This window comes from Azolla caroliniana, unplaced genomic scaffold (assembly GCF_043228905.1).
Source record: "Azolla caroliniana isolate FFs.n. ecotype wild unplaced genomic scaffold, voAzoCaro1.0.p SCAF_18, whole genome shotgun sequence".
NCBI classification, from domain to species: domain Eukaryota; kingdom Viridiplantae; phylum Streptophyta; class Polypodiopsida; order Salviniales; family Salviniaceae; genus Azolla; species Azolla caroliniana.
Window position 1 is genome coordinate 16,449,741 of NW_028230453.1, and position 72,089 is coordinate 16,521,829.

A 72,089-nucleotide genomic window follows, 5' to 3' on the forward strand; every position below is an offset into this window, starting at 1 on the left:
TCTCTTGGCATGCGATATCCCTTGGGATGAGGCAGCTTTAATGGATCAATTCCGTCAAGGTTTGAGAAATGATGTCAAAGATCTTCTTCTTACTTTCCCTGAAGATCCGAAGTCACTTACAGAAGCCATTAGTCGAGCTGTGCGATGTGATAATCGCCTATTTGAGCGACGTTCTGAGCGCCAACAAATGTTACGCCGCCAACCTGAACAGACTTACGCTTCCGTAGTCGCAACGCCTCCACAAGTTTCTAGACCCATTACAAGGGATGGCCCAACTCCGATGGAAATAGAGTCAACACAACGTCATGGGCCGTTATCAGATGCTGAGAAGCAACGACGTCGAGCGCATCGCCTCTGCCTGTATTGTGGTGGTCCAGGACATATAGTTGTAAATTGTCCACATAAACCTAGGCGTCAAGTATACCAAGTAAGTGCCCATGAAAACCCTACATCGAGTTCTATTGTTACTTCTAATAACATAAATAAGCCTCATAGTCCATGTCATGAGAATAGATTCGATGTCTTGAGTCAATTAGAGGATGTGTTAAACGAGTAAGTCCGGCCAAAATAGGAGCCATTTGGCTGGACCATCCTAGCTATGTAGAGTTAGTTCCTAGTCGTGGTTCCATTTCATCAAATCAAGTGAGTCGAGTTTTTTCAGCACAAGTCGAGCTTACCACATCTACATGTCATCGAGTCCTAGCCTCTGCCCTTCTAGATTCTGGAGCCAACTCTTGTTTCATGGATCGTGAATTTGCCTTGTCACAAAACATCCTCTTGAATAAGCTTCCCAACCCAGTAGCCGTAGGAGTCATCGATGGACGTCCCATAGCATCAGGAGATATAGTCGAGGAGTCCGAGCCAATTAGGATAGTTCTTGGCAATTTGGCAAGCATAATCTCTTTCAATATTATTCGTAGTCCGGACCACCCAATAGTTCTAGGTCTCCCCTGGTTTGAACTCCATAACCCGAAGATTGATTGGATGAAAAGAACAATTGAGGAGACTCGGGAAAAAAGCACAAATCCCGCATCCCTCTCTCCTACATGTGCTAATAGATCCCCGGAGTTATCGCCCATCTCTTTACGACAGTTGCGGGAGGAAGGGGGGAACGAGGCCATGTTCGTCTTCGCAATAGTAGCAACTCCATCATCCACTTCACGTGACGCGGATATTAAACTACCAGAGAAATACAAGGAGTTTTCAGATGTCTTTGATAAGGTGAAGGCCAATACATTGCCAGAGCATCGGCCATACGACTGCCCTATTGACTTACAACCAGGGAAAGAACCTCCATGGGGCCCAATTTATAATCTCTCCCCTGTAGAGCTAGAGACTTTGCGGGAATATATTGATGAGAATCTGGCAAACGGATTCATTCGGCATTCTAGATCCCCTGCTGGTGCACCTATCTTCTTCGTTAAGAAGAAGAATGGGACTCTTCGGTTGGTCGTGGATTATCGAGGGCTAAACAAAGTGACTATCCGAAATAGATATGCTCTACCATTAATCCCGAATCTTTTGGAACGTCTCAGTGGTGCAAAATATTTCACGAAGTTGGACCTTCGCGGAGCATATAATCTAGTTCGGATTCGCCCGGGGGATGAATGGAAGACAGCTTTCCGCACTCGCTATGGACATTTTGAGTATATAGTGATGCCATTTGGTCTCACGAATGCACCTGCTGTTTTCCAACATATGGCGAACGATATTTTTCGAGATTTTCTTGATATCTTCACTATAGTTTACCTAGATGATATTTTAATCTACTCAAAGACCCAAGAGGAGCATGATGCACATGTTCGTCAAGTATTATGCCGACTCCGAGAATATGGTCTCTACGCAAAATTAGAAAAGTGTAGTTTCGGCCAGAATCAAGTGGAATTTTTGGGGTATGTTGTATCGTCAAATGGTATTGCTATGGACCCCATGAAGGTACAGGCAATTTTAGAGTGGCAAACGCCCCTTTCAGTGCGTGATGTGCAATGTTTTCTCGGGTTTGCAAATTTTTATCGAAAATTTATTAAAGATTATTCCAAGGTTGTGCTTCCGCTTACTCAGCTCACACATAAAGATCAACCATTTATATGGAGTTCAGATGCATCCGAGGCATTCGAAAGCTTAAAACGAGCATTTACAACAGCACCTATCTTAGCACATGTCGACCCAACAAAACGCTTCATCCTCGAAGCCGATGCATCCGATTTTGCACTAGGGAGTGTCCTCTCACAGACTGGAGATGATGGACAACTACACCCTGTCGCCTTTCATTCACGAAAGTTTGAAGCTGCAGAGATCAACTACGAGATCCATGACAAAGAGCTTCTTGCAATCGTGGATTCGTTTCAACAATGGCGACATTTCCTAGAAGGTTCTTCTCAGCAGATCATTGTCTACAATGATCATAAGAACCTGACTTATTTCCAAAATGCTCGAGTCTTGAGTCGGCGACAAGCCCGGTGGGCGCAATTTTTGACTCACTTCGACTTTATCATCATATATCGCCCTGGGATGCAGCAAGGCAAAGCAGATGCTCTTTCTCGACGCTCTTATATGGAACTTCGTCCTGGGGAACCTGCTTTTGAGCATCAAAAACATATCCTTTTGGGTCCTAATCGATTACGATTAATGGTAGTTAACGCCATAACAGCTCTTGAAAATTCCACTCTTCTTGATTCCATTCGAGATCATATGGCCACTGATGATTTCGCCAAGGATGTTTTGGATCATATCGTCCCGGATCGTGCTTCTTGCTCACAGTCGAAAAATCCTCGTAATGACTATTGTCAGTTCTATTGGCATGATGGTTTTCTATTTCGACAAAATTTATTGTATGTTCCTGATGGTCCCCCACGGCTACAAGTTTTGCAACATTGCCATGACTCACCAATGGCTGGTCATTTTGGAGTTCACAAGACTCTAGAATTAATTTCTCGACGCTATTGGTGGCCTCGCCTTCGTCATTTTGTTGAGGAGTATGTTCGGAGTTGTGATATATGTTGTCGATCAAAGAATCCTCTTCACCGACCCTATGGCTTACTACAACCACTTCCCATTCCGGAAACACCTTGGAAGTCTATATCCTTGGACTTCATTACTGATCTCCCAGTTTCAAAAGGTTTTGATGCAATTCTCACAGTGGTTGATCGATTTACCAAAATGGCACATTTCTTGCCATGTACAAAGTCGATTACTAGTCAAGAGACGGCTGATCTCGTTATGCGGGAGGTATTTAAGCATCATGGTCTGCCAGATGATATTATTAGTGATCGTGGTCCACAATTCATCTCAAAGTTTTGGAAGCACTTGTTCAAACTTCTCCACATTTCAGTTAAGCTTTCTTCGGGCTATCATCCTGAAACAAATGGCCAAACAGAGCGTACCAACCAGACATTGGAACAATATCTTCGTTGTTTCATCAACTATCAACAAGATGATTGGGTTGCATTTTTGCACTTGGCGGAATTCGCTTACAACAACTCAGCCCATTCTTCTACAGGATATTCCCCATTTTCCGCAAATACGGGCTGTCATCCTCGATGGATGATGAATGCGCATCCAGAAGTTCCTACCAACCCTGCTGCCGAGGATCGTCTTAGTCGCCTCCAAGAAATTCAAGCTAACATTCTCCACAATTTGCACGATGCTCAATTTACACACAAGAGGCTTGCCGATCGTCATCGTCTAGACTCCTCAAAAAAGTTCTGCATTGGGGATCATGTATGGCTTCTCCAACACAACATCAAGACCACTCGACCTTGCAGTAAATTGGATTACCAACGTTTTGGCCCTTACATGATCACTGGTAAGATAAGTGATGTTGCATTTCGTCTTGACCTCCCTCCGCACATGCATCTTCATCCGGTGTTTCATGTATCCCTTTTGGAACCTTATACTACAAGTTCAATTCCGGGCCATCTTACGACACCCCCACCACCTGTCGAGTTCTTGGACGGGCCTGAATTTGAAGTTGCTGCCGTTCTCGATTCTAAAATCGTGCGCAACAAGTTGTATTACTTGGTCGATTGGCTAGGCTATACCCCCAATGATCGAACTTGGGAACCTGCCACAAATCTTTCCAATGCTGTAGAACTCGTCAATGCATTTCATCGCCAATATCCTTGTAAACCAGGTCCTAATACAAACCCTACGACCCGTGAGACGTGTCGTCGAAGAAGGGGGATAGTGTCATGATAACAGTCACATTATGCATCGAAAGGATCATGACACTCACATTATGACTCGAAAGGATTTGAACCCACGACCCTGTTGTACACATGTCAAATCCTTAACCATTGTATTAATATTCTTATATGTATAGTCTCTAGAATATGAAATCTAATATCATAGGAATATTCTATATTACTCTACATTCTAGAATGACCTAGAATATTCTAGAGTGTTCTATACCACTAGAACCTTCTAGAATACTCTAGAGATCTTCTAGATTACTCTACATTCTAGGATAACCTAGAATATTCTAGAGAGTTCTCTATTACTTATAAATAGGGATCTACCACCCATCCCAAACCTAAATTGGTTCAACGCCATTTTGTAGCCTACTCTTTGTAATCCATTTTACGCTTCAATATAATAATTCTCTTTCAATTATCTCTCTATCTCTTTTTCTCTCTCTTTCTCTCTCTCAGTCTTGACACATATGTGGGACCATGCCAGAGCGATCACTAGGAGGCTCCCGGTACTTCATCACATTCGTAGATGACTATACACAGAAAGTTTGGGCATACTCCATCAAGTCCAAAGATGAAGCACTCAAGGTCTTCACTTGATGGATATCTGAAGTGGAGAACCAGTCAGGATACAGAGTGAAGACACTCTGATCCGACAACAGAGGTGAGTAAACCTCCAGAGCCTTCAAACAATACCTATCTAAAAAAGGGATCTGGCATCAAAAGACCGTTCCTTACACACCCATGTAGAATGGGGTGCCTGAACGGATCAACCGAACGATCCAAGAGAGGGTGACGGTAATGCTCTAGCAAGTTGGACTGAAGCTGGAATTCTGGGCCGAGGCATTGCAAATGGCAGTGTACCTGATAAATATGGTGCTGTCAAGAGCAATCAGGCTCGAAGTGCCACAGGCACTATGGTCTGGCAAAAAGCCGACCTACGATAGGCTTCGTATATTCAGATGCGGGTGAGGAGAAATGCACGGAATGTCACTTGGCCACAATCGAGTAGTGAATCACTTCTATAAGAATCAAACACAGAAATGAGAATTGGAGAGTACACAAGAAAGATGACACGGGATGTTTACGTGGAAAACCCTAATAGGGAAAAACCACGGGAGCCCACAGACTTCGAACTATCACTATGAAGAAAAGGGGTACAATCAGAGACCCGGAAGCAACGACCTCGAGCTTTGTTTCTACGCACAATGGCGGTTACAACAGAGTATCACTCTATATCTCTCTCTCTCCCTTTCACTCTTTACAACAGTTACAACAATATGACAACAACAAAAACAACATCATAAAGTGATTGCCCTAAGTCATATTTATAGTTATATGAACTCAGGGTTATTTACAAATATAGCCTCAATGGGCTTATTCAAGACATATTTACAAATCTGTCTTCTCTTCTGGTTCTCACCAGGTCCACCGATCCGGTTTCCGAATCTCTTCCGGTTCTCACCGGGTCCTCTTTATTCATCACTGGATCCCGTCCGGAGAGATCGATTTCCCAACAATCTCCCCCTTCACTCCGGTATGGGATGTCTTGTAAGTCTGATCCGCTTCCGGCATGCGTCCAGCTTGTCGGGTGTCAGCACCTTGGTCAGCATATCCGACCTGTTCTCCTCCAGTAGAGCCGGTATTCCTCTTGCCGGATCCATAATATTTCCTTGCCGGCTTCCACGGCTGCCATGTACTCTGCCTCCGTGGTTGACAACGCAACCGTCTTCTGCAGCCTCGACTGCCACGAAACGGCTCCCCCTGCATAGGTCATGACATATCCGAAAGTTGATCGGCTGGTGTTCACATCAGCCGACATATCTAAATCGGTAAAGCCTTTCATGAGGGGTTTACCGGAGTTGAATCGGAGGCACATACTCGAAGTGCCCTTCAAGTAACGGAGTATCCATTTTACCACATTCCAGTGCTCTTTTCCGGGGTTGGTCATGAACCGACTCACCACTCCGACTGCGTATCCAATATCTGGTCGAGTACACACCATTGCGTACATCAAGCTCCCGACCACAGAGGCATATGGAGTCTTCATCATATCCACCTTCTCTACCTTCGTCTTTGGGCTTTGCTTACCGGATAATCTGCAGTTTGCCAGGAGTGTCAATCCGACCGGTTTTGCTTCTAACATGTTAAACCGTTGAAGCAACTTTGTCACATACTTTTCCTATGACAACCACAATTGCTTCTTCGACCGGTTCCGGATGATGTGCATCCCCGATATCTGTCTTGCCAAACCCAAGACTTTCATTGAGAAGATCCGGTTAAGGGCCTTCTTCAGCATCCGTATCTTGACTTGGTCTTGTCTGACAATCAACATGTCGTCCACGAACAGGAGCAATATCAGGAAATCTCCTCCATCAAATTTCTTCACAAACACACAGTAATCGGCCTGCGTCTTGTGGCACCCTTGATCGGTCATGAAGGAGTCAAACTTCCTGTACCATTGCCGAGGAGCTTCCTTCAGTCCGTATAAACTCTTTGTCTGTCGGCACACCAGGTGCTCCTTCCCTTTCTTCTCAAATCCTTCTGGTTGATGCATGTAGATCTCTTCTTCGAGGTCTCTGTGTAGGACTGCCTTCTTCACGTCCAGTTGCTCTACCTCGAGGTTCATGCTTGCCGTTATGCCCAATACCGTCCAGATGGATGTCATCTTTACTACCGGGGCAAAGATCTCATCGAAGTCCACTCCTTTCTTCTGTTGGGAGCCCTTCACCACGATTCGGGCCTTATACCTTGGTGGATTTCCAGCGTCTCCCGGTTTCAGCTTGTACACCCACTTTTTCCGGAGTGCCCTCTTTCCTTTCGGCAACTCCACCAATTCATATGTGTGGTTCTCATGCAGGGAATCCATCTCATCCTGCATGGCACTCAGCCGTGGGTGTCTCCCCTTGCTTCTTCAAAGCTTTCCGGCTCACCCTCATCGGTTAGCAACACATGCTCTACATCCGGAAATCTTCGGGGGGCTCTTCTCTCCTAGAGAGGATATCTCCGTCCTTGGTTTTGTTACCCGGCTGGCAAGAAGGCTTAAGGATGTCCAGACTAGAGTGCGAAAGGAATAGTTTATTCGGGAATTGTTGTAATTATTTTATTAATATGGACGGACGGACCGGAATTGATATGCCAATCCGGATCCAGACCGATTCTGAATAGGTGCCGGTTGGCACCGTTTTGTACTTCGCACCGGAGACCTATATAAAGGCCCGATTACAATGTAATTGACAACGGATAATTAATAGAACTTATTACCTTAACCTTTCAGTATTGATTACCATTCTGTACTCATTGTTATATCTTAAGCGTGTTAATGACGTATTGCTAAGTAACCAATTAAGGTCTAATTAAGCGTTGTGTCGTAAGTCATCTTGCCGTAACACCCTTTGGTGAAGTGTCTTAAGTGGACACCCTGTGTTAGGCTGTTGTCCGGCCCTAGGATTAACACAGTTTTGGCGACCACGATTCCTGCACAATCACAGTGAATAGCAGCGGGAATGGATGACTAGGCCAACAGACGACCCAGTTATGGAGAGAGCACGAAGACTTGCTGAACGGCGAAGGTGGCGAGAGGCTTTCCAGCAAGCGGTGGAAGAAATCCGGAAAGTGATCCGGAAAGTAACAGAGGAGTCGCTCCGTCTGCAACAAAACGCTTACCCGGACGAAGAAAGCAGCTTAAGCAGCCTCCGGGAAGCAAAATCCCTTCTCCAGGCCTTGGCCGGAAGAGATGGCGAATCCGAAGCATTTTCGGCGTTGGAATTGGATTCGGAAGGGGGTTACAGCGCGCACACGAACTATCGCAGCAGTAACGACACCCCAGGAGGACCGGAGGATGAGGAATCGGATACATTACCGACACCGGAACCAGAGTTGTCAGACCGGGAACCCCCGGCACTAGACGTGGAGCAACCTCCGGAAACGGAAGAAGACAAAGAAAGACCTCCGACACCGGAATTCGAGCCAGCAACACCAAAGGAAGACCGGCAAAGACCTCCAACACCGACGGAACAACAGGAAAGACCACCGACACCGCCAGCCCGCGTACCGACACCGGACAACGACATGTCGTTCCAATACTCCAAGTATAGGGATGACCCGGACATGGAGGCTTATGTTCACGCGTTTCAACAAACATGGGAGGCGAACCATGTGTCACAACGATTAACCGCGGCCGAAGAGGATCGATCTAAGATAGCCGAATTCGACATGACATTGGAAGAACCGGCCGCCAGATGGCACCGGACACAGGACCCCAGCACCATCACCACCTTTGCGGACCTGAAAGATAAATTCTTGCACTTCTTTCAGAAGGAGGTGGACCAGAGAGAAATGGTGGGCCTATTTTATACCATCCGGCAGGACCCTGGGGAGAGCATTCCGCAATTTGTCATCCGGTTTCAACGGATGCACAGTCAGCTTACTCGAACACCTCCGGAGGAAGAAACACGGGCTATATTCTTAGCCGCGCTTCGGGAACTTCTACAAACGGTATGCATGGTCATCGACTTTCGCACAAGCACCGTCGACCAGGTCATCGACCGGGTTAGAGAAATGGAGAAAACGAGCTCTTGGCTAACAATGGGAGCCCTCCAACGAGCGTTACCAAATGATGAGGATCTCCGGTTTCGGCAAGCAATCCAATGCACGACCTGCTTGAATTCCGGACACTCGACACTGGAGTGCACCATGCGGACGCACTGCTTACTCTGCCAATCTACGAGCCACACGATGGACCGGTGCGAATATAACTTATTGAATCGGCAAGCACCACCAGTCCAGCAAATTGAGCCACGTAGCAGCCGTGACAAAGAAGACGAACGTTGGCGGCGGGAGGAGCGATATCAACCGGCACAAGATGTCCGGTACGGCGATCGGCGAGACAACTATGACTGGTACGAGAGATATGACAGGTACCGAGATTACAATGGACGGTACGAGCATTACAACCGGGATCACTCCCCCGGGTATCACCAACGACGGGAAGATTACGGGAGATATGACGACCAACCCTGTCAAGGGTACCGCAACAAAAAGAACTTTAATAAAAAATGGCATTTCAAAAAAGGGAGCCACCCACGTGAACCGGAAAAAGGCGCCTCAAGCAGCTAACCAGACCAAAGCCCCGCGGTTACCACAGGTCCTCCACCAAGTACAGGAAACAATGCTGAATCCAGCAATACTCGGAAAGCATATTGCTATTACTGCCGGCAAGAAGGACATTATAGTAACCAATGTCCAACAAAGAGCTATGACAAGCGACCGGCAGTAAACATGGCAGTCGCCGAAGTCGCAGACCTGCAACAGGTTACCACACGGTCGAAGGGCAAGGCGACGAAATGGGAGACACAAGAGGTTATCCGGAAGCAGGCAACGGAATGGGTGAAAAAGGCAAATGAGCGAAACGTAGTAGAACTTGTGCAGCAAAAGGAGAACACCGAAGAGCTCGCCGGCGGCAGTTAGACCGAAAATGCGACATGGCAGGCATTGCAGGAGTGCCAAATCACGCTACCATTAGGATGACTCCTACAATTAGTGCCCAGATTCACAGAAGGACTCAAGACATGCATGACGGTAGGAGAAACACCACCGGCACCAACATTCTTCTCAAATCTGGAGGAGGGACCGGCGGTGGTAGACACAAACAGTCCGGCGATCACAGCCATCATGAAGGGAAAGGAGTTACCCGGAACCGTAATAGATCGAGGATCCGGCGTCAATGTGATTAGCCTCCGAACATGCACAACTTTGGGAATCTAAGAGTGGGAACCATGCCCGTTCTAGCTACGGATGGCGGATACAAGCTCAGTACGACCGACCGGCTTGATATGAGATATGGAAGTAACAATCGGCGGCCACACATTTCGCATCTCAGTAGTAGTGCTACAATTACAGGCACAAGGAGCTTACCCGCTATTGTTGGGGTGGTCGTGGCTAAAAACGGCGCACATTAAACAAAACTAGAGGAAGAATATAATCACCTTCCGGCGGGGAAAAGCAAAAGTACGGGTACCGACACAACCACGGACGGGTACCGGGAAGGAATTGACACCCCTATATGCCGAATGTGTCAATATGCTGAACGGATTAGCAGACGAAGAGGTGGATCATTACTTGCAAGATAATCCGAAGATAGTACCCATGTTCGAAATTGACGTAGTTGAAGCCATATCACCATACATACTGCCACCGGACGGAGCGGACGAGGAACCAAATAAAGAAGGGATCCGGGAGCTACGGCAAGCACAAGAAGCGCTAGAAAAAGAAATGGCCGTATCACAACGGGTTAAAGTATCCCAACTAGAGGAGGTAAATCTAGGAACTACGGAAGAGGTGAGACCGGTGCAGATAGCCAAGGAAATGACTACGGAGAACAGAACGGCAATGATTACACTTCTCAAAGAGTTTCGGGACGTGTTTGCCTGGTCCTACAAGGATATGAGAGGGCTCAATCCTCAGCTATATCAGCATCAGATACATTTGAGCAAAGACGCCAAACCGGTAGCACAACGACGGTACCAGATGAATCCAAACTATGCTGCCAAAGTCAAGGAGGAAATCGACAAGTTGCTGAGAGTTGGCTTTATCCATCCCGTAAAGAAATCTACATGGCTAAGCCCGATAGTAGTCATACCAAAGAAAAACGAAAAAATTAGAGTATGTGTCGACTACCGGAAGCTTAATGCGGCTACGGTAACTGATGCATTTCCACTTCCATTTACAGATGGAGTTTTGGACGCAGTCGCCGGCCATGAGGTATACAGTTTTTTAGACGGATTCAACGGATACAACCAGATCCGGATGCACCCCGATGACCAGGAGAAAACGGCTTTCGGCACTAAATGGGGAGTGTTTGTTGCCGTAGTGATGATGTTCGGACTAAAAACGGCGCCGGCAACGTTCCAGAGGATCATCATGGAAATATTCGGAGAATTCATACCGGCATTCATGCAGGTGTTCCTCGACGACTTCGCCGTTTACAGCCAGGAAGGAGACCACCTTCAGCACCTCCGACTGTGTCTAGAAAAGTGTAGGGCTTACCGGCTAAGCCTGAATCCGACGAAGTGTGTATTCAGTGTGTCCAGCGGAACGCTATTGGGCCACATTGTGAGCAAGGAGGGCATCGCCGTGGATCCGGACAAAGTAAAAGCAATCCTGGAGGCACTGGCGCCAACAACGGCAAAGGCATTGAGCCGTTTCTTAGGCCAAATCCATTGGCATAGCTGAATGCTCCGGTATTTGGTGGACCTAGCTACACCAATGCATGCTGCGGTACACCGAACACCGTTCCAGTGGACCGACATTGAAGACAAGGCGTACTGGGCACTCAAAGTTCTATTGTCGCAAGCGCCGGTAGTGCAACCCCCAGATTGGGCGAAGGAATTTCATGTGTTCGTGGATGCGTCCGACATTGCAATCGGGAGTGCGCTGATGCAACTTACGAAGCCAAGATGGTACCGGCCCGTATATTACGCAAGCCGGAAGTTATCCCAAGCCGAACGAAATTATTCCACCACAGAAAGGGAAGCTTTAGGCATGATCTACAGCGTAACAAAATTCAGGCATTATTTATTGGGAAGAAAGTTTTCCTTCCATGTAGATCATTCGGCACTCCTCTACCTAGTGTCCAAAGCGTCATTTACTGGTAAGTTGGCCCGGTGGACTTTGCTATTACAGGAATTCGAATTCGAGATATTCCACCGACCCAGCATACAGCATGTGGTAGCAGATTATTTAAGCCAGTTAGATTCCGGAGAAACCGGCGAAGGAGTACCAGATGAGTTTCCGGATGTTGAGCTATTTCGAGTCACCGCAGAAACGGCAACAAATGAAACAGTGGCACCCGAAGATAAGTGGCTACAAATATGCACCAATTTCTGAGCACCGGATTGCCTCCGGAGGAGATGAACCGGGACGAGAGGAAACGCCTGGCAGTACAAAGCCGACACTTCTGTTTATTACGAGACACGTTATACCACAAAGGTGCGGATGGTATATGGCGACGAGCAGTGCGCAATGATGAGAAAGAGGTAATACTACGAGAAGCACACTGCGGAGTCGCCGGAGGCCATTATGCCAGGGATGCTACGACAAGGAAGATATGGCAAAGTGGCCTATGGTGGCCGACTACATTGAAAGACGCAGTCCGGTACGCGAAAGAGTGTGATCTATGCCAGCGAATGGCCAGCCAACAGAACAAGCTAGGATGTCGCACCAGCTAGTACTACCGCTAGAACCATTTCAGAAATGGGGATTGGATTTTGTCAGACCATTTAAACCACCAGCAATGAGAACTGGCAACCGGTATGTGATCATCGCGACGGACTACTGCACTAAATGGGTGGAAGCCAAAGCCCTATGAGACAACACCGCGGCGTCGACGGCAAAATTCTTATACGAATACATTTGGTGCCAGTACGGATGCCCCATAGAGCTGATAAGCGACCAAGGAGGACACTTTCTTGGACAGGTAGTGGAGAGCTTGACATCATTCTATGCGGTAGTACATAAACGGAGCACCCCGTACTACATACAAGCCAACGGATTAGCTGAGTCAACAAACAAAATGCTACAGAATATCCTACGCAAGATCGTCATTGAGAATCTGACAGATTGGGACACGAAGCTGCACAGTGCACTCTGGGCTTACCGGATAGCCTACAAAACAAGCATCCAAACCACACCGTTCCGGTTAGCATTTGGATTAGAGGCAGTCATGCCGGTCGAGTTCCAAGTACCGAGCTTACGGATCTAGATTCGGGAACGACTTAATGAAAAGGAATCGGAGGCAATTCGGTTAAAGGCTCTGTGTGAACTAGAAGAACACCGACTGGCGAGCATCATGCACCTGGAATTGGAACAACGGCGACGGAAAGCGTTTGTAGATTGGCACTGGAAGGGAAACGAAAAGATGTTCGAAATCGGCAAGCCGGTACTAGTGTTCCAGATCCGGATGGGTAAAATGCCAGGCAAACTACGGTTTAGATGGACCGGACCGTACTGGATCACACGCGGGTTCAATGGGTCTTACCAGTTAGGGACACTTGCCGGCGAGGTGCTGGGTAAATGGATCAACGGATTTAGACTAAAGCCATACAAAGGACCTATGCCCAAGAACCCATTTGAACGAAGGGCCGACACCGAATCGGACGTCGGCAGGCCAACCAAGACGGCAACAAAGCTAGTAAGGCGGAGCACGAGCCGGCAACCAGGGAGAGCAAAACGATAGCAAACCGTCAAGAGGCCGGCAAGGTGCGCGTTTCGGGTAAGGGTCCGATAGGACCAGAGAAAAATTAACCACACAATTAATTTCAAAAAAAAAACAAAAAATCGAATCAAAGAAATCATGCAAAGGAGTGGTGGAAACGGCCATGCAAACGAGGAGTAAAGAGGCACTTCGAAAAGGTACGAGGAGGCTATGAATAGGGCATTAAACCACCGCAGCATGGCACAAAATGCTATTATAGTACACGACCTACACATGCGTAGGCTCGAAAAAGGCGCCAAGATGCAGAGAGAAAACGCCCCCCGCATCGAGACCTTTTTCTTTCGCGAACCAAGGAGAACAAACGCAGACAGACGCGTGAAGATCAATCGAAGAGAGCTCGCGCACAGAGAACCCCCTCACTCAGAACTTTCTCTCTCACACTCTCTCCACCGTCAAACCTCGCCAACGCTCTCCGACCTCGACGCAGAGATGGACTGCCAAACATTGTCTGAAGCCGCCAAGAAATGGCTACGGCAACACGGACTAGAGGGTTTCTTGACGATCATGGAGGCGGTGCCACACAAGGAGGCCGAAAATATTATCAAAGAAATCGACACAGAGGTGATCACGGAGGAGGCGATCCGTGCATTAACAGGCCTTCCGGATGCACGATCAACAATCCTACCTCCGAGCAGCTCATCAAATATTTCGGTGAGTATTCTCTCGCCAGCAAGGGCTACAAGACACAGGGCGGCGAAGATATGTTATTCTGCGAAATTGCCCGTGTACTCCATGAGTTCGGCCACGTATACCCTCGACCCCCCGTTATGCCTCAGAACCGAGCAGGCGTGATTATCGCAACGTACGAAGGGGTCAAGGTGGATTGGCCGGTGCTGATCGCCAACAGATTGTGCACGGCTATTGATACCGTAGAGGTAAGGAAGGCAAAGCAGGCCGGAAAATATGGCATGCGGTGACACAATGGCTCACCCTATTGGCGCCACCTGTTGAGCCTGTCCAAACCAAGAAATGGGGAAGAGAAACGGACGGCACCCCAAAACCTACTTCAAAACGGCAATGGTTGTTGGCCTCCAAGGCCACTAAGGGGAAGACGGCCGACGTAGAGAAGGCGGCAAAGGAGCGCGCCAGCCGGAAGCGGCCGACGGACACGCACAAGGAGACACCGGCACGGCCCTTGAAGAGCCCACTCCACCGACCGATGCAGCAAGAAACAGACACCCTGGCTGCAAGAATGAATGCCGAGACTCAGGAGGAGGAAATGGAGGAAGAGCCTACAAAGCACCTCCAGCGGCGGCTGGTGAAGAGGACCGCAGAATCAGTCGGGAAGCGTTCGGACCAACAAAAGGATGGAACGCCCGCAACCCACATTGAGAATCCCATGCCAAGGGAGGCACCGGAACCGGTTCGGATGGAACCGGTCACAGAAGTCCCTGCACAACAGGCAGCACCGGCAAGCCCCGTAACTCAAGTGCCGGTTATACAAATGCCAACCTCCTCAGCCGACCAAGAACAAGCAGAACAAGTGCGGCTAGCCGAAACACAATCGGAACCTAAACAGCAAAGTGGTCAGCAGGTAGAACCGGAATTGCCGCTCAACGCAGAAAGGCAGGACCAACCACCGGCAAGTGAACCCATCAGCCAACCCGCCGTGCAGACACAACAACAGGGCACCGGCAGCCAATGGCTCCGGTGGATAGGAGAATAAATTGCCGGAGTAGTCGGATACGTAGAGGCGGAAGAACGAGCGCAGATGGAACGGTTGCTAGTCACAACCGATGAATTAGAGACGGCACGATCAAGGATCCGGTGCCTCGAACAAGACTTGGATCGGGTCACAGAAGACATGGCCAAAATGGCCTTAACCGCAACACAGATCCAAGCATCGGTGACTCTGGTGGATGTACATACGAATAAGTCCCCAGAGACAGAAACTGTTCTGGAGAAAGATGCGGCGCAAGCCCAAGAGCTTGCTGACTTAAGAGACAAACTTGCCGCACAAGAAGCATTACGGAGCCGTGAACGCGACTTGAAGAAGGCGGCCGAAGAAGAATTAAAGAAGACTACTGAGAACCTCCGCCGAGAAGAGGAAAACCTATGTAAAGGACATCAAGCTTACGACCGGCTAAAGGAGGAAAAAGAGAAATTGTTGTAGGAGAAAGACAAGCTGCGACGGATGGCGGAGACGGAAATCGAAAGGCTGAAGGAAGAACTCCATCAACAGAAGGACTGGGAGGACCGCGCGCGCCAGCAGATCAACCAGAGGCTGAAGCAGAAGACCGATAATTTTGATCATCTGCATCGGGACTACAAGCAGCTGGAGGCGGAGTATAAGCAATAGCAGGAAAGGATGGCCGAGCTCCAGCAATAAGTTGATAGGGCCACAACGGCACTCGCCGATGAACGAGCTGAGAATTCAAAGCTATTGGAGGAAGCGGCGATGGACCGGATGGAGCTCCACAAGCAGAACCATGAAGAAAAGGAAAGGGCAACAATGGTGTTACAGAGGTTGCAAACAACCTATCAAAGTCAATTGTCGCATTATAGGGAGCAGGAGGCGAACACGGTCAGAATCATCAAGCAATTGAAAGAGGAGCGACAAGCCGCGGAGAACAAATCACGGATGGGAACCGAACGGATCCAGTGCATCCTCCGGGCATGGCTCACCAAGACCAAACGCTTGATTGACGAGAGCTCTGTGCGATGGTGGACGAAATGGGTGCAAAATACGGCGAAACTCCAATTGCTCAAGGCAAACATGGAAAACCGGCGGAAGGAGGGTGACAACTGTTATACGCTGACATCGGAGGACTTCACCGCCATAAGGGATGAGCTGGCCGAAGATTTCACAGCCCTAGCGAATGAACAATTGGTGTAGGTCCGGCAACTCATAGCTCAACTGGACGACGATCGGTTGGAGGCTCAAATCCAGTTTGAGAGCTATGAGCGGTCCCGGCTTCGGGAAGAAAAAGCAAGGAAAGCGGCAATGGTCAACCTTAGTGATGAGGAACTGTCGCCGGTACAAGGACCAGACGGGGACCAGGCCGGGGCCGGTTAGCCAGCGACAACTCTAACGGAAGAAACAACGAAGGAAACGCCGGTGCCAGAGAGAAAAATGGAGCAGCAGCCCCAAATGGAGAAGCCACAAACGAAACAACAGCCACAACAACAGCCACAACAACAGATTCCCGACGAGCCATTGGAAATTTTGGAGCAAATCATTCTGGACATTTTGGACGAAGAGTAGCAGGGCCGGATAATGGGTTCGACGTACAACGTACTGTCCCACGGGCGTGCCATGTGTTACCCGGCCGGCAAGAAGGCTTAAGGATGTCCAGACCAAACTGTGAAAGGAATAGTTTATTCAAGAACTGTTGTAATTATTTTATTAATATGGACGGACGGACCGGAATTGGTATGCCGATCCGGATCCGGACTGATTCCAAATAGGTGCCGGTTAGCACCGGAGACCTATATAAAGGCCCGGTTACAATGTAATTGACCGCGGATAATTAATAGAACTTATTGCCTCGAAGACGGCATTCCTTCACGGTGACCTCGAAGAGGAGATCTACATGCAGCAACCGGAAGGATTCGTGGAGAAAGGGAAGGAGCACCTAGTATGCCGATTGAAGAAGAGCCTGTACGGACTGAAGCAGGCTCCCCCCGACAATGGTACCGGAAGTTCGACTCCTTCATGATCGATCAAGGGTACCACAAGACGCAAGCCGATCACTGCGTGTTTGTGAAGAAGTTCGAAGGAGGCGACTTCCTGATACTCCTTCTGTACGTGGACGACATGTTGATCGTCGGACGGAACCAAGCCCGAATACGGATGTTGAAGAAGGCTCTCAACCGAACCTTCGCAATGAAAGACTTGGGTCCGGCAAGACAGATGCTGGGGATGCACATCATCCGGGACCAGTCAAAGAAGCAATCGTGGCTGTCATAGGAGAAATACGTGACAAAGGTGCTTCAGTGGTTCAACATGTTAGAAGCGAAACCGGTCGGATCGACACTCCCGGCAAACTGTAGATTATCCGGTAAGCAAAGCCCGAAGACGAAAGCAGAGAAGGCTGATATGATGAAGGTTCCATATGCCTCTACCGTCGGGAGCTTAATGTACGCAATGGTGTGTACCCGACCGGATATAGGATACGCAATCGGAGTGATGAGCCGGTTTATGAGCAATCCCGACAAGGAGCACTGGAACGCGGTCAAATGGATACTCCGGTGTCGTGTGAACCTTCACACACTATGTAAAAAAATAATGAAATAATTATTATAGATTAGATTAGTAGAGTATTATAGAAAGATGGATATACTCAAGAGCTTCAAAACGTTTTTTACTATATACAAAATGGAGAAATACATATCAAGTTATGAGAAAATGAAGTTTGATTAGATAGAGAAATTAGAACTATCCCACATAGATAGGAAAGTTAAGGCCCTGGCTATATAAACACCTTAAGCTCCCTCATTTTTCATTTGTGCTAAGAGCACTTTGGCCACTTTGTCTTAATGGATGATAGTGGCCAAATTCCCTAAAACCGAAAATTGGCCGGTAAGCAAATCCGGAAAACGGGTCTGGTAATTAAATCCGGAAAACGGGTCCGGTAATTAAATCCGGAAACAGGCTGGTAAGCAAATCCGGAAACCGGCCGGTATGCAATCTGGAAACCGGCTGGTATGCAATCCGGAAACCGACCGATAAGCAAAACCGGAACCGGAATGGGTATGCAAACTGGAAACCGGTCGGCAAGCAAAACCGGAACTGGAACCGGCAAGCAAACCGGAACCGGTCGGCAAGCAAAATGGAACCGGCTACCGGACGATGTTGGACGCAGACGGACGAAAGATTGGATCATGGAACAAACTAAAGTAAAGTGAAGAGAACTAAAGTAAAGGCCATGTGGACGCAAGCAACTAAAGAAGGGAGTGCATGGAAAAAGTAAAGGTCATGTGGACAGTCACATGCAACCAAAAGAAAAAGCTAGGCAACTAAAAGTAGAGGCCATGCAACAAAAAGTGAAAAGGCTATGATCAAGAGAGAACTCCATATTTATTCCATTTTTTTTTCTACACGATACTCTCCATATTATCTAAATTTTTTTTCTTTTGTTGGGGAGAGCTCTCTTATCTTATCGAAGCAAAGAACCCTAATCTTCCCTACGGAAGCTAGCTCTCAAGTAAACCATAATCTCCATATGGAAGCAATCTCTCAAAATCCAAAATTCCTTGTCAAAGCCATATCACTCAAGAATCATAATCTCTTATTTCTTCTAATCTATTATTCTAATCATCTCCATAAGATAAAACTTTTGTAATCCCAATCTTGGGATTGATTGTAATCTTTCTTTCCCTTTTATTAATGAAAATTTGTTAATCTTTCTCATTTCGGTTAATTCTTAGTATATAAATACACGAATTTGATATCCTCTAGACAAAGGCCCTGGGGTCTTGCCTCAACGTTCACGTATCCTCGTCGTATTTTCGCGACACCGGTACTTGAAGGGCACTTCGAATATGTGTCTCCGATTCAGCTCCGGTAAACCTCAACTTGACGGTTTTACCGATTCGGACATGTCGGCTGATGTGGATACCAGTCGGTCTACATCCGGGTATGTAATGACATATGCAGGGGAAGTTGTTTCGTGGCAGTCGAGGCTGCAGAAGACAGTTGCGTTGTCAACCACGGAGGCGGAGTACATGGTGGTTGTGGAAGTCGGCAAGGAAATATTATGGATGAAGGACTTCATCGGAGAGCTCGGTATCCGACAAGATGAATACCGACTCTATTGCGACAGTCAAAGTGCCATCCACCTTGCTAAGAATGCGGCCTACCATTCCTGGACGAAGCATATCCAGCGAAGGTATCACTGGATTTGAGAAAGAGTAGATGACCAGGAGTTCGCGTTGACGAAAATCCACACGACTGAGAACGAGTCAGATATGCTAACCAAAGTACTGATACCCGACAAGTTGGATGCATGTCGAAAGCGGAACTGACTAGTAAGACATCCCATGCCAGAGTGAAGGGGGAGTTTGTTAGGAAATAGGTCCCTCCGGATGGAAGTAAAAAGAACCGGATGACGAGTACCCGGTTACGGAGGACCTGGTGAGAACCGGATGACGAGTACCCGGCTACGGAGGACCCAGTGAGAACCGGATGATGAGTACCCGACTAAGACCCGGTGAGAACCGGATGACGAGTACCCGGCAAGAGCCGGATGGTGAAGACCCGATGAGAACCGGATGTGGAGTACCCGGCTACGGAAGACTCGGTGAGAACCGGATGATGAGTACCCGGCAAGAGCCGGATGGTGCAGACCCGATGAGGAGTACTCACTGGATGAAGGGACATATTCGTAAATATGTTTCTGAGAGTCCATCGGGGCTATATTTGTAAATAGCCGAAAAGTCATATTAGTATAAATATGACTTAGGGCAAACTTTATGAGTTGTTGTCATTCTTGTTGGCGCAAGATTAGAGCGCAACAGTGTACAGAGAGAGAGAGAGAGAGAGAGAGAGAGAGAGACGAAGAGTTCGTATCTCTGTTGTAATCGCCGCCTGTGGCAAAGACAGTGAACAAGAGGTCGTTGCCTCTGTGTTCATCTATTGTATATTGTTACATAGTGATAGTTAGCAGTCAGTGGACTATAGTGGTTTTTTCCCGTGTTTGGGTTTTCCACGTAAACATCCTGTGTACTCTTCTCTCCATTGTGTCGTGCATTCATTCCCATTCTCTGTGTTTGATTCTAAGCTTGGTTGTGGCCGAGCGTTGTTCATCGGGAGTGTGTAGTTCCTATCATTCATTACCTTCTTCTCCGACTCCCAGTCGGCAATGGTCTTGTCTTCCATGAAGACTATGTCCCGACTCTGGAACACCTTTCTGTCGACCAGATCCCACACCCGGTAACCGAACTCATCATCGTCGTATCCAAGGAATATGCATGGTCGGGACTTCGGATCTAGCTTTTCTCTCTTGTCCTTCGCCACATGCACGTATGCGAGACACCCGAACACCTTCAAATGTCGGTAAGACACATCCTTACCAGTCCATACTTTCTGTGGTGAGTCTCCGTCCAAGGGTACCGAGGGTGATCTATTTATCACATAGGCCATCGTCGTCAGTGCCTCAGCCCAAAACGTCTTGGGTAACTTGGCATGTGCTAGCATGCTCCGGACTCTCTCCATTATGGTCCGGTTCATCCTTTCAGCCAATCCGTTTAGTTCCGGCATCTTCGGCACAGTGAATTCGAGTCGGATTCCCTTCAACCGACAGTACTCCTCAAACTGCCCCCGGTATTCTCCTTCATTATCTGCTCGAACCGATTTCAACTTCCGACCGGTTTCTCTTTCCACTCTCCCGTGGAGCTCCTTGAAGACAGATAACACTTGGTCCATCATCTTCAACAGTGAGACCCACAGGTTCTGACTGTGGTCGTCTATGAACGTCACGAAGTACTGTGATCCAACATGTGACTTCGTGTCGACTTGACACACATTGGTATGCACCAGCTCCAGTGGTGCATTCCATCTCATCGGTGGTCTTGACCGGAAGGAAGTGCGGTTTTGTTTGCCGGCCAGGCAGTCAGTGCACTTCTCAAGTTGCACGTCCTTCACCGGAATGAGGTTGTCTTCGGCAAGCCTCTTCATCCCCTTCTCACTCATGTGACACAATCTTTTGTGCCATAGCTCACCGGCAGTGTCGGATGCTATGTTCACTTCTTCCCAGCATATCCGGGCATTCATCAAGTATAGTGTGTTGACCTTCCGGGCTCGAGCCACTATTAAGCTCCCTTTGTAGAACATCATGACACCGTTCCGGATGCTACCTGTGTAGCCTTCATCATCTAGCCGACCAGCTGATATCAGGTTCAGTCGAACCTCCGAAACATGTCAGACATCCTTTAGTAGCAACTTGCATCCGGTTGATGTCGTCAACAACACATCTCCTATGCCGATAATTCGGCATGTCCCTTCATTCCCCATCCAGAAACAATCGTGTTCACCGGCTGTGTAGGATGAGAAGCATTTCTAGTCCGGGGTAAGATGGAACGACGCTCCGGAATCGACAACCCACGTTGTCTCGTCGACGGCAAGGTTCAACTCGCTCTCCTCGATGATGAGCATTAGTTCTTCTTCACTTACTGTGATTGCCGTCGTTCCCTTTCGGTCCGAGCCTCGCCGATCCGAACTATTTCGGTCCGGTGACTTCTTCGAATCGGTACTGTCAGTTCCCTTGTCTTTCCGGAAATGCCAACAGTTCTTCTGGAAGTGCCCCGGCTTGCCGCAATAGAAGCAAGTGGGCCTCCCCCTTGACTTTGACCGTGTCCCCGACTTTTCCCGGTTCTAGGGACTTCGATTCATTTATCTTCCGCGTTCCAATTCGGTAAGGAGGGCTTTGGCATCGGAGATCACCTCCTTGTCTTTCCGGCGCACTTCCTCATCTAGCAAGCTCGACTTGACCCTTGCTAGGGATAGTTGTTTTCCTTCCGGCCTGGCGTTGCCCAACGTGACAACTAACGTCTCCCAGCTATCCAGGAGGGAACTGATCAGGAGTAGAGCAAGTACCTCATTTGCGAGAGGTACTTCCAACAAGGTTGCTTGGTGTATCAGCCCCTGGAAGGCATTCATCTGCTCCGCCATACTGGAGCCGTCTTGGTACTGGAGCCTCACTAGCTTCCGAAATACCGAAACCCAATTGACTGCATTCTTGTTCTGGAACATGATGTTGATCTTCTCCTAGAGTTCATGAGCCTTGCTCTCTTCATTGAAGTTGTTGTACAAGCTCATGTCGATGGAGCACCGGATGTATGCCATCATCTTCATGTGCATCACCTCTCACACCATGGCGTCGATCTTATCCGGTCTCTTGTCCCCGAACTGAACCGGCAACCAAAGATCTTTCACCACCAGCATGTCCCTCATCTTCAACTTCCACACTGAGTAGTTGGAGCCTTCACACAAAGTTCACGATGCAGGAACTCGGACAAGCCCAACACATATTGGGCATGAGGATAGAGCGAAATCGGATGATCAAAACTCTCCGACTCTCCCAGTCTGAATACATCCACAAGGTGCTAAAGCGCTTCAACATGGAGAATGCGAAGCCAGCACTGACACCGCTTTCGACGTCGATCAGACTATCGGATAGAGACTCTCCTGCAACGGACAAGGAGAGAGAGCTTAATGGAAAGATACCCTACGCATCGGCAGTAGGAAGTATCATGTATGCAATGGTGGCGACCCGACCCGACCTAGCCTACGTCGTAGGGGTGGCCAGCCGGTACATGTCAAACCTAGGAAAGAAGCATTGGGAGGTCGTCAAGCACATCCTTAGGTATCTAAAAGGAACCACAGATGCATAGCTGACATTCGGTTCAACAACATCAACCGAAGTCGAAGGCTACACCGATTCCGATTATGCCGGAAACACGGACAATCGGAAATCGACATCAGGCTACATATTCACCTATGGTGGCGGTGCGATATCATGGAGGTCGAAACTTCAAGAGTGCACGGCTCTGTCTACTACAAAAGCCGAGTACATAGCAGCATCGGAAGTAGCGAAAGAAGTGATATGGTTGCACCGACTGACTGTCGATTTCGGAACTACAAGCTGAACCAACCGATCAACGCCGACCATCCATTGCAACTCACAAAGCACAATACACCTCATCAACAACCCCGTCTATCATGTGAAGACGAAGCATATTGAGGTGTGGTGTCGTCATATCCGGGAGATCGTAATTGAGAAGAAGCTCGAAGTCCGGAAGATCGACACCAAGGTGAACATCGCAGATTGCCTGACGAAGCCACTCCCAGATCAACGATTCGGAACACTAAGGACAAAGATGGGACTACGACAAGAGACCGAGCAGAAGAAAGCCGAACGAGGAGTAGAAGGTAAGAGTTGATCGATAATCATACCATACCTCTGCCAACTCGGCTACTTGCTGATAGACTTGTATAAAATCTAATTAAATTTGTAATCTAGGTTTACGGGGAAGACAACCCCAAAAATTTGTAATTCTACAGAAGAGTAGTCCTTTTACAGGGGAGTTTGTTGGCATAAAAGGCCGACTCCTTCCACCTTGTATCCGTCCGAGTGTGAACTCGACAATAAGTTAGGGCTTATTATATAAGCAAATACCTAACATTGTAATGGATGATGAAGAAAGATGATTGTAATCTCTGAGAGAGAGAGAAAAACGCGTTGTGCAGAAATAAGAAGCTTTCCATTAAAGCTCGTAACTATGTAAGTCTCAATCTGCCCTTTCTACTTTCTGTTTACGTTGTTTGTTGTTCATAGCCAAATGATCCGAACACACACTTCCGCATAACTAACGATTCATTCACCGACATGATCAGGCTCCCCTTGTAGAACTTCATGAAGCCGTTTCGGATGCTACCCCGTATAGCCTTCATCATCCAGACGACCGGTTGATATCAAGTTCAGCACGTTCACTTCGTTTTGGCATAATCGAGCATTCATTATGTACAGTGTGCTGGTTTTCCAGGCTCCCCTTGCAGAACTTCATGACATTGTTGTTACCGTACGAGATGTATGGAGAGCGAGGGTGGAATGTTATAATGTTGTTTATGTGTATGTGTAAATGTGTAACTATAATTGTGAGTGTAAACGTGTGTGCATGTGGATGGATACGAGGAGGTGTGAGTGAGTGATTGGTGTGAATGTCCGAGGGGGCTTGCACCCCTATGTATCTACCCTTTTGTAACTTTTTAACCCCTTATGGGGAATGAATGAAGGATGAAAGGAACATTTCTCTCTCAATCTTTCTCTCTTGTCATCTCTCTTTCTCTCTCTATTCCCTTACGTTGAACCCCCTTGGGAGGGGGGTTGGGGCCATTCTAGGCACCACCCCCCACCCCACAATGCTTCTCAACATCTTCATCATCTCCATCCCCATCACTACCATATTATCATCATAATCGTTATCCCTAACCTGAAAACCTATTAACAGTCATTCCGGCTGATATCAAGTTCAATTGAACTTCCGGAATGTGGAGAACATCTCTCAGCACTAGTTTGCACCTTGTCGATGACCTCAAGCACACATCTCCAATGCCAACAATTCAACATGCTCCTTCATTCCCCATTTTTACTAGACCGTAGTCTCCGGCCTTGTATGATGAGAAGCACTTTCAGTCGAGGGTTAGGTGAAATGACGCACCCGAATCGACCACCCATGTTGATTCTTCGTCGGCAAGGTTGACTTCATTTTGTTCACTGATGAACAACAACTCCTCTTCACTCGTGGTGATTGTTGAGGTGTTCTTTCTGTTCGGAATTTTCTCGGCTCTACACCATCAGCTCCCCCTTTCTCCTTTCGAAAGTGTCAGCAATTCTTTTGGAAGTGCCCCGACTTCCCATAATAGAAGCACGTGGGCCTTCCCCTTGACTTCGACCTTGTCCCTGACTTATCTCGATTCTGGGGACTTTGGTTTCAGTCTCTTCCTCGATTCGTGTCACTCCCCGTGACAAGGGCCTTCGGGTCGGTATTGGACTCTCGGTCCTTCTGGTGAGCTTCCTCATTTAGTAAGCTTGACTTCACCTGCTCTAGGGATAGATGTTTCCCTTCCAATCCCGCGTTGCCCAATGTGACAACCTGTGTTTCCCATAAGGGATCCCAGCAACAATAGAGCTAATACCTCGTCGGCAAGAGGTACTTCTAGAGAGGTGGTTTGATTCATCAGTCCTTGGAAGGCATTAATGTGCTCCACCATGCTGGAGCCATCTTGATACCAAAGTCTCATGATTTTTCTGAAAACTGAGACTCTGTTCACGGCGTTCTTGTTTTCGAACATCATGTCAATCTTCTTCTACAGGACATCGCGCTCGTCTCTTCATCAAAATTGTTGTATAGAGTCATGTCTATAAAACACCTTATATATGTTGCTACCTTCAGATGCATGACTTCCCAAGTCAATGCATCGATCTTGTCTGGCTTGCTTTTGCCGAACTACACCAACATCCACAGGTCTTTGCACACGAGCATGTCTCTCATCTTCGACTTCCACATTGAGTAGTTGGAGCCGATGTCATGATGTTTTCGACACATAGTGCGAAATCACCCTCAAAAGAGAATAAAATAGTAGTTCAAATAAACTAATGTTGTTAAATCAACTATAGTAATAAATAAATGAAAGGATAAAAAGTTAGAAGTGGTTTTCGAAAGTAGACAAAAATAGAGAAAAAGATAGGAAAAGAAAAGCCAGCCGTGGATATGAGGAACAAGGTCGAGTAAAAAGCTCGTAATTTCCTCGTCCAATGTCCAAATTAAAAAAGGAAAGATGCATAAGAAAGCTAACAGAAATAGCTTTCTAAGAGTAACTTGCATGTCAGATTTGACGTTATGGAACAGAAATAGTGATAAAAAGAAAACTCGACTCATATAGAGAGACTTTTGGGAAAAAGAAAGAAAGAAAGGAAGCAAGCAATCCTAAACCTATAAATAAGAGCTTATTTTAAGAAGAAGGGGTAGGGGATTTGAAGAAGAAAAGATTTATGTTTCCTCTCTCATACACTTATACCCTAAAAGGGGATAGAAAAAAAAACATGTAACAAAATAGATCCATTATAGTGATGATTTAGTAATAAAAAACTTTCCATGTTTCCTCTCTCATGATCTCTTTCTTTAAACTTTTCTTATGTATAAGTAAAATTAAGTGTAATTCATGCTTGCTTACTCTAAGCCTTCTTACTCATAAGAATAATTAAGTATTATTCAATCTCGCATAATCTCCTACTCGAAGATTTGCTTATGCATAAATGTAATTAACTATTATTTGATCTCTTATACTACCAATTTACTCTTATTAGAGGGAAATCTCTCATCTTTAAGCTTAAAGTGCATTAAGCGTTAAACCCTAAATTCTTTCGGTCCAGAACCTCAGCGGTTCCGCCTCACGATCTGCACTTACTAGCGGATTTTCACGGCACCGGTAAGCTTGAACATGCTGTCGAACGAGTATTCCATCGCTTTGATACCACTTGTTAGGATCGTCACCGGCCACAACCGGTTTCACGTATCCGTGTTTAGGTGCACAGAAACTAAGCAAGGTAATGCTCAGACATAAGAGAACAGAAAAATGAAAAACAAACTTAGAAAACGAGACACTGATATTTACGTGGAAAACCCGAAAGGGAAAAACCACGGGAGTCCTCAAACTCCGAACTAGATCACTATAATGAGGAGTACAATGAGAAGCTTCAAGGCAACAACCTTAAGCTCTCCTTTGTCATACTAACAATTGTAGAGTTATTGGCTAACTCTCACTCTCTCTGTCAGAACAAAGTAAGAGATTGAACGATTGAAGGAAGGTATAAGAGAATAGAAGAAGAGAGGAGAATGGATTGATAAGAGAAGAGTGGGTTTATTAGAATAGAATGAGTACACGGATGAGTTGGATACAAGGTAGGCTTGGAGCTGAAGACTGGTGTTGATTTGAACTAATTTGATATGATCTATTTGTCTCTATTTATAGGTTTCTATAGAATAGCTTAGAGATTTCTAGAATGTTCTAGAATGTTTTGGACCTAGAATATTCTAGAATGTTCTAGAAGATTTCTAGAATGTACTAGAAAGTTCCAGAAGTTTCTCTGATACAATAATCACTATGAAAAGTAGTCTTTATTATTTCACGTCCTAATAGGTTACCTTAATGGCTAGGCTTTGAATTTCGTAATATGAAGTCCTAGGTTCAAGTCCGGGTGAAGCATAATGTTCACGAATTCATGACGCTCTCACTCACTCACAATTACAGAACCAACTATCTTAGTTGTAACTTTACAACAATGATCAACAACTCTAACTTAAAGTTTGCCCTAGTTGTTTATATACTAAAACAACTTTCTGGCTATTTACAAGTATAGCCCACAAGGGGCACATTTGGACTATCTACAAATATCGTCCCCCGATTTCGGAAATCGATTTTTGGCCTCGACTGAGCTTGCTCATCAATTTCAGCTCATCCCATCCGAAGGGATCTAGTTTTCCCAACAGGGTCGAGGTGATCGGAATCGGACGGGTCGAGGAGCATTGGACCAGAGGGGTCATGGGACGCGGGACTAGACCGAACAAGGAGAGCAAGCAGGGGTGAAGATGCTATGAGGAGGCAGAAGCAAGAATCGGCGAATGCTGACATTGGGAACCAACCTCAAGTTGAGCTTGAGGGGAAGTGTTGAGCGGACAAACTCAACATGGGTCGGTCGGTTGGACAAGCCGCAAGCCGGGCCGTATACAATCTGGCCGAATAGGTCCGCTTAGGCTAATAAGCCTACGTTTCGGACTGGGTTCCGGACCGGATGCCGAATCAACTAAACAAGCTGGATGTCAGATCCGAATGAAGGGTCCGAACCGGATGACGGAATGGCTGAGTAAGTGGATCCAGAACGTCACTAGCCCATATGCCTATTTTAGTAAATAGGCCTAATATAGGCGAGTTAGTGTTAGATGCTCTTTCAAGAGCATTGAAGTACTTGTCAACCCTGTTAGAGGGCTTGTATAAAAAGTGCTCTGTGAGCACATTTGTATGTATTGAGTATTATTTTTTTGTAATAGAGGTTTTTGTGTCTACTCACTCAGTCTCTCTACCACTACTACTCAGTGTTTATCTAACCGTCTGTTTTTTGTTGTTCGTCTGAGTCGGCTGTGTTTGCACATAATGCTTCCGCACACGTAATCTTTGAGATCATAGTCAATCTCCTATTTCCAACAAATGTCCAATCAAAGCTCTTGACATCCCCCATCTAATTTAGGAATTGGCTCATGTAAATATAGTAATTCTAGCAACTTATTCCAAATGAAGGTATAACCTTTCGGAATATGAAATGTTGATCTTGATGTTTGAAAGGCCATTAATCTTCTTTGTGACATCAACATAGCATCCTTGACTATTACCAAACCTAATCTAACCACTCAATTAAATTGAAGGTTAAGAAGTTGTTTACCTTCCTCTCCTCTCTCTCTCTCTCTCTCTCTCTCTCTTAACTCTCAATCAACATCTTTCACCTAAAATTGACTTGATGAATTACTTATATAGTTAGGAATTCTCGAGAAAGCGATTTGCATCATATTTGTGGATTCATGATGCATAGAGAGGACATGGAAAAATCAGGGAGGGGTTTAAATTCAAGGTCGAAGTGCCACCATTTGATATGTTTTAAAGCTAGTCCAAAATTGAACTAATGAATCATCAATCCCTTGCATTGTATATACTTTCCCTTTACAATTGATCTTTACATATTAGTTAGATTATTGTAGAATATATATATTTTTTATCTTAATAAATACACTAATGTACCCTCCCTCCCATTTCCTATATTGACATCGAGGAACCGCCCAAGCATTCCTCCTAAGTCCTTGATGCCCCAAGGGCCAATACCAATTTGGGCAAACATGTTTGCCTATTTATATTTACTCTAAAACAATACATATATAGAAAGAAAGGACACAAATGCCAAAAAAATATATGTGGTAATGTAATATTCATGCAATTATCCTTATGTAAATGGCTACGAATGTCCTCGCATATATGTATTCAAATAAATCTTCATATCACACAACATAAAGTGTTGAATGAGGGCAAGGTCTATAGAGCACCATGATTGTACGTGTGTATGTGGATAAAATGCATTTGTATAAGGATGTGTGCGCGTGCAATAATAATAAGAAAAGGCTATTTGGGTACTATTATTAGTATTATTACGATTCCCTAATACTATTGTTCATATGATCCCTAGTGGAAAAAGCATCACGGATAAAAATAAAAGTCTCTAGAGTAAACTTACATGGGAAAGCACTGAAATCGAGACATTGGTTAAAAAAACTGCCCTAGACTTTCCTAGAATGATTGAACTGCCTCTCATTGCAAAGGGGAAAAAGGACCCGAAGCGTATATGGATGAAGTATCCAAAAACTTTTCTAAGCACCAAAGTAACCCTAGTGTTAACAACCACCACAATGTACGTAACAATGAAGTAGTGATTCTGGGATCGTCCGAGAGCTCACGGGGCGAATGAGTATTCTTAATCTAGCAAGCATCCGAAAACATTTTTCTGGCCATAAGAGAAACCGTGTGAACACGGCCACGGCTACAGTGGCCATCACCACATCATCGTCATCATCATCTCTCTTCCATCATCATCATCATCTCTCTTCATCATCATCATCATCTCTCTTCCATCATCATCATCATCATCTCTCTTCATCATCATCATCATCTCTCTTCCATCATCATCATCATCATCTCTCTTCCATCATCATCATCATCATCATCTCTCTTCCAACATCATCATCTCTCTTCCATCATCATCATCATCATCTCTCTTCATCATCATCATCATCTCTCTTCCATCATCATCATCATCTGTCTTCCAACATCATCATCTGTCTTCCAACATCATCATCTCTCTTCCATCATCATCATCTCTCTTCCATCATCATCATCATCTCTCTTCCAACATCATCATCTCTCTTCCATCATCATCATCTCTCTTCCATGTTGTCATAAGCTCTCTCTCTCTCTCTAGAAGGGCTTCACATCCTATCGCTTCATCTCAGAGTTCAGCTTCGCCGTGAAGCTTCCCGTCTCAGCCCTCGATCAGGCCGCAGAAGCGCAGATCGAACCCTAATTCATTCATTCGTTCGTTCATTCTTCTTCTTGTTGCTCCGCTTCACAATCTATCTTCTGCGATCGTGTCAGAGATAAGGGGCTGTGGCTTTTGGCTATGGCTACTACTCCGATTTGGCAACCACAAGAACAAGGGTTGAAAGAGATTTGCTCGCTTCTGCAAGAGCACAGAGCTCCTAGCTCCGATCAGTCTCGTGTCTTCCAACAACTGCAACAATTCAGTCAGCTTCCTGATTTCAACAATTACCTCGCCTTCATACTATGTCATGGAGAGGTATGGAGCTTTGCAATCATTTCTTTTGTAATTTGGTATCATCTCTAATCATGCTTAGCATTACGATGCTGGTGCCTAGATATAAGGTATGTGATCTCTGTAACCATTCTGTGTTTAATTTCTTTATCATGTCTAGATTTCTTACTACAGGTAAGATGATTTTTTTGAGTTTTCAATAAATTTGTGCATATGATATCAAGTTTGTTATGTTTATATTCACTATTCTATGTGGAATATTAAATGTTTCAACGAATTGTATGTAGTTTAATCTTTTGTTTAGCGACAAGGAAGATCGTACTTAACATTTTATGTGTGTTTTCCATCCTGAAGTAATCTCATGTCAAGACCAACTATATGGCAGATGAAACTTTTTATGATTTTTTATATGTCTTGATTGTCACCAACCCTCAAGTTAGGAATTAACGAGCGCCAGGGAAGATGAAACTTTAGATCATTTTGTAATTAAATTCAGACTTAGCTTTGTTATGATTCTAGGAACATGAAACCTTCGAACCAATTCACATGTATTTGATATTCTCATCGATCATATGTAGCATTATGATGCTATAAGCAAGATCCTTCTTTAAACCATCTCATATTTAATATGATTCGGACGTGATTATGTTTAGCTTTATCATTGTACAAGGAAGATGGAACCTTTGAACTTCCTAATAGTTCATGTGATGGCAGCTTCATGATTTCAACAATCTCCTCACCTTCGATGTGGGTGACAATTTTGTACATTATCTGATTGTGTGTTAATCATGTTTAGATTTATGATACTACAAAGAAAGATGAAACTTTTGCCTGAGAACTGCATTTAGACTATTGATCAAGCTTAATCCATTGGTTATTGATTGTACACTTCCACCGTGGATCCAGAGGCAACAGTGTTGAGCAATGCCGAGCTTTTGGATTTAAATATAGCATGACGGAAAATCTCATAAATATTATTCACGTGTTAATATGATGTTATTTTAATTTATATTTCTTAACTCATAGCACTCTCTCTCTTTCTTCTTTTTCAACATGTAAATCTGGAACAATTGTTGTGCCTATATGCATACATACTAGTATATTTGATGTAGACATAAACCGTCATGGTTAAGCGTGCTATACTTCTGGCACCTTGTCATTCCAAGCTTAATGATAGATAAGTTGTGAACTGATAGGGATTAATGTAAGGTCCACAACATTTCCATATCTATGTTTTTCCCTCATCTACCAATTGTTACAATTGATTGGAGCACCTTGTGTTACTATTTTTGCAGTGGGATAAATCACATGGAATTCATTATTTCAGGCTTTGAGAGTTTTGTCTATTTAAGTATTGGAAATGCTGGCAAATAGTGGGGTGATATAAATTAAAATTTTATGCAATATAATGTACAGAAAGTATACAGCTGAACTTGCTGTTGGTCAATAAGCTGTACTACTCCCAAGGAGCTTGGTGATATGAATGTGAATAATGATATTTAAACAAGCTTCCATCATGGTGGAGTGCAAAGCTGATGTTATCGAAAGTTCTTTGTTCTTTTATACAATCCTTCATTTTCTCCTGAGCTCTCTTATGCTTGATAAAAAAAAAATGGACGTGGATGTTTTGTTCCTCAATTTATTTTCTTCTTTTGTTTGGGGTCTTCTTTCTTCTATTATTGTGTCAATCCAAAAAATCATGTCTCTTCTTATCAAGACATAGGTGATTATTGTATGCACATTTTATATTTGTGTAAAATTACCCTTCCCCCTTTTATCTTTATTAATTATTTGGACCCAACTTTGTTACTATTTTATTTTTGTCCTTACTATTTAAATTTCTTTTGGTTTATATTGGATTAATAATTCCAGTGTAATATCATTTTAATCTAGAGATCTTTGGGCAGGGCCAACCTGTTGAAGTTCGCCAGGTAGCTGGATTACTCTTAAAGAATAGCCTGAAAGTGCACTATGCAACACTTGTACCTGCCTATCAAGAGTACATCAAATCTGAGCTAATGCCATGCCTTGGCTCATCTGATAGAAACATTCGAGCAACTGTTGGAACTGTCATATCTGTCATCATACAGCAAGGACAAGTGAAAGGTTGGCCGCAGTTGCTAAATGCCCTTCTCCAGTGTGTAGAAAGCAATGATTATAACCATGCAGAGGGTGCACTAGGTGCACTTTCGAAGGTTGGCTAACTATTTGAATGCTTTGTCCATGAATTTGACTATTGCTGATCCTTTCTTCAATTTCAACGTGGTCTGCTCTCTACATATGGGTGATAAATCTGTTTGTTAATCTTCTTTATAGATATGCGAAGACAGCCCACAAGAGCTGGATGCAGACGTTCCAGGAGTTTCTGAGAGGCCAATAAATGTTTTTTTACCAATATTGCTCAAGGTTTACATTCAATCATGTCATTGACATATAGGCTTCCAACTTCTTGTGATTTGCTGCCTGATACTGTTTTGCAACCGTGAAATATTTCTAGATGTTTTCATCACCACATGCTACTCTTCGAAAATTGGCTTTGAGCTCAGTGAATCAATTCATAGTTCTAATGCCAAAGGTAAGTTTCAGATGATAAATGCTTTCTATGATAATTAGAATTCTGTTAAATTCTTTATGGTGGATCATTTTGTATGTATTGGATGGTGTATCCAAACTAACACTGCTAAAGAAAAATGAGATATAAGTGCATTCATTTTTATTAAGCAACTCTCAGTGTTTTTATCAATGGGGCCAGGCGTTATTTGTCAACATGGATAGTTATTTACAAGGGCTCTTCACGCTTGCGACTGATTCTGCGGCTGAAGTCCGAAAGCTGGTATGCACATGTACTTAAGCTACTCCTACTGTGTACTTATACACATTCATTGGATACAATTATTTTAGCAACAAAGACGTTGTACATGTCAATATATGCATAAATTTATCGATTTTAACGTGGATTGCAGGTGTGTGCTGGTCTTGTACAGCTTCTTGAGGTTCATGCAAGCTATTTACAAGTAAGTGCGTGCATATTTTTTTGTTTTTAGCATACTTTAAACAAAAGTCTGTACTTTTTTCAGTCATTTACTTCTCATTTCTCTTATTTGTTTCAGCCTCATATAATGAACGTTATTGAATATATGCTGCAAGCAAACAAGGATGCAGATACGGAAGTGGCATTGGAAGCATGCGAGTTCTGGTAAAGTTACAATGGATGTTAGGATTGATCTAATGGTGGTTGTTCTGCAGGGTTGTTCAATGGAACTTTCATGTGAATTTCAGGTCGACCTTTTGTGAAGCCCATCTATCTCCTGAACTGCTGCGAGAGTACCTACCTCGGCTTATTGGGGTTGTTACACGTTAAAATATTTTAGGCCTATCTGAATGAGCATACTGTCTTATGTCATAAATCCCTAATTTTAACATAAACAATCATGGAACTTGCAGATTTTGTTGTCAAATATGATATATGCAGAAGATGATGAAGCACTTCTTGATGCTGAGGTCAGGCTCTTATATTCTCCGTAAACATTTGTATTTTTTCTCTGTGGTTTTTGCATTGAGCAGCTATTTTTTTTCAGGATGATGAGTCAGTGCCAGATAGAGATCAAGTAAGTGTCATTCATTGGAGCAGGCCTCACTTAATATGGATGGTGCACAAGATAATCCAAACTGATTGATTCTGCATTTATCCTTGCAGGATATAAGACCAAGATTCAAACAGTCACGACTACATGGCTCTGCTGGCGAAGAAGAAGAAGAAGAGGTCCTCTTCTGCAGAATGTTCTGTACTTTGTGATGTTTTTATAAATCTTGATTTTTCAGTTAAAATTTCATTTAATTCTTTTCCAGGATGAGGAGGACATTGTCAATTCTTGGAACTTGCGCAAATGTAGTGCGGCAGGACTTGATATTATGTCTTCAGTTTTTGGGGATGAAATGCTTCCAATGTTGATGCCTTTATTGCAGGTTGTGCATCCAATCTATCTGTATACAGAGCATTTTCAGTTAGTGACTAAAAAATGTTTGATTGCAGAAGCTCTAGTTGTTTTGGCTTTAATAGATTTTGTTGCCAACAGTTCTACAGAGTTGCTGAGCTATTAAGAAACTGCACGTGATCTATTTAAAACATCTAGTATTTTTATTTCCATTTCAGGCATTTGCTGCATTATTTAGGATACAATATTCTACCCTTTTCTAGATCATATTTCAGAAAAACCTAACTGAACATATTTTCTTGACATTTTTGCAGAAAAATCTGGAAAGTAAAGGTGACGCCCATTGGAAAGAGAGAGAGGCAGCTGTCTTGGCATTGGGCGCAATTGCTGAGGGTTGCATAAATGGTCTTCTTCCCCATTTAACACAGGTGAAAACGTGAAAGTTAAAGCAGTTTGAACTAATTAATTATACAATCATAATCTGTTGTCATTAATGTAAAGCTTTTTAAGATGGCTTCGATGTTTTTGCATCTGATTGGAGACATTCCTGCAGATTGTTACTTTTCTTCTACCTCTCTTAGAAGACAAATGGCCACTTGTTCGCAGTATAACTTGTTGGACTCTTTCTCGCTATAGCAGATGGATAGTGCAGGTATCAATACTATAAATTTAGTAACATATTACTTGAAATGATCTGTTTCGGATGATTTCTTAACGATTTGTACACAATTACACATTTCTGCTGCAGGCAGCTATTCACCCTGAGGGTCATGCCCAGTTTGATAGTGTGCTAACAGGAATTTTGCGTCGCATCTTGGATAACAATAAAAGAGTTCAAGAGGCTGCGTGTTCAGCATTTGCCACCCTTGAGGAGGTATTTTTATTCCTTAATTCAACATTTGTTGTGTAGGATTGATTAACAATCACAAACAAAGTTCTTAGTGAACTCCTGCAATGAGTTATCTATTGTTTAAATATGACTTAATAGTTGTTCCTGACCACTTTCCTGTGAGTTGGCAACTTTGAGTCAATCACCACAGAAAGCATGATCTTCTCAACATTAGATGCATTAGGTGAGAACCATAGAAATCCTCCATTGTAATGTGCACATATATACGGTAAACCGAAATATGAAGATAATTGCCGTGATCTATTGCAAAGGGCATAGAAACACGTGTACTTGTTATTATCACATAGGCTGACGTTTGTGCCAATTTTCAAGAGTGGAGACCCCATGATGCTGGGCTAAATTATATGGCTCAATTGTTGTCAGAATTGAGTATGCGGGCAAAGCAAAATGGCTGCCATTCAGCTGGACAGGCAGGCTTTTGAAATGTGTTCACAACTTTGGATCACATATTCACCATCCGAGCCCTTGTTGAGGAGGGCAGAGCCCATAATAAGAGAATTTATTGCTGCATTGTGGATTTCTGAAAAGTCTTCGACACCATATCATGTGCTCGGCTCATGCAACAGCTAGAAGCCCTTGGTGTCCATAAAGATATGCAATGAGGAATCTATCACTTTATGAATCTGTGTCTGGAAAAGTGTGGTTTCCCAATGGATTGTCGGAGTCTGTGGCTTGCACAATTGGAGTAAAACAAGGATGCCCACCATCACTAACTCTCTTCGGTCTGTATATTACTTGGCTAAACTATATGGCTTAATACCTGAATTCAGATTAAGTATATGGGCAGAGTGAAAGCCAGGCTTGGAATGGGTTCACAACTTTGGATCACATATTGACCCTCCGAACCCTTGTTAAGGAGGGCAGAGCCCATAACAAGAGGATTTATTGCTGCATTGTAGATTTCTGAAAAGTCTTTGACTCCGTACCACGTGCTCGGCTCATGCAACAATTAGTGTCCATATAGATATGCAATGAGGAATCTATGCACTATATGAATCTGTGTCAGAAAAAGTGCGGTCTCCCAATGGTTTGTAGGAAGCTGTGGCTTGCCTGATTGGAGTAAAACAAGGATGCCACCATCACCCACTATTTTTGGTCTATATATAGATGAAATGTCACATCACGTAGAGAGATTCAGCCATTCGGGAGCATGCCTAACGGATATAGTCATGTAAATATTACTATAGCTGATGATATTGTGCTGATCTCTGACTTTGTGGGGGGACTACAAAGACATCTAAATGGCTTAAGAGTATTTTGTATAGACAAAGGTTTGTCGATAAATATGGGTAAAACTAAAGTGATGGTGTTTAACAGCACTCAAGCATTGGTAAAAAGATTAGAAACAGAATTCTTCTTGGGAGAGGAAAATGTGACATACACACTCTCCTACACATACCGAGGAGCAACATTCATAGGTCCTAGGTTTTTCTTACAGAAGGCTTCTTGTGATCCGCTTTCTCGTGGATATGTAGCCCTTGGTGCTCTTGAAAGACAATGTGCACATTTGCAGTTCCGAGAGCCAATAACTAAATTGTGGCTATTTGATACACTTGTCACACAAACTCCTCAATGGAGTGGAAATGTGGGGATTGAGTCTTAGAGAGGCAAATATAGAAAGATTTAGAGAGGCCTTTTAGTCTCAATGATTGCCCTCATGATAAGGAGCAAAGCGTCTATGGTCCATGATATAATTCACGCAGAGATGGGGCAACTCCTATAATCATTGAGGCGTCACTCCGAGCAATGGCTTTGGGAGCTCCCTAAAAGAAGGTACTCAAGGTTGGCACTTAAGTCATCAAAACATATGCTAAAAATGGAGATATTCATTCTTGGTATGCTGAAATGCAACAATGCTTCAAGTCAGAAGGCATAAGCATAAATGCACAAACCTTGTTCCAGTATAAGCCTGGATTGGCCCCATCTAAACATGACGAAAGTGGAAAAGAAAGGAATGATCCAAATTGATATTATTAACTTGGAAAACAAAATAACGTGTATCAGCCCAAAACATCACTGAGTAGGAAGATGGTCCAATATAAGGCACTTTTTACACTTATTGGAGGATGAGTTCATCTGTTGGGATTAAAGGCCTTTAGGTTACAAGGCACAAGGCACCCAAAATGCAGGCTTCATTCGACATTCCATTTGATGTCGAAGAGGGAAATATGATCTTTTATGCCATTTGATTATGCAAGAGATCAATCTTATCAAAGAGGATAAAGAAAGCATTAAAGGAGGAAATGAAAAAGGAGATAGAGAAATAGAAAACAAAGTTGTATGCCTCTCTCAAGATTGAGGTATTAGAAGAGGTGTAGAAAGATATCACAAGCCATGTCAAGAAATCAAACTTAGAGCTCAAGAATGACATGAAGCAATACCTTAAAGATGAAATATTCTCAAATATTTAAGGTTGAGTTAATAGCTGTAAAAGTTGATTTAGAAAAAGGATAAGAATTGGAAAAATACATCTCTATAGTTAGAGCCAATGTAACGAAGGAAATGCAAACATGGGTAGAGATGACCAAAGATGTCAAAGCTCAAGTTGAGCATGCCCAAAAAGATATTAAAGCAAATGCTCCTTGGATAGGGGTAGTGAAAAAGCAAAAAGGAACATTAGTGGATAGGATGGAAATGATGAATGCTACATTAGAAGAAGAAGCCAAGAGGAAAGCTCGTGCATTGCATGTACGAGTGGTTGGTTGGGCATGCCCAAAAAGATATTAAAGCAAATGCTCCTTGGATAGAGGTAGTGAAAAAGCGAATAGGAACATTAGTGGATAGGATGGAAATGATAAATGCTACATTAGAAGAAGAAGCCAAGAGGAAAGCTCGTACATTGCATGTACGAGTGGTTGGTTGGGCATGTTCAAAAAGAAATTAAAGCAAATGCTCCTTGAATTGAGGTAGTGAAAAAGCAAAAGGGAACATCAGTGGATATGATGGAAATGATAAACGCTACATAAAAGAAGTCAAGAGGAAAGTTCCTGCATTGCATGTACAAGTGGTTGGTTGGTTGAAAAAGGAAGCCCACAAGAAGATGCTAAGAATCTTGGAACAAAGAATGAGGGATATTCCATTTGTTTCAGCATGGAGGGTGGGAAGAGATAAGTCTAGAGCCAAAGCTCTTATTATCCGCTTCATGGATATGGACAAGAAAAAAGCTTTCCTATCTAAATGAAGGGGACTAAAGGGTGAGAAAATATACTTAGATGACAATCTCACTCCAACTCAAGTGGCACATCGCAAAGAAAACATGCCACGAGTGTTTGATGCGAGAATGGAAAATGGGCTGTATATAGAGATGGTAAGGTCATTATTACAAAGAAGAGAACCGCATGATGACGTATGGCCTATGAGACCATACGCATGACTATATGGAATTACAACAGCTCTCTATAGACAAATGTCAGGTATTTTGAAGATACCTTCAAAAACACATTTATTGCTATGTATACAAAGACCCACCAATGCATGGCTAGAAAACTCCCCGATGTACAAGGATATAGATGGGAGTCAATATGTCGTCCCCAACCTCGGACACCGAGAAGCACTAGAGGTTCGGGACAAGTGGCTGTGTTATACAAAAAGGAGCTCCATGATAGAGTGCATGTTGTGCACAAGGTCATAGATGCAGGCTACATATGGATACGAATTAAAAGTGAGGATCTTAGGGAACTATATATTGCAATTTGCTTCTTTTCGCTTGCCTACTCAAGGTTTGCACCTCTCAGTGAACCACCATATCTACCATTATATGATGATATCATAAGACTTGCTACTATGGGGGACGTAATACTATTAGGAGACTTCAATGCATGAACTAAGGATGAGCAAACAACTATGTTTGACACCAACGAGGCTGTTTATGGAGAAGTTATGGCAGAAGAGGTTAGTTTAAAGCAACAAGCTCAAGATGTGACAATTATAACTGAATATGGCAAACACTTTCTAGCCTTGGGAAGTGCGCACATGGATTTGTGATATATAATGGATTGTCACAATGGCATGAATCAGATGCTTTGACATGTTGGAACCCAAAAGGAGATGCAAACACAGTCGATTACCTAATGGGATCTCCCTCTCTTATACCTGAAATAAGAGAGTTCATTATATCTGGTACACCTTTTGTCTTGGCAGCAGATCATGCATATGTATGCTTTGAGGTGAAGGATGGATGCACAAGGAATGTATATGCTAAGGAGAGTGTGTTGGCTAAGTATCAATTTACTCGCGAGAAAAGCAATGTGTATAGTTGTAGAGTATACAATAGCATGCTAGATTTGGATCCTTCCACACTCCTAGATGAAGTTACTCGAGGATTGTCAAAATCCTTGCATAAAGCAGCCACAAATGCATTTCCTCACACAATGGCCAATCCCCCCCAAACTTGAAAGAGTAATACAAAAGAGTTGGTATGAGGAATGTCGTACAAAGGTTTGTTGCTAAACATGGATAGATTTAAAGTGATGGTGTTTAACACCATTCAAGCATGGGTAATAAGATCAAAACCGGAATTCTTCTTGGGAGAGTAAAAGGTGGAATACACACTTCTACACATACCTAGGAGTAACATTTACAGGGCCTAGGTTCTCCTTACGGGAGGCTGCTTGTACCACGACTTTCTCGTGGATATGCAACCCTTGGTGCTTTCGAAAAACAATGTGCACATTTGCAGTTCCAAGAGCCACAAACTAAGTTGTGATTATTTGGTACACTTGTCACACCAACTTTTCTCTATGGAATAGAAACATCGGGACCGAGTCTTAACAAGGCAAACCATTGGAAAGAATAGAGACCTTTAGTATCAATGATTGACCGCATGATAAGGAGCAAAGCATCAGTGCCCCATGATATATAATCCGGACAGAGATGGGAGCAGCCCCTATAATCATTGAGGCATTGTTCCGATCAATGAGATGCATCCAAGGTCTCTGGGAGCTCCCTAAGTGAAGGCACCCAAGGTTGGCACTTATGTCATCATGACAACTGGCCGAAAATGGAGACAGTCATTGTTGGTATACTGAAATGCAACAATGGTTCGAGTCACTTGGCATAAGGATAAATAGACTACCCCTGTTCCAGTATAGCTTGGACTGGCCCATCTAAATATCACCAAAGTGAAAAAGGATAGAGTGATCTGAACTGATATTATTAACTTGGAAAACAAGATAACATCGATCAGCTCCAAAATATCACTTGGTATGAAGATGGCCCACTACAAGACACACTTTTTACACACATCGGAGGATGGATTCATCATCAGGCCACATTTTATGGACATACATCTATTGTATGTGCTGCTTTGTGTGATAGGGCAGTTGCGAACTTCATCACATCAGTTAGAGATTTAGGTTGGTAAATATACACAAATACCTCTAGAAGAAAGAATTATCCAATTGTGTCATCAAGGACTGAAATCCGAAGAACACTATGGTTGTCATTGTAGTGTCTTTTATGAAATAAGAGGGAGATACCATTACCTCTTTAAACAAGGCTTTGACCCACTATGCAAGGTAATGGAATATGAGGACCAACAATGCATAGGACTTTTCTTACTAGAACACAAAAGACATAGGGAAAAGTTGTCGAAGGACAATAGTGCAAGCACACAAGCTCAACCACATAGAACAATCACAACTTTCTTCAGCCCCATCATTCCTACTAATGCTATAAGTAAATCAACGGATACCCAAATGGGCTTCCAACCAGGACATAACAAAGGGGTTGCAATAGATTTTTTATTTTTATTTACTTTATTTGCTAAGCTACATTTACTTTGGTTTTGTTCTCAAAGACCTGACAACATTTTAAGATGTAATCTCTGGTTTGGTCTTATAGGCCATTTTGGCCTCTTAAAAAGAAATTAATATATCTTTTATTTTCTAATTTCTCCATGGATACTGTACAAATACTCTCTTTCCTAGGTATGCATGCTACCTATGATTCCTATTTAGTCACTAGTTGGTGGTTTGACAGTCCAACCTGGTCATGCCCATGTCACTCTTATAAATCTGTCTTCTGAAACAGTTATAAACTAACCTTTGTGATATGCTAACATGTAGTAGGGGTTATGATTAACTCAACCTTGTTGATGGGGTTCATCCTGAATACATAATGACTGGTGGTCTCTCGATACGTGTCCCATGTTTAGAGGGAGAGGCCTACTGCCTGCACATATGGTTGTGTAGCCATATTATGGACAACCATCTAATAGTGAGTGACTCTTGGAACTGTTCATGATATGGTGTCTTCAACTCGAAACTAATTAAAACTTAATGAGTCCTTACCTCAAGTATAATCTTGTGGTTGAATTCGAGTCCCAAATCCTTTGGATATCTTAGTTGCCAAATGTGACTCAGTGAAGTTAAGATATAAAATTTGCATACCATTTCTCTTTGGTTGAAATCTGTAGTTTGTAATTACAAACTTCATAATTATTGAGAATAATGTATATATAATTGCTGAGAGCGTAAGGCACACAACTAAGAGGAAGAGCAAGTGAAATATTTATACACAACATTGATAATAGCTATTATTGTCTGGTTGCACATGGGCTAATAATTGAAAGTAATAGAAAGTAGAAGGGCTGGAGACATCTTGGATTCCAGTACTCAAAGACCATATTTAAGCTACCCATATCATGTTTGATCTTTAAGTGCCTGTGCATAAGTATAAAGCATAGAAAATTATCTATAACTCTTTGTGGAATTTGAAGCTGAGAGTAAAGTTCCAAGGACGATTTTGTTTAAAGTATTTATTATTTACCAAGCACTGATTTTGAGCATGTTTCTCGCATTAGAATAGGCTACTGTCTTGATTTTTCTTAACTCATGGATTTAGTGCATTGTATGGTTCAGGAAGCAGCTGAAGAATTGACTCCACGACTTGATGTGATCTTGCAGCATCTTATGTTTGCATTTAATAAATATCAGGTGAGATTTACAAAATAAGCATGCCTTTTTCTGAATAAACTGATTACAAGCTACTTTGAAAATGCTGCACTCTTAAGATATGATGATCATTTATGTCTATAGACAGGTGGTTCACTGGCATGTTGCTTTTTAAATGATCAGTGATTTCATAACATGTATGACTATAGATTAGGTGGTTTACTGGCATGTTGCTTTTTAAATGATGTTCAGAAATGGTTAGAAAATTTGAGAGTAATTTACAGTTTCATAACATTTTCTATCAGACCATAGATGGCATCTACCTGAAGACATGGCTGATCTCCTTCAATAGTTAATAGTACTGTGATGGATATGGTAGGTATGCCTAACTGTGCTTAGGAGCAATAAAGGTTGCATGAATTTGTAAGGTATTCACGTGTTTCATGTCTTGAAATATGCCACAGGTTTTGCTTGTCAGATGATGATGCAATGAAAAAAAAAGAAGATTTTGGGAGAAAATAGTAATGGATTGACTTTTTCCTGTAATACATTATCTTACTGGTGGGAAATCTCAGATGAGTTGGAAACACAAAATAGTTATTACAATGAAATGATCAGGTGTTCATTATATTTGTATTCAAATTAGGAACATTAAAAAAGTGGGCATTCATATGCTCCTCTACATCTTTTGAGAAACTGGAAGAATGTAATTTCTGCCAATGAAAACCTGAATATCTGAGATATGTTGGAAGTAGGTTGACTGCAATTCAGTTGGGTGTGAGATAATCAGGAAAATGCCAATGCCAAGGATCTGGAGTATGTAACAAGATAGCCAGGATAAATTTCTCAAATATTGGGCAAGAAACTCTTATTGGAGCTAGTAAGTGATTTGTTATAACAAGGTGGCTGTTTGTGGACAAGTCCATATCAGATGAAGTACAATTCATAAACATGTCCACATCTCCTATGAGTGCCAATGGCAATCGGACAATATTATAGACACCTATAAAAGAAGACTTGTTCGTGTACTCTTTTGTATTGTTCATAGCCTTTGTTTACACCAAACCAAGTTTTTTGCAAGCTCCAAACAACATTGCAACATATGTCAATGCAGGGATCATGCTGTCATAACCATAAAGTTTTCTTGCTCAAAAAGTGAAAAAGAGTGCCAAAATTAGAGAAAAGATGTCAATCCTCAAGTAATAGTGCCATAAGTGTTTAAGAGCCCTTTAATGGCGTGCCATATCAGCCTCTGATGCGTGCTAATCCTGACCACTTTTTTCTTCCAAATGAATTCATTAAAATGCAAGACGATCATGTGGCTATTACCTCTTGCATCTTTGTTACACATGGTGACATTACACTAGTTTTCTTGGTTCATAGATATTTTCCTTCACAGTTTACTGCCTTTGAGAGACTGATTGTTTCAATTTGATATCTGAAGACTCTTTATTACTTTAGTGTCCTTGGGGCTGGAAGAGGTGGAAGAGCATGTGGATGATACCCAAGTTGCAGAAACACAAAAAGATGACAACTTATGATTAAAAGGAGAACATTGATATTCAGCTTTGTTGATCTATTTTTCTAAGTTTCTGGAAGTTAGCCTATAATCTAGAAATTTTTCTTATTATCATCTTGACTTGCCTATCTAGTTGTATTTGTTTGAATTAATTACACTTGTTTCATTTTTCTACTCAATACACATTTAGAACTCTTATATATTACCGATCACCCTCCTCAGAGACAATGTGCACATCTGCAGTTCCAAGAGCCACGGACTAAGCTATGGTCATTTGATACACTTGTCACACCAACTCTTTTCTATGGAGTAGAAACACGGGGACCGAGTCTTAACAAGGCAAATCATTGGAAAGATTTAGAGAGACTTTTAGTGTCAATGATTGCTCGCATGATAAGGAGCAAAACATCGGTGCCCCACGATATAATCCGGGCAGAGATGGGAGCAGCACCTATAATAACCGAGGCATTGTTCCGATTTGTGACATTTATCCAACGTCTTTGGGAGCTACCTAAACGAAGGTACCCAAGGTTGGCACTTATGTCATCAAGACAACTGCCTGAAAATGGAGACACTCATTGTTGGTATGCTGAAATGCAGCAATGGTCCGAGTCACATGGCATGAGTATAAATGCACTACCGCCGTTCCAATATAGCTTGGACTGTCCCCACCTAAATATGACCAAAGTGGAAAAGAATAGAGTGATCCGGACTGATATTATTAACTTGGAAAACAAGATAACATGGATCAGCCCCAAAATACCACTAGGTACAAAGATGGCCCACTATAAGACGCACTTCTTACATACATTGGTGGATGGATTTGTCATCATGCCACCTTATATGGACATACATCTATCCTATGCGCTGCGTAGTGTGATAGGGCAGCTAAGAACTTCATCACATCAGCTACAGATTGAGGTAGGCAGATATACACGACTACCTCTAGAAGAGAGAATTTGCCAATTGTGTCATCAAGAAGTGGAATCTGAGGAACACTATGTTTGTCATTGTAGTATCTTTTATGAAATCAGAGGGAGATACCATTGCCTCTTTAAACAAGGCTTCGGCCCACTACGCAAGGTAATGGAATATGAGGACCAACGATGCCTAGGACTTTTCTTGCTAGAGCTCAAGAGACATCGGGAAAAGTTGTTGAAGAATACAACCACACAAGCTCATCCACAAAGAACAATCACAACTTTCTTTAGCCCCATCACTCCTACTAATCCTACAAGTCCATCACGGGGTACACAAATGGGTTCCAAACCAGGACATAACAAAGGGGTTACAATTGATCGGGCAATAACAATTTGCCGTGCACGTAGGCCCCGCCCCCATGGACCACGACCTCGACACCCTTGTCATCGATAGATAAAAACCATTATCTCCCGCCATCGTAGATGCTTCCCTCGCTTTGGAGACATTTCCATTCTGGATCGACCTATGCTAGAGATCTTTCGAAGAAAAAAGCTACAATATACCTAACTTGAGGATCTCACATGTGTCAAAAGCCCGATTCCCTCGTTTCTTCTCTTTTCATCTTATTTACTTTTATATTTTCTTTGTCGTATTTATTTTATTTTGATTTGTTCTCAAAGACGAGACAACACTCAAGATGTAATCTCTTATTTGGTCTTATAGGCCATTTTGGCCTCTTAAAAGACGTTAATATATCTTTCTTTCTTTCTTTCTTTAAGTTTGCTTTTCTGTTCCTGTTTTGAATTTTTTTTGTCATTGTGCAAGGTTTTGCTAAATTATTATCCTTACCAAAAATATTTGGCGGGATGTTTCTCAAGAGATCTTTTAGGCAGATGCAATATTTTGTTAACATTCTGTTGAATCCAGTGACAATTCCATTCTACATTCATATTTCTGAGATGTAGGAATAGACAACTTCAAAACTAATATAATATGACAGACATTAATAGACTATAATGTACCTCACTTGGTCATTACTGTATGTTATCTCTGATATAATATAATTGACATTAATAGACTATATATTCTGAAAATTTCCTCCCTAATCTTTAAAGTTAATATTCCACGATAAATGCTTAATTTAAGAATCAGTTTGCCAGGGAAAAAAGAATGATATTTCTCCTCTCAAGGTATGTGAGGAGAAACTGTGAGTGCCTGTTTAGATTTAAAAAATAGAGAATGAGAAGACGTACTGCTTCATCAGTACAAATTTCATGATTCTGAAATAGGAGAAATAGAAAAGGGCAAACGTGATTTCAAGTCTCTGAAACTGGTAAATGAACTGAAAAGCAAGACCTTCTAAATAGAATTGATTCATATACAGCATTTTATTCATGATTGAGCTAAGGTGCGTTTACAACACGTTAAGCTTTAATTAATACAAGGACATAGAAGTTGATAAGTAGAGGACATCTTTGGGAAGCAATGAGGTGGAGTTCCTGTTGAGAAATTTACAGCCCAATTTATCACGGCATTCTCTTCAGAATATACCCTAAAACGATGATTCCAGAAAATTCAGACAGACTAGCATTTGACAGAAAAGACCAGAAAACTTATGGGAAGAAACAGAAGAATAAGAAAAAAATTTAATAATCTCAGTATCGCTTCCTGATGATTGATTTTTTCTTATTCTTCTGTGTATTCGCATAGTTTTTCCAGTCTTTTTTGTCTTGTAAGCCCAGCACGATTAGACTGTAAGGATGATATGTACACTCTTCTGCCAGAATGTCATTTATCTTTTCATCCAAGAAGTATATGCTATAACTGAACAGGTATGAAACTGTTGATGGTTTGCAGAGAAGAAACCTCAGAATTCTTTATGATGCTATTGGAACACTCGCTGATGCTGTTGGGCCAGAATTGAATGAGGTATAGAACGATTCTTATGATTTTTGCAAATATAGTTACATTTATTACTTATCATTACTTTTTGAAATATTGCAGGCGAAGCATCTCAAAGTGTTAATGCCCCCACTAATTGACAAGTGGCAGCAGCTTAAAGATTCTGACAGAGATCTCTTCCCCTTATTGGAATGTTTTACATCCATAGCACAGGTGGGTCTTGAATTCTGATAGAGTTTAATTTTATAGTTAAAATTGTATCAGATGAATTTCACGCTTAGTTGTTATTGATAAGTACATAATATGCATGTCAGGCATACTATCTAGTATCAGATGTTACTATAGCCTCTGGAAATTTTCATCATTTTTTCCAAAATCCCTTGCAGACTGAAAAATGTTCATGTTTGGTAGATGGCATATTTACAGGTTGTGTTCTATTTTGTACCAGGCTCTTGGACCAGCCTTTGCACAGTATGCTGAACCTGTATTTGTGAGGTGTGTCAATCTTATCCAGGCACAAGAGATTGCTAAGGTATAAGCAAGTAAGGTTCATTTCATTAACGAGCTTTATAAAAATATAATGCCGTTAATTTGGAAACATGGTCACTGCAGGCTGATCCTGGAAGAGCTGGTGTAACATATGATAAAGAGTTTATTGTTTGCTCCTTGGACCTCCTCTCTGGTTTAGCAGAAGGTCTTGGAAGTAGTATAGAGAGTCTGGTAAATCCAGTGGCATAGTTTCTCTGAAATTACCTGATTTGGTGGGTGCTCATCAGGTTTAATTTCAATAATTACAGGTTGCTCGAAGCAACTTAAGGGAATTGTTACTCCAATGCTGTAATGATGAAGCTCCTGATGTTCGCCAGAGTGCACTTGCTCTTCTCGGTGACCTTGCAAAGGTACTCCGATTACCTGCTTGCACATAGAAACTTATTTCAGATTATGAGATTAGACAAGTACCTAAACCATTATTTTCACAATATTTCAGGCTTGTGCTGTGCATTTACAGCCACGATTGGCAGATTTTTTAACACTTGCAGTGAAACAACTGGTAATATCCAATTTTGTATCTTGCATATTCCTACATATTTTGTGGTGCATAGTGTTGATGTCTTCCTACTTTGATTGAAAGCACAGCAGGCCCCAGGAGTAAAAGAACATGTTTCAGTTGCAAACAATGCTTGCTGGGCCATTGGAGAGATTGCAGTGAAGGTACAACCAGATTTCTTGATAAAATAATTGTATATAGATATCAATATGAAGCTGTCAATAAATAATCTCATTGGAAGTGCCAATCTCAAAATCCAGGTGCGGCAGGAAATAGCACCCATTGTTATGAATGTGATAACTTTTCTTGTACCAATTCTGTCAAATACAGAGGTACTGGGCTATCAGGTTTTACAGTTATAATGGCGTCCTTTGTTACTGTTTGTATAATTGTCTTTATGTCTTCTTATTGCAAATGTAGGTTCTCAACAAGTCCTTGTTAGAGAACAGTGCTATTACATTAGGTAGACTTGGGTGGGTCTGCCCGGAACAGGTAGCTCCACATTTGGAGCATTTTATACAACCATGGTGTAGGGCCTTGCGTCAGTAAGTACCCCTCCTCGATTAATGAATATTGTGAATTTTCTGCTACATGATATGCAATGCTAAATATCACCATTTATTAATAATTGACACTATTAAAAGGATTCGTGATGATATTGAGAAGGAGGATGCATTTCGGGGGCTTTGTGCCATGGTAAGCAATAAATAGAAAAGAAAAGAAAGGTTTTATGGTCTCATGGCTGACTGGCCCTACCTATTTGTAGGTTAAACTGAACCCTACAGGTGCTATTAGTTCTTTTAATGTGATGTGTGAAGCAATTGGGAGCTGGCATGTGAGTAGGATGTTTGATTGTCCTAACAAAAAGAGTTCTATGTTTGTTCAAACATAGTTTTATTTATATAAACGATATGATTTTTGTATAATATACAGGAAATACATAGTGTGGATCTGCAGAATGAGCTTTGTCATGTTCTCCATGGATATAAACAGGTAATCTGGATTTTCAAAATCTTCTGAGGAAACTGAAGGTGAAGATGAAGGAAGTGTGTGGCTGATTGATAAAATATTCTTGCAGATGTTTGGGAATTCCTGGGAACAGTATGTGACAGCGATGGATCCTGTTTTACAAGAAAAGTTATCTATTAAGTATGGAGTATGATGGATCCATTGAGTTTCTTCACAGCATGTGCTACTAATGTTGCTGTTTAGCGGCAAGGCTAATAGCAGTAGTATTTTATATCCCTTGCGAGAAATGAATGTATGGTAGTCCTCTTTAGGTCATTGATGCATTAAAAGGTTTGATGACCTGCTGCTACCAATGACAGTTCATCATTATTTAAAGGGTAAGGATAGCCTTGGATATTGATTCAAGGATTTAGCGACTAGAGCAGCGCACGAAAATTCGTTCACTATGCAGGCAGCAACAGTGTTGAAGTTTGATCTTATCCGTATAGCAAGAATAAGTGTGGTCATTCTGATCAGATGGTGAATGGCTCATTGTCTTCCAGTGTTCTGCAACGTGTTAAAGCTAACAGATTCTACAGTTGGTGGTTAATACTCCATTTTTTAGATCAAAGAGCTTCAGCTTTAATGGTAAGGAACTTACTGCCAAGGCCCTGTCATAAAGATTTCTTGGGAAGATTTATCATTTTTGGTGCATTTTGAGGAGCTTTGCTGGAGAAGCTACTTATCCACGAGGCGATAGCGTGTTAAGCTTGTAGGTAGTTGGCAATTACAGTTTAACAAGAGGTTATTCTGCATGAATCCAATGTCGAGTAGATAAATCAGTTGAGGGGTACAGCACGTGGAGCATTTCTCCCGTTTGTGCTGATGCATAGATAAGTGTGCTAAGGCAGAAATTAGAATTTGATTTGAAATAAAGCCCAATAGGTAGCTGATCATGTAGTCTAGGGTGGCTTCATTTTGTATTGTCCCCATTATTATTAGGTTTGGTGCAATAAATTTGTTGAGCTCCAACCTTCATTTTTTTGCATAGGAAGAGGTCAGAGGATGTATAGCAATTTTTTACAGGTTTGAAACCTGTAAATCTTCTTGCCTTGTAATGATCTATGTCAGTAAAAGATTTCAGGCCAGGTTTTGGCACTTTTTTTTAACTGGATTGTATTTTTATATATTAACATCACTTTATTTTGCTTCCAACTTATGTTCGATTACCAAAACAGTTTGGTTATCTTTTTCTTAGTCTTTGTATGGTTTGATCACTTCTCTCAAATTTCATTCTCTATTTTCTCTTCACAAATTACATGGGGGAAATTGGCTATTCAAGCCCAACACAACAAACATTCATTTGCTTTAATAAACTATATCATATTTTCACTGTTGCTCATAAATAAAAGGGCCACTTATGCTTACTCAAAAATTGCTATGTTTTGTTGCAAGAAAGAAAGAAAACATCCTTTTAATATGTCAAAATGGCCTATAAGACCAAACAAGAGATGTCTTAAAATATTGTTGAAATTGGTATTGTTCTGTTTTAATTGGTATCATTGCCAATTTTATCATATTAGTTTCTCCATAGATCCCAATTAGAATATGAGGAAAATACATGATAATTCTATTGTCCAATACTTTCTTTTTAGAATTAAGGTAACTAACAATTTTTAGCCAACACAAGAATGAGAAGAGGCGGTCAAAATGTTCTTTCCCAAAGTTACACTGATTACGCCATTTAAATTGCATCATTTCACATGAAGAATTATTGGTAAGGTGTGAACCTTTCCTTGCTACATTTCATATTGTCCATGTTTACAAGGCCTTTTTGAGAGAGGCTTGAAGACCGGATCCCCTCGTTTCCAGGAGATTTGGATGTTGATCGCAGGCTTCACCCTTTTGGTATGTGTGGAAAGCACATTGCCTAAAGCTCTTCTAAGATTTGGTACGCGCCTAGGAGGAATTGATCATGGATATTTGGTTCGTGATTATCAGCTGCCTAAGAGGGAAATTAGATGAGGTTTGCGGCCACTTCGACGACACGGTCACTACCCTGATGGTGTCGCAAGGACGAAATGGCCCAAGGTGGAACTACCAACCCCCACGCTGGTTGTTTCCTACTCACCTCTCGCCCTCCCTCCGTTGAAGGCCAGAGGATCAGGCTGGTGTTGGCCGACAATGATTGCCACTAGTTTATAGCCCTATATACCTACTTACATTAAGTAAAAAGTAGGAGAGTATATGTACGTAGTCTCATATTCTTGAATTTTATCGAGGGGTGATTCCTTGATTTATATATAAGCCATCTTGTATATCCTTTCTGTAAAAATCCCTCTTAACTAATGGGAAAGTATCTCCTTTTTTGGAAAAAAACAACTTTCCCGTTCAATGTTTTATTTTATTATTTATTTTCCAAAACAAACTCCTTCCATTAGTTATAAAATTTTACAGATGAGAGTGTTATATACAAATCTTAGTAGGGACACGATAGTTCCATATTATGTGGATGCCCACTGACTCAAGAAAGGGGGAGGACGACCATTGTTGGATGAAGGCTAGTCATTGTCTTTCAACTCCATCGGAGCTGTCCTTGAGGCCATCGTATTGGCTCTTTAGAGTGGCTACAACTTCACTCCATATCTCTTGCATTAACATTATTAGATGCACGGTTTGGTTGGAGAAAACTCGTCTACACTGCTGTTTCTATAAAATCCAAAGAGTTATTGGGCTAACCAATTCTAACACAACTTGAGATTTGACATTAATAGGAGTTGAGTGGATACTATGGATGGTGGAAAAAAAAACTTCTTATGCTTATATCACCAAAGTCATCCCCTCCTAATGTTCATACCTGTCAACTGGGGCCTGCCATGATAACCAACATACATTTCCCCACTTGATTGAGCCATGCACCTGGCATAATTGCAATAGGCGGCCAACCCCCCGTGATATTCGATGGGTTTTTGGGCAGTCCCACAGAGCGTGTTAGATTAATTCTGTTGCATTTGGGCAGGCTACACAGTTAGGAGAGCTAAGGTTCCCACACTACCACACTCCAACTGGTAGTGACTTATGTATTAATAGCCATTGGAATGTGGTAATTTGCATAGCGTGTTGTTGTTTCCAGATTTGTTTCCAAAACTTGGTGATAATTGTATGAGGAACATGATATGTGTGCCAGACCTTTGTAGTGGCCGGCTCTCAGGCGGTTTGAGCGACTAGAATGCGGCGACCCAATCTAGTTGTGAATTGGAAGAAAGTGATGGCATTGCTTCCTTGACCCACATAAGGATTGCGCCACATCCATTGCAAAGGGTCCCAACTGACCTTACGTAGCCATGTGTTTTCATGAGCACATATGTGCCATTCTAATTGTACTTTAATCGGGTCGGGATCTACAATCCATTTATGACCAATATGTGCGAGTACTCAAATTGCCATATTCAATGTTGGTATTTCTTTGTCTCGCGATTCATGTTCTTCAATCCTATCCAGTGTTTCCCTATCTCTTGAGAACAAAGAGCCCTCCTCCTCGTATCCTATCCACTTCTCCATTGTTGTCCTTTGATTAGCAACTTCTCTAACCAATAGAGCGTTAATAATTTCAAATGTCACAGTCTATCTGCCCCTAATTCCATGAAGTATGTTGGCTTGATCTTGTATTGGCAATGACATAAACCGTCTCCAACATTCTATACTCTTTCCTGGACCTTATGCAATGCATCCCCATAACAACCCCTAACTTGATCCAATTAATTGACCATATTCATCTTTGATAGATGGGTTCCATAGGATGCGTTGACTGAGCCAGGTAGGTTTCAAATTAGGTTGATCACACTTGAGCCCTCGTCTTATGTCACAACATGCCTTCCACATGGATGTACTGAATCTATCATCCAATTGGCATGACAAACTTGGTTTGAGATCCATGTTTAGAATCCATCCCATTTGGGGGGGCAATTGGCCCCTTTTCGTGGCCTAAAGTAAGCAAATTGTAACCGCAATAGCATTTTCTAGAAGTCATCCCCTGGTCGGTGTCCTCACACCACAAATCTGGTGAATAGGGCTTTGGATTGTGAGAGGGGATCAATCAGACCCAACCCTCCTCTTGACTTAGGTGATGTGAGTATAGGCCACGCCACCTTGGCCCGAGCTGCATGATCTTCCTTACTAGACCAAATGTAGTTGCATACTAGTTGCTGAATTTGATGTATACTTTCCTTGGAGATTGTCCAACATGATAGGTTGTACCATGCTGTTGAGAATAATACCTTATTTGCCACTATGACGTGACTTGTTAACAAGAGTTTTTTCAAGCTCCAATGTATCAACTTTTGTTGAATGGAGTGAATAACTGGCGCAATCATCGTCTCCAGTGGAATGTTGAATCCAATTTGGAAACCCAAATATTTGGTTCTCATTCCTTGATTGATCCACTTGAAAGTGGGATGTGGGTGTCATACAAGATGTGCTTCATGAGAAAGCCATATTGCATAGGACTTGTGCCAATTGATCATGGCGTTTGATCTCTTGCAAAACACGGTTAATCTACTTTCTAGCTTCTGTAGATTTTCCAAGTCCCCTTGCAAGTAGACAACGGTGTCATCTGCAAATTCTATATCCAGGGGGATTTGGTGAGAGTGCGGCACAGGAAGACCACGTAGGTTTAGATGTCGGGAGTTGAGAAAGCTAGAGAGTGCTTCGGAGTATAATAGAAATAAGGATGGAGCCAGTGGGCATCCCTATTGTACATATCGTGATATTCGGAAGAAGGGGCCCCTTTCACTTACTACTGAAACACAACAACTGTCATTCCTATATAGTCTTGCAATGCCTTTGATCCATGACACTTGAAGCCGAGTTTCCCCATCACACTTCCAGTAGAAATTTCCAACATACCCTATCATATGCTTTCTCCAAATCTAGGAGCACCACAACTACCTTGTTGTTGGCACGCTCGGAAAGGGCTTCTGCTTCCTAGAATGAGAAAAGGTTGTCTAGGATGCTCCGATTTCTAACGAACCATGTCTTGGACGAATGAATGAGTTGAGGGAAAAGTGGTGCTAAGTGGCATGCCACGATTTTTGCAGCAACTTATAGACAATATTGAGAAGAGTTATGGGCCGCCACTTACTAATGTCGTTGGCACTCCCACCAGTTTTAGGATTGAGATGTATCATCCCATGTCCAAATTCCTCCGGCATGTTTCCAACGGTGATGATCTCCTCATATGCATGTAGGGGTGAGGGATGCTCTCCTCATATGTCCAAACCCCCTGTCCAAATCGGACAGTGCCTCCCATATTTTGATGATTGATAGGGGACGTGTGAGCGATGTATTCATTTCCTTTGTGACTTTCTAGGGTATGCTTTGGAGGATAATATCTTCTCTTGTGTCTTCCCCTGTGGCCATACTATCTTCGGTAAGTAGTCATTTATAGTAAGTTATGGCGATATTCCTCATTTCTTCGCCATCCTCAGTGATTGTTCCATCCTCTTAGTTGAGGCTACACATCACTGTTCTAACGTGCTTTGGTCCCTTGGATCAGAAGAATTCCTTCTTGGTCTTGTCCCCTACTCGAATCCAGTGAGTCATGATTCCATGAAACTCCATGTCATAAATTGTCTTTTCTGTCGCGATGAGTTCTTGTTTGGCCATGGCAACATGTCCCGCTACCCAATTGCATGATGGGTATCTCTTTTGGAGTCGTTGTAAGGCTATTAGTTCCCGTTTGGTCCTTTGTCTCTTTTGTTGAACATCCTTACTTCTGGTCTTGATGAGCTCGTGTAGTATATTTGAAGATCTTCTTAGTTTAATTAGAAGTTTGTTGGATGCTAATGAGTCATTGACCGGCAATGACCATTGGGTGGTCAGTTGTGCCTTCACCTTTGTAACTGTGTACATAGTGTGCGGGATTCGAGGCTGAAACGAGCCCCACTTTTAGTGCAATTGAAAATGGCCGATTACCGGTTAGTTGTCGGAGAAAGTTCTGCTTGGAGTTATGCGACACCATCCTCCCTTCACTTCTAAGGCCTTGCCCACATAGATGTAGTCGATGCGAGATAGGGTGGGTCCACTATTCCACCCATCTGATCGAGAAAATAAGAGAGAGTCCCTTTTGTGTTGGAAGTTGTTTGAATGGCATATATCTTGTAGGTTAAGGTGTTCCCTTCTTTGGAGAACTATGGGATTGTTGTTAGAACTATCGTGAAGGGATTCAATCATATTCAAATCCCCTCCAATGCACCATTCCTCCTCACCCACTACTTGTAGGTGGATACGCTCCCAAAATGTTGCCCTTTCTATTATGTTATTTGGAGCATAAACATTCATGAAATTCCAAGGTTGCCCTTGAATGGCCAACGTGCAAAAATGTGCCCTAACAGGTATAAGTGATTCTTGGTGTATTAAGCCTTGGGCTACTAGATGTTCCCGAATCCAAGTGCAAATACCACGATAATTTCCATAATCACCTATTGGTAGCTAACACATTGTTCGTCACAATCCTGGTAGAAGGTCTCCGACTTCCTTTAAATAGGTACTATCGAGATGGTGTTCCTGCAACATGATGATGTTAACAACACCGCCTAATATGTACTCCTCAAGGTACCTTCTTAGTTTCCATCTATTTTGATGGTCTAATCGACTCATGAGCACTTGCACGTTCCATGTTACAACATTCATGGTCATGTAATGGGGTGGGCGATTACCAGGTGTTCCTAATGCTTTGCATAACAAGCCGTGTGTGGGGAACACTCACCATTTAGACATCTAGTCATTTTCATTAATGGAATGATGGTCCAGATCCATGAGTGGAGTTTGTGGGCTATCCGGTGAGCTTCAATAGCCCCTTCTTGCTTCTCATAGAAATAGTAAAAGCCTGGATTTAGCTGAGTGTCTATGATAGTTCACAGTTGAATGTGGTAGAGGTGAGGTTTCTCTTTATCCATGGTGCACCGGAATTCTCTGTTATTCCAATGCTTCTTTAGTTCGTTCATGAGTTCTTCATCTCTTATTCTTGTTACAAAACATGTTGCTTGGCTACATAGCGTATCTTTAATTTTGGACTTGGACCAGGCTTCCTATGCTAGAAGCAACAATGGAAAAGAGATTGAGGTCATTCATGCTCCATTATTGTGTACCGCTGATACATGTACCCTTATTTTGTCCATTGTCTTGTACCCTATACCTAGCGATTTCAAGGTGTTTTGTGGATGGGGTTCAAGGCCTTGGCTACAGGTATCACACTCATTGGTGTTTGGGAAGGCTATGATCTAAGGGGTGACATTCAAACTTGTGCCTTGGTTTGTTGTGTCTCCATTGGGTGCAGTTTCGCTAAAGCTCTGCATTAGAGACTTAACATGACTTATCCTTCGTCTCTTCCTTGTTTTGTAAGCTTTAATGAGAACTTTCTCTTGGGTGCTTGGAATCACCTTAGGCCTTTCCTTGGGGCTTAAGAAAGTACTAGGGGAGTGTTCATCACTGGTGATTGGTGATAGGTGATTGTTATTGGAAATTGTGATCCAATTTGAAAGAGGTTTCAAGTTGACGAGAATATTTTTGGGTTACTCATAGACAAGTGAGATCGAGAGGTTTGAAGGGCTAATGTCCCATAAGTGGCAAAACAAGTGTATGGGAAAACCATGAGTAAATTTCTTTTCGTAAATGTGTGTCATTTGTCACTAAATTGAGTCATCCAATACCACATCCATAACCACATGCACCTAACCTAACGAGTGACTCCCTCTTATGTAAAAATACCAAAGTTGTTTTTGAGACAAATGCATTTTTTGAGTTTTCTAGATAGAAGCATTATAAATAAATAACATTGAAAAAAGATAGTTGAGGGGAGACACTATAGACAAATATTTTTCGACATTGGCAAAGTATGCTAGTAGGATTTTTTCGTTGAAGTAATGTACATGAGAATGACACCATGCATTGGCAAGGATCCATCATCATTCTATCAAGCTCAATGGAGCCATGTTCAATCAAAAGATCCACACTTTCGACTTGGATTGTTTCAGTTGATGTTTTTAGGTCGTAGTTATTCATGTCAATATCTGGAAGCCTCGAACGGACTTTTAGCTATTACTGCACTTGCTTTCTTGTACATAAAAACATCCATGAATATTTTTATGCAACCAACATCATGGAAGAATATTATTTGATATATATTAAATTTTTTGTTTGGCAAAACCTTTTGGAACCACTTTTATGGATTGATATAAATCTACAAATAAGCTCCCCAATTTCAATCTATTGTTGTCTATTTATCACTTTTTTTAGGTTTCACATTGTTGTGCATATTTCGGTGTGCCTTCTATTAAAGATCTATATTCCTATTGCACAATTCTTCCAAATCTAATAGTCCCCTTAATGCCTTTCAAAATGCTCATGAAAACATTGGACACATGTTTCTTTAACACATTATCAAATATGAAGAGGCCTTGGTTCTAGAAATGGGTGTTCCCCACAAGTTACAACTTCATAGTTTTCATTATTTTCATTCACAATCCCTTTAAATTGTCATATTAAACAAAACCATATCATACCCCATTTGTGACATTTCACACACACGCATTTAGTTATATCTCTCTTTCACACATTATCACTTTTAAATCACAGGCACACACATTTCTAAATGCAAGTCAAGTTTCACCCTTTTGGACTTGAATATATCGTTTTTGCACATCTCGTGTGCAATTCATTTTCTACAACCAATCTTTGTCTTTAAATTTTGTCAAACTTAAACATTGATGTTTATAGCAAAAGTGACAAAGGGATTCCCCCCATAGAGATGGGGAAATATATTTTACTTTTATCAGGTTTAGAGATTGTATCATAAGGGAATGCCTTTCTAGTTCTCATTTGTTATTTATTATCTCTTATCTCATGTCTTTCCGGAGAACACAATGAGGTTGGATAAACCTAAATATGCAATTTAATTTTTATAAAACTTAGAAAGTTAAGCCTATATATCTTCTCGATCATGTGAGCCCACCTTTATGATATGCCTAAAATCTAAGGATTAATGTGAACACTACTAGAAGTAGATCATATTGAAAGCTACACTCAAGTTGTATCACGTATCTCCCCTCTTATTTTGTAGTTCCATAATATTCTAATGTAGTTTTCAATTGTCTATGTTCATCTTATGTCTCTATACTATAATCTACGATGAAACAATCATTTTCATGTGCCCCCTTAGCTAATCTATAATTGATGTGTTGTTAATTAGTGGTTCTTCATGGCTTTGACAATTTTACCTTTCTACAAGGTGCGATGTGTGCGTGTGTGTCATTTATTTATACTTCAAAACAACAAACATTTGAAAATTCCAAAGGTTGTCATGACAAACAAACCTAAACAATATATTGAAAGCACATATGCTTTTTAACCTCGACATATATTTGCTTATTTTTCTTCTATATATTAATGAAAAACTTTTGCGTGGAGTCAAAAAGTCATGTTTTCTTATATGAATACATGGCGTGATGAACATAGCATGTGCGAGATGATTCTGAAGATTTTCTTGGGGAAATGAGAGGTGTAATACATTTACGTACAATTATTTTGATTGGTACTAGGGTTCATTGAAATGCTAATCAAATAAATGTTAGAAAGCCCTCATAACTGATAGTCCCCAAGTTAAGTTTCTTTTTGATAAACTAGAAGTCACTAAATGTAGAAATGGATTCCTCCTTAAATGAGCATTTAAAGCAACATTACATTTTTCTTACAATTCACATTGTTGAAGTCTCTCTTTTCTTATATATTTAGAAAGAGTTGTCCATTAAATGACAAAGATCCTCGTCCATTGTCTTGTTAACCATAATCTCCATACTCTTGTGATGAGTTGAGTGATGGACATCTTATTGGTTTTTAAAAATGATTTATACACCCATATCAATAGTAGGGGGTGACATTTGAGTGAGAAGAGGGGCTTGGGTCAAGTAGGAGACCAAGAGTACAATGCCTTTGGGCACACATACTACACCAAAAACAAATTATAAACATCACAAATTCTCATGAATGATCCATTTGAGAGAGGATTGTTTGACATCATGTATCATGCTTGTATATGATGTAGCATACATGATCACACCTTGAACCATCTTCATCAATTCCTACTTGTATCATCATTGAGTACAAATGCCATTTCTACTAATTGTTTTTCAACTAGTAACCAAAGTTGACTATAAATCACAATGTGCACTCTCGATTCCAACATTTATTAGTAAAATTCTTGAACATTTAGAGTCATTGCTTGATTCTACAAATACTGTGTTAAAATGATTCAATTTTGGTTGCATTGGTCATATTTAATATTTAGTATGCTTTCCTTTGCCTTTCATATTTTTGTTGTGGGCCATAATGTGTACCAATAATGTAGAGTGCGTTGGACTAGCATAATCTATGGATTCCATTTACAAGAAGGGAAACATATATACACAATCCATATATTCTAAAGAGAATAAGAAAATTAAAATACCTATATGGAAGATTACAAGGCAGTAAAGGATCAAGTTTCCACTATGGATCTTGAGAATATTATAATTGAGGGTACAATGAGCTTCTTCTTAATCTAGAGAGAGAGAGAGAGAGAGAGAGAGAGAGAGAGAAAGTTATATGTGAGAGATGACCTCAAAGGAAGCTCCAAATTTGTCAAGATAAAGAAAATGTGATGACATTGTGTGTGAGGCATCCTTAAAAAGAGAGAACCAAAGGTGTGTGTGAAAGAGAGACAAAGAGCATGGTTAAAAATCCCAACAATATAATGTGGACAGTTTAAAGTGAGATGGTCATGCCAAGAGTTCAGAGACAATGAAGCCATTGCTTTGACACATTGAGGTGGAAATTTAGTCAATGAGTAATATTTTGTGACCAAACAACCTATATGGGGGTACTAATCTGAGCACCCTATCCCCCGAGTTGATAGAAGGCTAACAACATAGCACCAAAAACATAAAGAGGTTACTTCTGGAAGGGGGGGGACATAAGAAGGAAGAAGATAACACAACAGAAAAGGCACCACTCTTGTCTCTTTCCACATATATTCATAAACTCATTTGTTAGTTACACATTGTCGAAATTTGTATCCATATAATGTAGGATGGATCTTATACAAGCAAGCTTATCCCAACCACGACTGCAACTCCAACTACAACAGGTGTATGCCGTTGATCACCAATTTTGTTTTCTTTGTATGTTTACTCCCAGACCTCCATGTTAGAACTTGGTATCACTTTGGGATTCACAAGGAATACTTTTCTTTGCCACTCCTTGAGAGTAGTTTAAATGCAGCTTCAGAACCTGAACAGAATTGTGTTCTAAGACACTATTGAATGACTTTCTGAATAAAATAAACTTTGAATATTGCCAAAGCTTGAGCTACACCAAGAAGTATATTTGATCGGGGAATTATCTTGATATACAAACAAGTATTTCACTCAAAACTAACCTAACATAATAAAAACCTCGAAGCTTTAAAATAACCAACCTCTTTAATTTTAAGATAATTTAGGAAACACATTGTCAATTGTCCTGGCCAAAAGGCATGATAAATAATTGAACCAGCAATGAGCATAATACCTTGGCACCTGACGATCTTGCATAAGTTATGGCTTTGGACTTTGTTATAGAAATATCATTGTTTGGAGATTGCCATGTAAAACTAAGTCAATCATAAGAATGACATTCATCAACTATTAAAACTTGAGAAAAACTCAAACCTATGATTGTCATCCTCATCTTTTAGAGGTTCTGATGCAATGGGAAAAACACAGTGGGGAAAATCATTTTTTTACCATTATTTTAAAAAAGAAGAAGCATAAATAGCCGGTTACAAAAATATGAACCGGTTAGATTCTGGATTTTGGGACATTCTAGGCAGAATCAGTTCCGGCTCTCTCCCACCTTGGCAGGCAAAAGTCCCAACTGAACCGGAACGTTGGCACTGTTCCTGGGACTTTGCCCAACACTGGGTGTGGATCATGGTTTTGATGTAAATGGTATCTTGACCATAACTTCTAGGCAAGGTAACTCATGTTCCCTTACCTTCTCTCGAAGAGGAGTGAGAGTTCAAAGGGTTTTGATGAGGGTGTGGCCCGTGATCCTGATGTAAATGGTGTCTTGACCATAGCTTGTAGGGGGCGTAACCCACTTAATTTCTTTTGCACGATAAGTGACTTTAAAGCCCGGTATCTGAGGGCATTGTTGCAAAAATTTGCTAGTGAGATGAGGCGGAACCATTGGGGTTCTGGACCGAAAGGAATTAGGGCTTAACGATTAATGCACTTTAAGTTTAAAGACGGGAAATATACCTTCAATAATACTTATTTATACTTATATGTGCAAGCAAAGCTTAGAGTAAGAGAGTTGGGCCTTATGAAGGAATGTCGTCTACTTTACAAACAACAAGGTATACTCAACCGGGACAAGGTGACCTTTAGAATTGAACCAAATCCTGGGAAGAATGAAGAGGCTAATGGAAGAGGCCAAGGAACTACACATTGAGGTTGTCCACAACTCGACATCAGTCACGATCCGAGCGGGGAAAGATGTGAGGTGCAAAGGGGAGAAAGAAATTAACTTTTGGTCATCCATCCTCGGAAGCCTTTTGTTAGAGCATAGATCTAAAGTAAGCATATGATAAGGATAACAAAGATAGATTAATAAGAAAGGAGAGAGAGAAAGAAGGGTGCCAATCCACCCGACCATCCTCAAGCGAAGGGATCGAGACGGACTCGAGCCTCGATCGACGTCCCATACCACCGCTGTGGCGTTGAGTCGTACCTAGTGCTGGCGCGCTCGCTACAAGAGTTGATCCACCACAAGAACAGAGTCTCGACGTAGTCAAGAAATGATGAAATGAGGGTAGCTAGGCCTCATATTTATAGCTAGACCCAAGGCCCCCAGGCAAGTTAACACTTGGCCTAATGGGTTGTCTTAATCCCGAGTATTAAAACTAATCCTCCCCTTCTTTACACTGTCGTTTAACCCTCACACTTTATCCCCATGTATAGAATACTACAATACATTCTCACCACGGGATATTATATGGTCATGCCCGTAACATACTCCCCCTCTTTAAAACATTGCACTCTTGTAATGGAAAGTTAGGGAAGTTAGTTCTAAGAGTATTTTCGCGTTCCCATGTGGCAGCTCTGATAGATTTATCCATCCATTTATTTTTAAATTCTCGGATTATTTTAGAACGCAAATGTTTTGTTTTAACATCGAGAATTAGTTCTGGTTCATGTGGTTTAGAAGATAATTCTTCAGAAGTAACTGTATTGTCGACAGAACCTAGAAGTTTTTTTAGACGACTTACATGAAAAACTGGATGGATTTCAATGCCAACAGGAAGACCAAGATGATAGGTTGATGAACCAACCCATTTGAGGATTGTAAAAGGTCCACAAAACCGTGGGGCTAACTTAGTGCACTTACCCATAGACAATGTCTTAGAATTCTGAGGCACACGTAAAAATACCTTCTGTCTAGGGTTGAATACATGAGGTTATGTATTATGATCGGCATAAAAACGCACTCTATCTTGAGCAGTTTTTATATTATCTCATGCAATATGCAACATATCTTGCATATCCTGAAGAAAGTTTTGCGTACCTCACAACTCATCATGATTTATATTAACATCAATCGGGGCTCGTGGCCGAAAACCATACATCAACATAAAAGGACTATATCCCGTCGATGTATGCTTGGAGTTGTTATAAGCAAACTCCAAAATTGGGAGATAACGTTCCTATTTTGTTGGTTTTGTACAAACATATGCACAGAGCATGTCCTCAATAATTTGATTTACTCGTTCTGTTTGTCCATTGGATTGAGGATGATCCGTGGAGCTCATGCTCAATGTAGTTTCTAACTTCTTAAAGACTTGCATCCAAAAGTCACTACTAAACTTTGGATCTTGATCACTCACTGACTGGATAGCTAAGGTCGGGTCGAGTTATCGTGAGATAGATGAGGCTCCCGATAAGTTGACGATATTGGGTCGGCTCGCACTCATCTGTGCCGGAGTCAACATCTAGTTTGAGGTTTCGATCGAGAGGCGTAGCCACCGATTTGCACTTCGTCATCCCGAACTTGTATAACAAGTTGAGGATGTAGTGTCGTTGAGAGATCATAATGCTGGTCGGAATCCGAATTACTTCGATGCCGAGGAAGTAATGGAGCTCCTTTATGTCCGTCATCTCGAATTTTCCGGAGAGGAGGGACTTGACCTTGTTGATGTCGACTAGACTTTCACCTCCAATGACCAGATCATCCACGTATAGGATGATGACAATTAGGCTTCTAGACTTGTGTTGTACGTAGAGGGAGTTGTCGGATTTCGACGTTCGAAAGCTGATTTGATAAAGATATTCCGTAATCTTCGAATGCCAGGCACGCGGTGCTTGCTTGAGGCCGTAGAGAGGCTTCTTGAGTTGGTGTTGAGAATCAAGCTCAACTTGGTCTAATGTGTGAACTCACCTTGAGAGTGAAGAGACACCTCAACGGTCAAGAGTCACCATTATGTCACCACTTTGTATTCTAGCATTTAGTATGAGTCATAGAATCATATTCTATGACACATAACTTATGAGCTTTCACATTCCCCATGCTCCATGAGGCTTGTAGTTAATGAAGAGAGAGGGTGACTACATAAAGCACCCTCCTCCCACCTTGTAATATGTTGAGTCTTTCTCCTTTGCTAATATACTTAACCTTGCATATACTCTGTGTCTCTCTCTCTCTCTCTATCTCATACACACATACACAAACAGTTCACACCTATTTCGCTTCACAAGAATCCATCTCTTGATTCTTTACATGGTATCAGAGCGATTTGGTAGCTCGATCTAGCCCATTCGCCTCATCGTGATCGTGTGTTGTGCTCTACGCCGACGACCAAGAACCGGCTCATAGCTATCGTAGCTTCGCTACATAGCTCGCATTCGAAGAGAGAAGAAGAAGAAGAAAAATCGATATAATGAATACTCAAATGGGGAGCACTCTCCCTACTGAGAAGTTGGATCGAAACAACTTCGCATCTTGGGAGTACAAGATGCACCAATACCTTGTCGGACAAGGCTATTGGAGCTACATCAAAGGAGTGCATGAAGACTGACCCGCCGAAGCGGCTCCCAGATACGCGTCATGGGAGCAAGCCGCAAGCCGCGTGATGTATTGTTTGGCGACATGTGTTCACGACCACATGCTCGGTTACATTCGAGAAGCCAAGACGCCGAAGGAAGCGTGGGAAAATCTACGAAAGATTTTCGCCACCAACACGACCGCGAGGAAGCTTCAACTCCGCCAAGAGTTGAACAACATTCAACAAAGGTACATGTCCATCACGACATACACCTTGAAGATCAAGGAGCTTTGCGACTCGCTCGGCTCAATAAGTGTAAGTATAGATGATGATGAGATGGTACAAATATGCCTCGGCGGCCTCGCACCACGGTTCGGCGTGATGCGAACCGCCGTTCTAGCACGGGAGAAATCTCCCTCCTTCTTCGAGCTCCAATCAATGCTATTGGTCAAAGAAAACCACGTGCGTACAAGGAGCAATGAGTCGGAAGGCCACATGCTCTACATGCACTCTAATGGAGGAAGAGGACGCAGACGAGCAAGAGGCCGATTCGGCCAAGGACAAGGCGGACGAGGTCCGACCTACGACAGCAACTCCCAATTTCAGCCGCAAAATGGAGGCCAATGAGGAACCTTTGCAAGAAGGGGGAGCTTCCAATCCGGCCCTAGCCGTCAAAACGAACCGAATGCGGATATTGCGGAAAGCTAGGCCACCACGAAGAAGAGTGCCGAAAGAAGATGCGTGAATCGGCTTCCACAAGCCGACAACTCACGAATTACGTACACAATTCCGACTACGAAGAGTATATCGGAATGTACGGGAACAACTCCGACTACGAAGATCGTGGCGGAATGTATGCATGGAACTCCGACCGTGGCGGAATGTTCATGATGAAACATAGAGCAAACTCTATGTCGGCCTCTACCTCAACTAGTGCCCTCAATCCGGAGGACGTATGGTTTGTAGACTCCGAAGCCTCAAACCATATGACATCCCATAAAGAATGGTTTCTCGAACTTCGAGAGCCGGAGCAACCCGGTTATGTCGAAACCGGAGATGACACTACACACCCGATTCAGCACATCGGCAATGTTCCGTTCGGCGAAAGAGGTAAGCAAACATACATTAGAAATGTCTTGCATGTTCCCACCATCACAAAGAATTTGGTCTCGGTCGGCCAAATGGTTGAGCAAGGGATGCAAGTACGATTCGACCAAGAAGGGTGCTTCATCGAAAAAGAAGGCTGAATCATCGCACGCGGAAGAAGAGAGGGCCGGATGTTAATTCTCGATTCGCACGAGATGAAATCCGCCATGTTCGCGAAAAGCACGAAAGTCGACTCCGACATAGAGCTATGACATAAGCGAATCGGCCACATCAATCTCAACAAACCCAAAGCAATGAGATCGAAAGGATTCGTTATCAAACTCCCGACATTCAAAGAGAAGGAGATTGAAGGTGTATGCGAAGCGTGCCAATTCGGCAAGCAACACCGACACACATTCCCGAAGGAGCGAAATGTGAGCAAAGGCGTACTCGACGTAATTCATTCCGATGTATGGGGTCCGGCCCAAACGGCGACATTCGGCGGATGCGGATATTACGTGCTCTTCATGGACGACTTTTCTAGGCACCCTTGGATCTATCCGATGCGGCAAAAGAGCGAAGTGTTCGGACATTTCCAAAAGTTCAAGAATGAAGTCGAGAAAGCCATGGGCCGACATGTACGATGCCTTCGATCGGATGGCGGCAAGGAGTACTTCTCGGATGATTTCACGGCGTATCTCCGAAAGGAAGGAATTCAGCGAGAATTCACTTGCCTACACACTCCGCAACAAAACGGAGTAGCCAAGCGCAAAAATCGGCACATCCTCGAAGTAGCGCGGGCCATGATGAACGAGAAGCATGTGCCCAAGTCATATTGGGCCGAAGCGGCAAATACGGCCGTCTACCTAATGAACGGATGCACAACATCCGGCGTGCACGAGGTCATTCCGCACGAAAGATTCTTCGGAAAGAAGCCGAACCTATCACATGTTCGGATATTCGGCTCCATTGCGTACGTGCACATCCCTGACGAGAAGCGTCAAAAGCTCGACCCAAAGTCGGAGAAATGTATCCTCGTAGGATACTCACTGGAGCAAAAGGGGTACAAGTGCTACAACCCCTCAACTCGAAAATCTCGGGTAAGTCGAGACGTCGTCTTTGACGAGTCCGCATCCTGGTACGCACCAGAGACAAGTTCGCCTCCGACTCCGCTCGACCTGGAATCCACCGAACAAGAGATAGAGGATGAAGATCATCTTATGCGCATGTTCAAAGAAAGTCCGATCACGACCCGACTGAGCGGACCACAAGAGCCTTTGAGCGATCAAAGCACATCACGGCCTAGCTCGAAGATGGACAAAGGCAAGGCAAAAATGGCGGAATATAAAGACGATCGCTTTGACGACGATGAATCGACTCACTCACTCGACAGTGAGTTCGGTGGTTTCGAGGTACCAATCGGAGCCAAGAAAGCCCTCATCTCTGCAAATGAAAAGCTCCGCCGATCCACTTGTGAAAAGAACCCCGTAAGCCAATTCGGCTACAACGATTACATGGCGTACCATTACACCTTTATGATGAAGGTAGCGACAGTACGAGAGCTAGAAACCTTTTCGAAAGCCGCAAAGGACCCGCGATGGATCGAAGCAATGAACGAGGAAATGCAGGCACTACGGAAGAACGAGACGTGGGATCTCGTTCCCACCTCACCACACAAAAAGGCGATCGGATGCAGATGGATCTACAAGGTGAAGTATAACGCCGATGGTTCCGTAAACCGCTACAAAGCTTGACTCGTAGCGAAAGGATACGCTCAGATGCATGGCGTCGACTACGAAGAGACCTTTGCCCTGGTGGCAAAGATGACGACAGTACGGACCGTAATTGCGATTGCCGCGGCGAAAGGGTGGCACCTCCATCAAATGGATGTCAAGAACGCCTTTCTACAAGGAGAATTAGAAGAGGAGGTGTACATGATCCAACCACCCGGCTTTAACTCGAGCACTCATCCAAAAGCCGTATGCTGACTCAAGAAGCCACTCTACGGCCTCAAGCAAGCACCGCGTGCTTGGCATTCGAAGATAACGCAATATCTTCATCAAATTGGCTTCCGTATGTCAAAATTGGACAACTCCCTCTACATACGAAGCGATTCCGCAAAACCGATCGTCATCATTTTATATGTGGATGAACTAGTCATTGGAGGTGAGCATCTCGTCGAAATCAATAAAGTCAAATCCCTCCTTTCCGACAAGTTCGAGATGACGGACATGAAGGAGCTCCACTACTTCCTCGGCATCGAGGTAATTCAGACTCCGGCCGGAATCATGATCTCTCAACGGCACTACATCCTCAACTTGTTATACAAGTTCGGGATGGCTGAGTGCAAATCCGTGGCAACCCCGCTCGATCGTAATCTCAAACTAGATGCGAACTCCGGCACCAAAGCTCGGGAGTCTCATCTACCTCACGATCACACGACCCGATCTGAGTTATCCGGTCGGTCTCCTTAGCCAATTCATGCAAACACCGCGTGATACTCACTTGGATTGCGCTAAGTGAGTTCTATGCTACGTGAGCAGCTCAATGGATTGTGGCATCCTCTACAAGACCGCGATGCCAATACGACTTGAGGGGTACATAGACGCCGATTGGGCCAGCTACAAAGCCAATAGAAGATCAACCTCCGGATTTGTTTTCTCCCTCAGCAGCGGAGCAATATCCTGGAGTAGCAAGAAGCAGCCTACCGTCGCTCTTTCGAGTACGGAGGCGGAATATAGGGGCGCATCCGTAGCTACATGTGAAGCCGTATGGCTGAAGAGGATTTTTAAGGATTTGGGCGTCCCCATCAAGGATCCGACTCCCCTTTACTGCGACAACATGAACAGTATTTATCTGGCTCGGAACCCTGTGTTCCACGCGCGGACAAAGCACATCGAAGTGCACTATCACTTCATCCGAGAGCGCGTTCTAGATGGCGATGTTGACCTACAACACATTAGCACCAATCTTCAAACGGCTGACATCTTCACTAAAGCCTTAGGAGCCGACAAGCTATGGCAATTCATGACCGATCTCGGATTGACGATCCCTGACCTGCCAAGCTTGAGGGGGAGTACTGAAGACACTACACAATAACACGTGGATTCCGCAACCACGCAACAAAGCCGCGAAGGAAGCACGTAAGCCGAAGCACAGACTTCGTAACTACGCACAACGCAAGCTGGAGCACGGATTCCACAACTCTGCATACATGCGAGTCGACACGAGTCGACGCGGACTCCAGAACGCGAGTTGAAGCGGATTTCGGATACTGTCTGAAACCGACCCCACTTGAGTTTGAGGGGGCGTGTTGAGAATCAAGCTCAACTTGGTCTAGTGTGTGAACTCACCTTGAGAGTGAAGAGACACCTCAACGGTCAAGATCACCATTATGTCACCACTTTGTATTCTAGCATTTAGTATGAGTCATAGAATCATATTCTATGACACATAACTTATGAGCTTTCACATTCCCCATGCTCCATGAGGCTTGTAGTTAATGAAGAGAGAGGGTGACTACATAAAGCACCCTCCTCCCACCTTGTAATATGTTGAGTCTTTCTCCTTTGCTAATATACTTAACCTTGCGTATACTCTGTGTGTGTCTCTCTCTCTATCTCATACACACATACACAAACAGTTCACACCTATTCCGCTTCACAAGAATCCATCTCTTGATTCTTTATAGTTGGCATACGGCTTTTGGATGAATGCGCGATTCAAAGCCTGGTGGTTGTACCATGTACACCTCCTCGTCTACTTCGTCTTGAAGAAATGCGTTCTTGACGTCCAGTTGGTGGAGGTGCCACCCTTTTGCCGCTGCGAGTGCAATTACGGTCCACACAGTCGTCATCTTTGCCACCGGGGCAAATGTCTCTTCGTAGTCGACTCCATGTGTTTGTGCGTATCCTTTCGCTATGAGTCAAGCTTTGTAGCGGTTGACGGAGCCATCGACATTATACTTCACCTTGTAGATCCATCTGCAACCAATTGCTTTCTTGTGCGGTGAGTGGGGAACAAGATCCCACGTCTCGTTCTTGCATAGTGGACGCATCTCCTCGTACATTGCTTTGATCCATCGTGGCTTCAGAAAAGGTTTCCGGCTCCCATACTATTTCTACCTTCATCATAAAGGTGTAATGGTACACCATATAATTGTTGTAGCCGAATCGGCTTACGAGGTTCTTTTCACGTGTGGATCGGCGGAGCTTCTTGTTTGCAGATGCTACAACTTTCTCTACTCCATTTGTCCAAATGTCAAGGCCTTCGAACTCACTATCGAAGGAGCGAGACGATTCGTTGCCGTCGAAGTGATCGTCTTCATACTCCGGCATTTTTGCCTTCCCTTTGTCTAGCTTCAGACTCGATCGAGATGTGCTTTGATCACTTTGGGGCTCTTGTGGCCCAGTAAGCCTTGTTGTAATTGGGCTTTCTTCAAACATGCACGTGAGTCAATCTTTGGCTTCTATCTCTATTTCGGCATATTCTTGGTCGAGCGGAATCAGAGTCGAAGTTATCTCTAGTGCGTACCAGGATGAGGACTCGTCGAGAACGATGTCTCGACTTACTCGAGATTTTCGAGTCGAGGGATTGTAGCACTTGTACCCCTTTTGCTCCAGTGAGTATCCTACGAGGATACATTTCTCCGACTTCAGGTCGAGCTTTTGACGCTTCTCATCGGGGATGTGCACATACGCAATGGAGCCGAATATCTGAACATGTAATAAGTCCGACTTCTTTCCAAAAAACTTCTCGTGCGGAGTAAGTTCGTGCACACCCGATGTCGTACACCGATTCATGAGGTATACGGCCGTGTTAGCCGCTTCTGCCCAGTACGACTTCGGCACGTGCTTTTTGTTCATCATGGCCCGTGCTACTTCAAGGATGTGCCGATTCTTTCATTCGGCCACTCCGTTTTGTTGTGGCGTATGTCGACACGAAAACTCTCGCCGAATTCCTTCTTTCCGTAGATACGTCGTAAACTCATCCGAGAAATATTCCTTGCCTCCATCCGACTGAAGACATTGTACATGTCGGCCCATGGCTTTCTTGACTTCATTCTTGAATTTTTAGAAGTGTGCCTAGAGAAGTCATCGATAAAGGTCACGTAGTATCGGCATCGACTGAATGTCGCCGTCTGAGCCAAACCCATACATCAGAATGAATTACGTCGAGTACGCCTTTGCTCACATTCTGCTCCTTCAGAAATGGGTGCCGATGTTGCATGCCGAATTGGCAAGCGGCACACACACGTTCAATCTCATTCTCCGTGAATGTTGGGAGCCCGATGACGACTCCTTTCGATTGCATTGCCTTGAGCTTTTGGAGGTTTATATGGCCAATCTGCTTGTGCCATAAGTCTATGTCGGAATTGGCTTTCACGCCCTTTTCGAACATGGCCAATTTCATCTCGTGTGAGTCGAGAATGAACATTCTTCCCTCTCTTCGTCCGCAAGTGATGAGTTGGCCCTCTTTTTCGATGAAGCAACCGCCTTGATTAAATCAAACTTGCATTCCTTGCTCTACAATTTGGCCGACGGAGACCAAATTTTTCATGATAGTTGGTACATGCAAGACATTTTTAATATAAGTTTGCTTACCTTCTTCTCCGAACGGAACATTTCCGATGTGCCGAATCGGGTGCGTAGTGTCATCTCCGGTTTCGACATAGCCGGGTCGGTCCGGCTCTCGAAGTTCTCGGAACCATTCTTGATGCGACGTCATATGGTTCGAGGCACCGGAATCGACGAAACATACGTCTTCTGGACCAGAGGCATTAGTAGAAGTAGAGGCCGACATCGAATTCGCCCTATGTCTCATCACGAACATTCCGCCACAATCGTCATAGTCGGAGTTGATGGCGTAGTTGGTGAGTTGTCGGCTAGTGGAAGCCGACTCGAGTATCTTCTTACGACATTCTTCTTTGTGGTGACCGATTTTTCCGCAATATCCGCATTTGACCGAGCTTTGTCGGTTCGGACCGGAATGGAAACTCCCCCTCTTCTGAAGGTTCCTCAATGGCTTCCGTCTTGATGCCGAAATTGCAAGTTGTTTTCGTAAGTCGGGCCTCGCCCGCCTCATCCTTGGCCGAATCGGCCTCTTCTTGCACGGCCGCGTCCTCTTCCTCCGTCCGAATGCGTGTAGAGCATGTGGCCTTCCGGGGCGTTGCTCCTCGTTCAAAAATGGTTTTCTTCAACCAACAACATAGATTGAAGATCGAAGAAGGAGGGTGGATTCTCCCGTGCTAGTACGGCGGTCCACATCGCGCCGAATCGTGGTGCAAGGCCGCCGAGGCATATTTGCACCATCTCATTATCGTCCATATTGACGCTTATTGAGCCAAGCGAGACGCAAAGCTCCTTGATCTTCAAGGTGTAGCTTGTGATGGACATATCCCTTTGTTGGATATTGTTCAACTCTTGGTGGACTTGAAGCTTTCTCGTGGTAGTGTTGGCAGCGAAAATCTTTCATAGATTCTCCCACACTTCCTTTGGCGTCTTGCTTCTCGAATGTACCCAAGCATGTGGTCATGAACACATGTTGCCAAGCAATACATCACTCGGCTTGCCGCTTGCTCCCACGTTGCATAGTCGGCGTCTTCTGGGTCGGGTCGGTTTTCTTGTGCTCTCTTGATGTAACCCCAATATCCTTGGCCGACAAGGTATTGGTGCATCTTGTACTCCCAAGATGCGAAGTTGTTTCAGTCCAACTTCTTGCTAGGGAGAGCGCTCCCCATTTGAGTATTCATTGTCGATTAAGCTTCCTTTCTTCTTTTCCTTCTCTCTCGAACACGAGCTATGTAGTGGTACTACGATAGCGATGAGCCGGTTTTTCTTGAACATTGACGTAGAGCACAACACGATCACGATGAGGCAAGTGGGCTAGATCGAGCTACCAAATTGCTCTGATACCATGTAAAGAATCGATGGTGATTCTTGTGTAGCGGAAGAGATGTGTTATGTGTATGTGTGAGAGGAATTAGAGGAGAGATGAGAGAACACAAGATAGATAGAAAAAGGAATACTCAAGAAGAAGGTGTATATTTCACAAGTAGAATAAGAATTACAAAATGTAGCATAATAAGGAGTCACAACCGACTTAGTATGAAGTATGAGGAGGGTGCTTTATATAGAGTCGCCCTCTCTCTTCATTAACTTACAACAACCACTCTCTCTCTTGGGGAATGTGAAGGCTCATAGTCATGGGGAATATGTAACTCATTAGTTGTGTGTCATAGAATATGATTCTATGACACATAGTTAATGTGTAGAGAGTAGTGGTGTGACTCTTGACCTTTGAGTAATCATGGATTCTCAAAATATGTATTCACACATTGCACTACGTTGAGCTTGATTCTCAACAGAATAAAATGAGAACAATCGTTCAGTACAAAGGTAATGGAATGGTGAACCCAATCAATAGATAAAGAAGAGTTTTTATTAAAAAACCAAGGATAACCCAGTATTACATCAATGGT

At 42.9% G+C, this 72,089-nt stretch overlaps 2 protein-coding genes across 5 annotated transcripts; both read left to right on the forward strand.

The window, feature by feature from the left end:
* Positions 1–29,971: 29,971 nt before the first annotated feature.
* Positions 29,972–49,567, forward strand: LOC147852529 (transportin-1-like). 4 transcript variants are annotated; one of them, XM_087333762.1, is made up of 29 exons: positions 29,973–30,359; positions 32,243–32,530; positions 32,652–32,741; positions 32,833–32,910; positions 33,088–33,168; positions 33,299–33,349; positions 33,446–33,531; positions 33,615–33,681; positions 33,780–33,836; positions 33,914–33,943; positions 34,033–34,098; positions 34,185–34,301; positions 34,585–34,698; positions 34,824–34,922; positions 35,019–35,144; positions 42,041–42,115; positions 46,371–46,442; positions 46,518–46,628; positions 46,864–46,947; positions 47,028–47,135; positions 47,213–47,314; positions 47,404–47,466; positions 47,553–47,627; positions 47,724–47,795; positions 47,884–48,008; positions 48,108–48,159; positions 48,230–48,298; positions 48,397–48,456; positions 48,542–49,567. In XM_087333762.1, exons 1-29 carry the CDS (start codon positions 30,183–30,185, stop codon positions 48,623–48,625), a joined length of 2,679 nt encoding a protein of 892 aa, XP_087189888.1. In that variant the 5' UTR covers positions 29,973–30,182; the 3' UTR covers positions 48,626–49,567. The 4 variants fall into 4 exon arrangements, 3 of the variants coding, with proteins under 3 accessions (XP_087189888.1, XP_087189889.1, XP_087189890.1); XM_087333763.1 differs by having other exon boundaries at positions 47,556–47,627; XM_087333764.1 differs by lacking the exon at positions 34,185–34,301.
* Positions 42,208–45,478, forward strand: LOC147852530 (uncharacterized). Its single transcript, XM_087334392.1, has 4 exons — positions 42,208–42,221; positions 42,283–42,346; positions 43,815–44,841; positions 45,339–45,478. Exons 1-4 carry the CDS (start codon positions 42,208–42,210, stop codon positions 45,476–45,478), a joined length of 1,245 nt encoding a protein of 414 aa, XP_087190518.1.
* Positions 49,568–72,089: the final 22,522 nt, after the last annotated feature.

What these genes read in the sequence shown, in the direction of transcription:
- LOC147852530 (XM_087334392.1), top strand. An exon ending in AATGGTTAGAAAATTTGAGA is followed by an intron (nt 42,347 to 43,814) that starts GTAATTTACAGT and finishes CACCCTCCTCAG; the next exon opens with AGACAATGTGCACATCTGCA. An exon ending in TCCTACAAGTCCATCACGGG is followed by an intron (nt 44,842 to 45,338) that starts GTACACAAATGG and finishes TCATTGTGCAAG; the next exon opens with GTTTTGCTAAATTATTATCC.
- LOC147852529 (XM_087333762.1), top strand. Translation starts at nt 30,183, where the DNA reads ATGGCTACTACTCCGATTTGGCAACCACAAGAACAAGGGTTGAAAGAG. An exon ending in AAGCACTTCTTGATGCTGAG is followed by an intron (nt 33,837 to 33,913) that starts GTCAGGCTCTTA and finishes ATTTTTTTTCAG; the next exon opens with GATGATGAGTCAGTGCCAGA. An exon ending in AAGCAATTGGGAGCTGGCAT is followed by an intron (nt 48,299 to 48,396) that starts GTGAGTAGGATG and finishes TATAATATACAG; the next exon opens with GAAATACATAGTGTGGATCT.